Below are 60948 nucleotides of genomic sequence, written 5' to 3'. Positions count from 1 at the left end.
AAAAGGAGGAACTACTAAATAGTCTTCTTCTGAGGTTTAACAGCAGCTTACGTCCATGATTTGACATCACTGCCATCTTCTATAGTCAGAAAAGTCCTTCACTGCCCCGCCTGTCATATTCATCTATTAAAGGTCCAAGTTATAGAAAATGTCGCTACATGTTCAGGTTGTAGAGTTGATCGAGGAAAGCTGTGATTTGTGATTTGTTGCAGAAATAAAATCAAAATATAAGAAACTATATCAGCCAATAGCAGACTCTGCCCTGGGACTGGTCAAAGTTTCTTGTCCTGTAGTTTAGAGCTGAAACAATTAATAGATTATTAATCGATTAATAAATTAATCAACAACTGTTTTATCATTGATGAATCGGTTTAAAGCTTTTTTCGTGATTAAAACACGATTTCCGATCGGTTAAGCTTCTTAAATGTGAGTATTTTCTTCATTCCTTTGCTCCGGATAACAAAGAAATCATTAAAAGTTAATCATTTTGGTTTGTGGACAAAACAAGACATTTGAGAACATCATCATTTCCAGGTTTGACGAACACCGGTCAACATTTTTTACGGTTTTCTGATATTTTATCAGATATTTGATGATTAATTGATGAGTTGTTTGGTCCATGAACTGAAAATGAAAATTTTCAAACCTGGAAGTAATGATGTTCTCAAACGTCCTGTTTTTAATGATTTCCTTGTAAAAATGGAGCAATGAAACCAGAAAATATTCAAATTTAAGAAGCTGATGAATAAAAAAAAACCTTATTTGATTATCAAAATAGTTGACAATTAATTTAGTCGCAGCCCCAACGCTGTGTTCAAAGATTAAAATGGAATTACTGATGAAAATATTGAACAAAAAATATGTTGCCTATCCTGGCTTTAATCAGACAAACATGTTTGTGGCAAAAATAAGAAACACCTGCTACCATTTACATTTAAGTCACTGCTACAAATGTTTTTGTTTTTTTCTCTCGTTTGGCTGTTACAGAAAAACACATCACTTATTTGCTACAGTGCCATCAATAAAACTCCCAACTCTGACAACAAGACTTCCTTTGGCAAAATAAACAATAACAATAAAACACAAGGAACCTTTTAAAGGCCGTTCATTGGTATTGTACAAAACAACCGTTTGGGTATTTACAGAAATCTTGGTACGGGGCACAGTCAGGTTAATACTTCCTTGTTGTTTTTTAGGTTTTTCCAAATTAGGACAGAATAAAAAAAAACACTGTTGGGACAAACCAAACATGACACTGATGAGTAGATTTTAAAAAGCTTCTTAACACCACAAAATAATGTTTTCCTGTTTTTTTCCCCCCAGATTTACAAAAAAAAAACACAGCCTCTAAATAAAATGTCTCATAAAATATTCACACAAATAACTTATTTCAGATATCAACACTGCTTCACAGTATGTGATGGGGGGCGTCCACTTTTATTGATTTGCAGCGCACTCTGCATCTGGACAAGTGGTTCCACTGAAAATACGGACATGTAAACATGTAATAAACAGTTGTTTAACATGTAAAAATAAGTGATAATAAGTAGAAACTGATAAGTGATTGACCTAGTGTTTCTGTTTAGAACCGGGGGTTTCCTATTTTTGAACATCCATGGTGGATGTTATCCTTTTACTCCACAAAACCTCACAATATTAGTCGTCAGCGGTTCAACAAGAGTTAATAAAGAAAATCTGATCATCGTTCAAGGCAAGTCTGTTTGGCTCAGACGAAAAAAAAAAAAAAACGCATGTCAGGCTCTCAGATTCAGTCAAGTGCGGACAGAAAAATGCACTCTAATGGAAACACTAGTTTAAATACTAATAGGCGCAGCATGAAGGAAGTTTCCAGCTTCATTAATACTAAGATCCATGGGGTCGCCAAGAGCAGAGAGACTCCTGGCATATATTGTTTTGGCATATATCACAGGTCACATATTTGTCCAACGCTCAGTGAATCAAAAAGAGGGAACTGTGAGTTAGTTTTAGTTCCGGGAAGTAAAAAGCAGCAACGGCAGTGACGGACCAAAACATTAAAAAAGTACAAGTGGTGGAAAGAAAAGAAGTTTGGTGCTGGATCAGTCTGATCCCACAGTGTTATCTGAGCTCTTTGGTGACTTTGAGAACTTCGTAAATGTCATTGGAAAAGACTGTGGTGAAGTGGGGGCGTGAGTTCTTGGCCATGAGGGTACAGAGGGGTATTTTACCAACATTTTCAGGATCCTCGATGTCCCAGATCTCTGGCATGCTGCAACCGGGCCTGGTTTAAAACAGAAGACAGAGAAGAGTCGATCAGTAACGTTAAATATTCATCCAGGAGCATCTTCAGAGTTTCCATCAGCCTATCACACGTTAATTGAATTGTGGTGTTCCACAAGGCTCTGTTTTAGGCCCCATACGTTAGTCACATTCATCAAAATGTGAAAAACAAAAGTGGTTCCCACTCTAAGAAGCCACGGTCGGTGTCGGGATACCTTGTTTGCCTGGTGCACCAGGAATCCTCCAGGACAAAGAAGTCGACTCCCAGCTTCATCAGATTGCTCTTCACTGTTTCTCCAGACATGCGGCTGTACATGGAGTACACCAGCTTAGTTCTCTCCCTGTGAGCAGCAAGACAAGACGTTACAATCCACGGAAAACTCAGGATTACCAGAGATCCCTCTTTATTAAAAATGTAAAATGTGCAGTTGCATGTCATCAGTTCTCTGACCTCAGACCAGCGTCTTCGTAGTGGGGATGGTTGACGATGGGTCGACCTGTGGACAGCTTCACACTGGCCATGGTGGGCATCGCTCCCGCAAACACAGAGTCTGTGTCACAGAAATCGAATGACGATTAATCTAAACTAAATACATCTTCAACTGTTTTTTGTTTTATATATAATCAATTAAGCCATTTGAGTGGTTTTTTTTGTTTTGTTTTTTAATAACACGGATAACAATATTTTTCAACATTTTCTGACATTTTATGGAACAAAATTATTATTAGTTGACGGCCTAAAACATAACATGTTAAAGTCTAAAAGACAATTTGTACCAAGTAGTGAAAGGATTCCCCAGAGCCATGACTCTGAAACTGTACACTCTGGTGGTACTTGGAGGAAATACTGTTTTACTGTATTATACCTGGGTATGTGATCAGAGTGGAGCTGGAGGAATTTTGACTGGAAAATTAAACAAATAATAACTAGAGTCACCTCATCTCTTGCTCCATCTTCCCTCTTCAATTTCACTATACCAGTGTGTGACGTATATGTGAGGAAGAGGAGGATGATGAGAGAGCAAATTGGGAAATATTTGGGAACCACTGGCCGAAAGAGATTCCTAGATGCTAAGATACTGTGTTTACAAGGTAAACATTTGATTTCTGAGGTAATGTGGTGCACAGCAATCTAACAAAAAAACGTGCCGGGCTTCACTCACCAGGGCCGGTGTTGTCCTGGATCCAGTTGAGCAGCTCCTCCTGTGGCAGGTTGCTGAACTCACCAATGATCGCCCACTGGGCCTGAAGGTTGGCCACTCCCTGGATGGCCATGCCGGCCATTACTGCAAACACCAAAACCTGGTGCTTGAACCTCTCTCCGACCCAACTGAACAACTGACGTCACCACCAGGACGCAGAGAGAGAGATAGTATTACTCAATGTAAGACCAACAATCCTGATATCAATGAAATACACAGTTACGGTTGTCTTCATGTGGTGACGGGCAGACCTGTTTGGAGCAGATGAGTGAGGCCATGATGCACATGTGCGGTGTCAGGAAGAGCTTGAGGCGCATGATGAGGATGGCGAGGACAGTAAACGCCACCAGCTGTAGACTGTGGTACACCAGCTGGAGGACGAGACGACACAGCCAGTCATTAAAAAATGTATTATGGAATGTACTACGTGCTGTTTTATCTCTTTAAAACAACAACACAAAAACCATGTTGTGTCTTTGACTGTCAAGAAACCAAAATCTATTCAGTCATTTCTGGGTCCAAGTGAACATTTATACCAAATCAGAACGAATTCCCTCCGAGTGAGAGTGAGATATGCGCTCACAAGATTTGTTCACAGGTCACAGCTGACTTAAAGGTTTGATCATTTTAATCATTTTAATCTGTGAGTAAATTATCATAGTAAATCAGAAAGAATTCCCTGGATTTGTCCCTGAAATATTGCAGTGGAGGAGGTAAAAGAGAAAAAAAAAACTATTGTTTGTGAGGTCACAGCGACCTTGATATTTGACCATTGACCATCAAATTCGGCTCAGTTCATATGCGAGTCCTTGTGAATGCATGTGCCAAATCTGAAAAAAATCCCTACAACTGTTATTGAGATATAATGTCTCCTGCCACTAGGTGTCACCAAGCACGGCTGAATAAAAACCTTCCCTTGATAATCATAAAATTATAAGCTCCAGTTATTTTAAAAGCCTTTTCTGAGGCTGTGTATAATCACATGTGAGGGATGTTTTTGGTTTTTTTTGAACACAGTGTCCTTCACTGTGCTGCTGCTCAGTGAGACACCAGAAAAGCAATTATCTCAGAAACTCAAGAAGCTGCTGGATGAAACATCTGACTGTTTTTCCCGCCCTGGGAGGGATATTAAAGAAAATGACACAAGGCAGCAGAACAAAAGGCAGAGAGAGAGAGAGAGAGAGAGAGAGAGGGGGGGAGAGAGGGAGAGATATTTCACAGCAGAAGGAGAAAAGAAAAAAAAAAAGAAGCTGCCTTTCATTTCTCAGTAATGAGAAAAGGGATGAAAACCACTCGGGGACCTGGTTGGTAACTGAGCAGATGCAACATGCACTGGAGGAATCTAATAAAAAGTAAAAATAGGTTTAGAAAAGTGGAACGGTGCTGTAGGAAAAGGAAAAAAAAAAAAAAGAGTCACAAAGTTCACACCGAGGTGCTGCTGAGATTATGCTTGTGTAAGTTGACAATAACAGGATGTGAAAATAGCTTCTTCCCCCTCCTCACCTCTCCTTTTGCAGCCATTTCAGACCTGAAACACACAAGTGACAGCTCATTTTAAAACTTCAATAACACATCTCTGTGTACTCATTATTCAGCTGGCAGCTGAGAGTAAACACGATGAGAAATGAGCACTCACCCTGCGACTTCGTCAACATTGTCCCTCTTGCCAGACGTCTTCCCTCCGTCCCTCAGGAAGCGGACTATATCCTGGATTGTCTAAAGAAAAAAAAAAAGGGTAAAAGGAGTCAAATTAGAATAAAAGCCCTCCTCCTCACAGCATCCTCATTCATTGCCCGCTGTGCTTGTCTCATGTAAACGTAGCTTAGCGTGGGTTTAAGCATAATGAGATTAGATGACGGGTAAAAAATACATTTATATACATGTGGAGAACACTCACTACCTACTTATTTAAAACCAGTTTAAAGAGATTTAACTGCATTTTGGAGGATGGAGTTCATGTTGCTGTTGCCTTTTTCTTGATAAAGTTACTTTATTTACATTAAGCACACAATAAGGCAATTAAATGGCCTATGATGATTATGACATCATGACACAGTAATTCTATAATATAGGTCTATAAAGATGTGTACACAGAATGTACTGGGAATCATCTCATTGACGGAAAAACACAAGATTTTATCCACTTAACAAAACACTTGCCTTGTAAAATCGACATCTACCTATAAATTCCAGGAACCTCTGTCTGTGTGTTACTCACATATCTCTGATAAGGTGTCTTGCTAAGTGCAGTGTCAAGTTTGACGTCGTTTGGATAAGTAATAAGATATCGGTAAAAGAAGCACACATTGACTTTTGCCACTCTTGCCGCTCTACTGGAGCCACTCCCACTCACTTGCACTTGCCACTTTTAATCTCATAAATCTGCGACTTCATTTTCTCGTAGATTTGTCACTTTTAAGATCATAAATATGCAACTTTATTTTCTCATAAATTTGCTACTTTTAATCTGATAAATCTGCGACTTTATTTTCTCGTAGATTTTTCACTTTTAAGATCATAAATCTGCAACTTTATTTTCTCATAAATTTGCTACTTTTAATCTGATAAATCTGACTTTATTTTCTCGTAGATTTTTCACTTTTAAGATCATAAATCTGCAACTTTATTTTCTCATAAATTTGCTACTTTTAATCTGATAAATCTGCGACTTTATTTTCTCGTAGATTTGTCACTTTTAATCTCATAAATCTGCGACATTATTTTCTCGTAGATTTGTCACTTTTAAGGTCATAAATCTGTGACTATATTTTCTCATAGATTTGCTAATTTTAATCTCATAAATCTGCGACTTTATTTTCTCGTAGATTTTTCACTTTTAAGATCATAAATCTGCGACTTTATTTTCTCGTAGATTTGTCACTATTAATTAGTAACGATTAGTAACGATTAATCGTTTAGTCCATAAAACATCAGAAAACCTTGTTGAAGGTCAAAAATGTTGATCGGTGTTTGTCATATCTGGAAATGATGACATTCTCAAATGTCTTGTTTTGTCCACAAACCGAAATGATTAACTTTTAATGATTTATTTGTTATCCAGAGCAAAGTAATGAAGAAAATATTCACATTTAAGAAGCTTAAACAATCCGAAATCTTGTTTTAATCATGAAAAAAGCTTCAAACCGATTAATCGATTATCAAAATAGTAGTCGATTAATTTAGTAATTGATTAATCGATTAATTGTTTCAACTCATTATTTTCTCGTAGAATTCCCACGTTAATCTCATAAATTTGCGACTTTTTTCTCAAAATATTACCCCCCTCCCCTGGGTCCGTATTATTTTTTTTTGGTCCTAAAACGCCATCATAGGGAATGAGCGGTCCATGAAGTGACAAAAACAAATTTGGTTCAGTGGTTAAAAAGCCTCTTTCCTCGTGTCTCCACTTCCCACCATGTTTTCACTGTGAGCAAGGTGTTAATTAGGTTCTCAGCACCCGTGAAGAATCGTGAAGTAGAGATGCCGGTGAGTCAAATTAGTGGATACATCTGTTTGGATTTTTAATATTAAAATATCAATATTTGCCACCAGCATATTAAAAAAAACTATAGCTCATGAGTCAAGGCAATGATATGTTGCCATAGCAACATCTTTATCCCACCCCTACTTCTTGCTCTCGCATTGTAAATGCAGGAATATATTTGTTTAAAAGAAAATAAATAATAAAAAATGAACTCAGAGAGGCACTTTGCAAAATTCATGCAGTTCTACTCAGAGGTAGAAATGTTTTCGGGGTAAGACTGACTGTCTTCCTGCTGCAGTGAAGCAGTCTCTAGTCTCAAGGCTCTGCAGCAATTTGATTTCTCGTCTCACTGCCAGCACTGGAGACTCGTCGTCTTGGCTCTGTATGGTCAGTCGTGTCTGTGGGATTTCTGCCACCACAGACCACTGACTGACACTTTTTTTTAAATTTGACACTGAAAGTGAAAAAGTCAGTGAAAGAAACAGCCACACGTTAACAGGGGTTCCCACATCTTGGCTGACATCAAATTCAAGCACTTAGCGGGACCAATTCCCTCAAATTCAAGGACCGAATGTGATGACACAGCTTAAGATGGGAGGGCAACTTATAGGAGCCACTTCTTTCAAGGCACACTGCAACTGGACAAGTGATTGTCCTTGGAAATGTGGACAAGCCAGTCTTCTCTTTGCTGAGACAGAGATCTTGGAATTTGCATTTCCCTGACATCACGTCATCTGCATGGGATCTCACGTCAATGGCGCAGGGGGAGAGACACCGCTAGTAATTATGACTCGACGTTTGCTCTGCGTAGGCCTAGCAACATTAAGCAACAAATGGCATGAAACAGTAGGTGGCGTCATAACAAAAGAGGGAGGCATTTACCTAAATATCAACTTGACTTCTTTGTTTTTGCACAAAATTCAAGCACTTTTAGCAAGTTAGTTTCAAGGATTTCAAGCCTGAATTGAGGGCGAGTTAAAAATCAATCTTTGCTGATTTTTGTTGTTGTCCATGTTATTATTATGCCTTTGTTTGGACTTCGTGAACAGTAATGATCATTTATCAACATCATTTATTTGCTTTATCCGTCACCTAAAAGCTCTGTTATGAAAAAACTATCAGCTCTGATTGAGGGAGCGTTTGTATGTATACAGAGGCAGTGCAGAAAAATTCCCTTCTGAAACTATTAATGTGCATTTCTTGTTGTTTTCAGCCATTCTCCATCCTGGTAGCAGCCGTCTTCTATTCATCGTCCCTCTGCTCTGTCACTACACCTTCATTTTGCTCTCTTCAACAAAACAAACTGTTCCCTAATTCATAAGCAATAGTCTGGAACCCACATCGAGACTTACCCTCCCAACTATGAGAGCCACCACCAGCATGTTGATGGGCAGCAGCAGCGTTCCGAGGTAACGCAGAGGAGTCTGAGAGAAAGAAAATCAGAGACAAAAAGAGGTCAGGTAAGGACACGCAGTGAGAGAGAGAGACAACAGCCGTCTAATGGTGTTAAAATTCACAGCACAAATCTGGTTCTCTCTCTCTCTCCACTCAGCTCTGCTTTGATATAAAACAGCAGGAATGTTGTTTTATTTCTGGTGCTGTCACAGGAGAAAAAAAAAAAGTAAAAAGCAAGATTTTCATAACAGCGAACAAAGCTGCAGCATATTGAAATCTTCAGTTAGCAACATTTCATAAACGCTACGATTAAAAGTTGCACTCCCATGCATTCTGTGTCACCTTCAGTTCCATGAAGTCAAACTCTGCAGCACATGTGTACATCATCGTGTGGAAGTCCTTGTAGCTGGTGAACTTAGACTTGATCAGTCCACTGATGTGAGCCTGGAGAGAAAATGAAAGTGTCTCATTCACGACGTCTCATACACGTTTAAATTTATGTTTTATACAGTTCCAATCCAACTTTATTTATAAAGCACTCACCTGTCCTCATCATTCATTCACCTATCCTCATCACTCACCTGTCATCATAATTCATTCATCTATCCTCATCACTCACCTGTCATCATAATTCATTCACCTATCCTCATCACTCACCTGTCATCATAATTCATTCACCTGTCCTCATCGTTCATTCATCTGTCCTCATCACTCACCTGTCCCCATCACTCACCTGTCCTGCTCACTCACCTCTCCTCATCTCTCACCTGTCCTCATCATTCACTGATCCTCATCATTCATTCACCTGTCCCCATCACTCACCTCTCCTCATCTCTCACCTGTCCTCATCATTCATTCACCTGTCATCACTCACCTGTCCCCATCACTCACCTGTCCTCCTATCCCCATCACTCACCCTCCCCTCATCTCCCCTGTCCTCATCATTCACTGATCCTCATAATTCATTCACCTGTCCTCATCATTCATTCACCTGTCCCCATCACTCACCTGTCCTCCTCACTCACATATCCCCATCACTCACCTCTCCTCATCTCTCACCTGTCCTCATCATTCATTCACCTGTCCTCATCATTCATTTACCTGTCATCACTCACCTGTCCTCCTCACTCACGTATCCCCATCACTCCCTTCTCCTCATCTTTCACCTGTCCTCAATATTCACTGATCCTCATCATTCATTCACTTGTCCTCATTCATTCACCTGTCCCCATCACTCTCCTCATCTCTCACCTGTCCTCATCATTCATTCACCTGTACTCATCATTCATTCACCTGTCATCACTCACCTGTCCTCATCATTCATTCACCTGTCCTCATCACTCACCCGTCCTCATCATTCATTCACTTGTCCCCATCACTCACCTGTCCTCATCATTCATTCACCTGTCATCACTCACCTGTCCTCATCATTCATTCATTCACCTGTCCTCATTACTCACATGTCCTCATCACTCACCTGTTCTTTTTAATTCATGCCAACATTTTTTTTTACTCAATAACGGATGTGATTTAAAACGTAGCAAAGTACAGCACCTCCAAAAAAAACATACTTAAGTAAAAGTCAAAATCACATTGTGTTCACCTAAATGGGATGGACGTGAGGATGACTTCAGGCAAAACATACTAACACTGTTAACAGCGGCATAAGTTGCTGCGGTTATTCTTTAAACGACTGTCACTCACATCATCCGAGACACCGAGGACGGTAGACAACATGAATTTGAGCAGGACTGTGGAGCCGACCCACGCCAGACCCTGCATGACCTGAGGAGGAGGAAGAAGAGATTCACACCGTCAGTCTGTCATCAATACACTCACTAACACTTCAGCCTGAGACAGGGACAAGGAAACAGTCTTGAGGTGTTATGGTGTTGGTAGCAAACAAGAAAAGCTCAAAGGAATTCAGTCAGTTCCTTTATGTTTTTGCCTTTAATTTTAATTTCTGAATACTTCTGTGACAGATGAATTAATAATGGCTACAATAATTCGCTACAGCCCTGAGAGACAAAATATAAAAAGTAAGAGAGAGAGAGGCAAGTCAATACATACCCAGATGATGATACCAGGTTTAAATACTTTAGTAAATTGGTCCCTTAGTGCAATGATTGCCTGAAAAGAAATCAAAACACAAAGTTACAAAGTGACAAATAATAATAATAATAATAAAGAAGCATACATAAGGTAAGTTAAGGTAAGGTAAGATATGATCAGATTAAGTAAAACAAGGTAAGGTAAGTCAAGTTAAGTTAAGATGAAGTAAGATAAGATAAGGTAAAGTAAGTTGAGATAAGGTAAGTCAAGATAAGGGAAGATAAAGGTGGCTAAGATAGGACAACATAAGACAGATTAACTACCTTCTCGACTCAGTAAATCTCTACATATTCAGCGACTGCACCTTCACAACAGCACGGCAGATTGTAAGAAAAGGTCCAACTCACCCAGATGGAGACGAGTGAGGAGGCGTAGAAGGATGTGAGAAGCATGGAGTTACCGAACATCAGGATGAAGCAGACGCCGAGTGTGACCTGTGACAGGAGGAAGCTGTTACTTGTTGAAATCCCGCTGCAGCGAGCGAGCGCTGAGCTCGACGGTGAACTGTGCGACGATGCAGCGACACTAACTGCCGCTTCCTTCTCTATCTCCACATGCATGTTCTGCCAGTTCAATGGGAAATGAGGGTTAACACGGCCGCTTGTCTGCGAGCTCAGAGCCACAGGCGGCTTCTGTTCCACGCCAGTTTCCACTTTTTTTTCATGCACAAAACAACAAACGCTTGGTTTCATTTTAACTGCTGCGTGCAAACAACAACAACAACAACGCCACCGCCTCTCGACAGCAGCAGGTTTGTCTGCGCCGCACCAATAAGCCTCTTCTGTGTCGTTTAAAACACTGAGAACTCTCCAGAGGTTTGAACTGATGAGTCTGAATTAGACGCCATTTGTGGACTATAATCCTATTAAATTCACTTTTTGATGCTAAATCCCACACAATGAAGAGTGGAGTAATGCGCTACCTCACATCGAGTAGACAGTGGGATGACAAGAAAATGAGAATACCACTTCATGTAGTGCTGAAAGAAATGATAATGATTAATTACAGCTGAAAATAATAATTTTTCCACGCTGTTCTTTGCTTGTAATACTCTACAACGCAAAACTTCACTTCACAGATCAATCAAGAACAATGTCTCGATCAAATATTCAAACTGTTGCAGTTTGAATTTTCTGTTGCTCAACACGTAACTTGAACCACAACAAGCTAAATTATTGGGAATTATCCAGTTCTACTTATTGTCTTACATTGACATCCACAATGTCATGATACAAGATTTTCGAATCAGACAAATGTGATTTTTATCAGATAAATAAAAGACAGATTTTTGCTCTCGAAGGTGGAAGAAACCCATTAATTGTGACAGAAAATGAGTGACATGTAAATAAAATGATATCGCAATTGGGGCTGCAAGTCAACTGATTAATCTGTAGATTCTCAATTAATCGAGTACTTGTTTGGTCTGTAAAATGTCGATCCGTTTGTTTCCCAATACTGTAAATGATGAAGTTCTCAAACGTCTGGTTTCGTCCACAAAAACAAAATGATTCAGTTATAATGACTTATTTGTTACATGGAGCAAAGAAACCAGAAAATATTCATATCTAAGGAGCTGAAAAAAAATCAGAAAACTTGTTTTTTAATTATTAAATAAAACACTTCGTAGAGGGTCGTAGAGGAGGACACGCCAGGTCGTGAGCGTGTGTGTTCTTTTTCTCGTACACAAACAAACGCAGAGATATACTCTCTAAATTATGCAGAGCCATATGTCTTTTTCTGACACAAATATCCACCATCATGCTCCTTATCTGTGGAGCGCGCAGGCTTTGGCTAACAGCCGGCCACACTGACGGGGATTAGGGACACAAAAATGTAGAGGAGAGCGTCAGACGGCCTTAGTGTAACACACACACACACACACATTATAACTGTGTCCTTACCAGACTGAACCAAGTTGTCCACATATCAGTTTATACTGTGCATGTGCAGTTTAAACTTAAATAGGTCTAAACCAGTGGTTGTCAACCTTTTTATACCAAGAGCTGAATTATCACCAACGTTAAAATTCAAGTTAAGTTAAGATGAGGTAAGATAAAACAAAGTAAGATAAGGTATGGTAAGGTCAGATAACGTAAGATAAAATCAGATTAAGTAAAAAAAAGTAAGTAAGTTAAGATGATGTATGGTCATTTTAGATAGGTAAGGCAGAATAAGGTAAATAAAGATAGGACAACATAAGACAAGGTAAGATTACATTAAATAAGATTAGGCAAGTTAATGCAACATAAGGTAAGGTAATTCTTCTTCTGTTAATTGTTTCATTTTCTATACACTCCAGTTAAAATTCCTCAGCTCCACTATTTTAGCTCCTCTATTTCTGAGTTTCCACCATAGGAAGCTCACATACCACAGTTTGAGAACCCATGGTGGTCTAAACTAAATCACAATGTTGTCCTTTCAGTCTGTGTGAAATTCCTAAAAGCTACATCCACTAAACTAAGTGAGTGTCAAGTTAAGTATTTCAGCTCTGAATCAAAAGTAATCTTCGTCTCCATGACAACACATCTTAAAATATTTGTCCATGCACATGTGGGTATGAACAAACGACAGTAACGGTGAATAGGCAGAGCAACGGCGAGGTGAAGCTGAAGGAGACCTCATAATCTCGTCTGGGTCCTGATTTTATAAAGCGTGGAGTTAAAGTGTGAAATAGTTTCTCTTAAGTCACTGAGCAAACACCTAAAGCACTTCACTGTGGATCATACTGCATAAGGTCAATTTAAATATATACATTTGGATATTTGAAAAAGCATCAGCTGTACCATGTGAGTGACCAGGATGGACTGCATCTTGCCGGGGCTGAGGTAACCCAGGATGTACGACGCAAACAAAGAAGCCACCTGAAAAACAAACAAACAATAACCAGGATGAACCACAGACTTCAAGAAACATCCAACAAAAACACAAAAACCATATTAATTACAAAATTATTTCATGTAAGTTTGGGAATATTTGACAAAAATACACGTCACATTTCGCACACTTTGTTTGTGACATCAAATTCCACGACTAATTGCCTCAAATTCCTGAATAATATCACTCATTTTTCCACACATATTGAATTTATAAGCAACATCCTGAACCTGGACATGACTGAGCTTTGATCTTGGCAGAACGAAGTGGTCGAACGGCGTTTGCTTCCACAGTAGCATAAATGAGAGTGAACGGCTTTAATGAGCAGCCAAGAAAAACGAGACAAAAAGGGAACGGCAGCTGTAAAACAACTCTGCACCGAGTGGGCGGGGACATCTGAGGGCAAACTGATGCTGAGCACAGATGCTGGAGGAAGTGACCTGTGATTCAAACTGTCTGGAAGAATCTCTCTTTTGTTCGTGTTTGCACAGATTTAACCCTCAGAACACAGCATTTCGGCTGCTTTTTTCCATTGCTATGTTTAAACGTACAGTATATACAGAGGGTATATGAATGTGCAATTATTTTTTTTCAGCACAATCGAGGCAATGTGATGAAAAAAAGCTAATTTTCACCAACTATATAAAACACACCTGAGTGACAAATAATAATAATTAAGGTAAGATAAGGTGAGATAAGGTAAAATAATGTATGTTAAGATAAGTTGAGCTAATTAGATACATAAACACACCTGAGCAAAAAGTACTCAAAATGTTTAAAACCGGATTGAATTTGTAAAATTTGGAGACACATCACAGTTCAAAGTTCACTTGGCTCGTTTTTTAGTGAACAAATAGAAAAGCTATTTTTGCGATTTTTGCAAAAAAGGCTATATAAAATGAACCATAACTCTGACTGACTCAACAACACATAAGAAGACGTAAAAAAACATATAAACACACATCCCCAGGATGTCCATATAAAGGGTTGTGTATTATTCCCACTGGTGTACCTGTGGCCATGGATGCATTATTAGAAATGGATAGAGCACCGCCCACCTTTTGTCATGGTGGCCACTTCCGTGTACTGCAACAAAAAAATACTCCCAGGCCCAAAAAGCAATTTTCCCATTGATCACAATAGTAAAAGAGACGCCCCTAAAACTGTTCACAGGACACCTCGAGACATGGACATAGGCATGTATAGATCTTTATATTCTATATTTTTAATTCATGGAGTTTCATATTTGAAAAACCTTCCTAAAGGCCATAAAAAGCCCAGAAAAATCTTATTACTCAGAGTGAAGTCAGAAACTTTTTTGGCATATGAATTATCATATGTGTTGTTGAGTCAGTCAGAGTTACGATTCATTTTATATTGGCTTTTTTGCAAAAATCGCAAAAATAGATAGATGGTTTTTGCTTTTCTTTTTGTTCACTAAAAAACGAGCCAAGTTAACTTTGAACTGTGATGTGTTTCCAAATTTTACAAATTCAATCCGGTTTTAAACATTTTGAGTACTTCTTGCTCAGGTGTGTTTATGTATCTAATTATCTCAACTTATCTTAATATACCTTATCTTACCTTATCTTAACTTACTAGTTATTATTATTTGTCACTCTGTAACGTTTTGCTCAGGTGTGTTTTATATAGTTGGTGAAAATTACCTTTTTTTCCATCACATTGCCTCGATTGTGCTGAAACAAATAATTGCATATTCATATACCCTCTGTATATACTGGGTGAGCAACTCCATAGGAATGAATGGAACCAGGGGGCGGTGCTCTATCCAGTTCTTATAATACATCCATGCCTGTGGCACAGATTCCTGCCGCGTGAGCACTGAGGGTTAATTCTCTCATAATTTCACCTCTGCCTGTCCCTTTGCTTTCATTTGTTTCCTGTTTCCTCTTCACTTCTTTGCCCACACTGAATCCTCTGCTCTGAGGCCTCTATTCTTTCTCTAATCTCTTCTGGCCAATCTCCTTTTCTCACCCCATCCTCTTTTCACCACATTCTCTCTCACTCTCTCTCTCGCTCTCTTGTTTACCTGAGTGAGCAGCACAAACTGGGCAAACTGCCAGGGCAGCATGAAGCACAACGTGGAGACGCCGAGAGCGACCATGGCAGTCCTGCTCGGGCTCCGTGTCCTGGGGAGAGAGGAAGAGACTCTATTTCACATGCATATGGAGTGGTGAGAGTGTGTGGGTGCTTAAGATTTTAATTAAAAGGTCAAACATCCAAACAACAATGATTAAAGAGGCGGTTTTACCTGAGGATGTAGGTGAGGAGAAGCATCTGCAGGACGAGGAAGGGGTAAGAGAAGCTCTCCCTGAGCGGCGGAGTCCACATCACACGAGTGCTCTGATTAGACGCACAAATAAAGGTGATGAATGGCTGCATTGCAGTGGACGGGAAAACAAGTCAGGGGAATTAATGGGCAACACTGCATTACACAAACGAGTGCAGTACCCGTTCAATATGAGCCTGTTTTTTTTTTTGAGGGGGCAGAAGCAGCCATTTATGTATGATGTATAGCTCTCCAATTTCTTTTCCAAACAATGTCAGAGGCATCACCGGCGCCCCTCAGTGCGTCACCTGACAAGGTCGAAGCCTGTTAAGTAAACCGTTCGATGGATAAGTGATTAACAGACAGACAAGCGGACTATCTGTCGGTGCACTGCACACAGATTAACCGTCAGGACAGACGTCCCTTGCACTTATTATTTATATAGTGATTAATCAATTGATTTAACCTTGTTGCCAGTGTAATGTTTGGATCCAAACCCGAGTGAAAATGTGCCAAAAGTGAGGATGGTATTCATCCTTCTTCTTCTTCGATCCAATCTCAATTGTTAAAGGTTATTAACAATTGGATAGAAGAACAAGAAGAAAGTGGAACCTTCAGTGTGCAGGCACGAAATATTCTGTATCAGCAGATTTTCTGTTCTGTTCTGAAATGGAGCCAAAGACACTTGAATGTGGCTGATTCTGTAAGAAACTGAAGCACCAAGACATGGGATTAACTACAGTTTTTTTTAGTGTGCATCAATATAAAAAGCAGTACGTTAATTGTGGTCCACAAAAATCGTTAATATATGATTATAATCAAGTAGAACAAGAGGTGCGTCTGCGTCTCTCGAATTGTTCCAGTACCAAATGGTTTATAAATGGTGTCATTTATAAGATTCCTGTGTTTCACTGTCAACATGAATCCTATCCGTGATCCGTTTCTCATCAAAAATGAGAGGCAAAGTGACTCCACTGTGTTTTAGAGCAGTGTTTCCCACATGTTTCCATACGGGGAACCACTTTTTAAAAGGTGGCAGACCATCATGACCCACATCATAATCACGGCAAGAGCATCGTTTCATATCCGTATGCATGATATTCAAAATATCTACGTGAATATCTAATAAAAAGGTTAAGAAAATTCCACCTGTGGGTCCCGACCCAGTCTTTGGGAAACAGTTTTGGAGCATTTTAAGCCTAAAGCAGATTTTTAATTATTATTTTAACATTCATTTTAATTGCAGTATTGTATTACAATTGTTTTAGCATTTATCCAGTGTGCTGCTGCCTCCACAGTAATCACAGCTGTCACAAACTGGCTCTGACATGAGGCGAGCAGGAGCTTTCAATGGGCTAGACACTTGTGAGTGTGTGTGTGTGGAAATGTCAGTGTATTGATCTGGGAGAAGAGAGACACTATTTGTTTTGATAAAAGAAAAAGAGGTGGGAGGAAGTACTCAGGCCGTGAGACGAGTGCCAGCCCAAAAACAACTCTAAGCTCCTTTTGTGGGCGAGAAATAGCTCCTATTAACACAGCCTGTGCTTCTCTGAGAGCCTTTTCATTCCAGGTTTTACACATTTCAGAAGCTTACACCCGGAGACGCTCTGAGAACCTCACAGAACTACAAAGCTTCGGCATTTAAAAAAAGAAAATCCCAGAAGTACTGAAACTGATAGCAGGGAGGACAGGGAACACACTCACTTCGCCGTGATTGAAGAAGAAACACATCGTGGTGACAATGCCACCGAGCCGACTGCCACTGGGAGGGAAAAATGGGGGAGAAAAAAAAGACAGACTCAGAAAGGCCATCGGACATCTGATTTGTCAAATCCATATTTGAGACGGAGACAAACTGCGAAACGAAGCTGCGTTACCTGAGGTAAGCGCCGTAGATGAAGAACAGGCTCATCATCAGGCCGTTCTGCAGGAACACGCAGGCCACGTAGAAATACGCTGGGTCTCCCATCCCTGATGCACACACACACACACAAAAAGAAATTAGCACAACAACGATTGAGCATTCGATTAGGCCCCATGGTTCTCAAACTGTGGTACGCAAGCTTCCTCTGGTGGTAAATCAGAAATATTGTTACTACTGTATATGCCAGGGTATGTGATCGGAGTGGAGATGAGGAATTGAGTGCAGAGAAAATTAAATAAATAACAATAATAATAATAATAATTACAGTCACCTCATCTAATTAACTTGTTCATTTTGGTTTGTGGTTGATATGAGACATTTGAGAACATCATTATTGCGACATTCCGGGACCAAACATCTCACCCTTCATTCTTCTGTGTACGTGATAGTAGAGCTGCAACTAACGATTCTTTTCATAATTGATTAATCCGTCCATTATTTTCTCGATTAATCGCTTGGTCCATAAAATAGCAGAAAACCTTCAAAAATGTTGATTGGTGTTCGTTAAACCTGGAAATGATGATGTTCTCAAATGTCTTGTTTTGTCCACAAACCAAAGCGATTAACTTTTAATGATTTCTTTGTTATCCAGAGCAAAGTAATTAAGAAAATACTCACATTTAAGAAGCTTAAACAATAGGAAATCTTGTTTTAATCATGCTTCGAACTGATTAATCGATTATCAAAATAGTTGTTGATTAATTGAGAAATTGATTAATTGTTTTAGCTCTACGTGATAGTGAATTTGAACCCGGGCAACCCTCCTTTGCAGCAGCCCTACATTTTATAGACACACAATGATGAGCTGAAACACGTCACTAGATGCAGCTCTGACTGTATCAGAAAAGATAAACGGTTAATAGTCTATTTATAGAGCCCATTTCTAGTCAAAGCTGCTTTACACTTTATAGTTTTCAGCCACATTCACTCACACTTTCACGTGCAGCACATCTTCTATCACTCGCCTTTCACACACCGCTGTCAGGGGTTAAGTGTCTTGCCCAAGGACACATGGGCATGTAGGGAGAATGGAAACCCAGCCTTTGAGAACTACCGTTGCCCCGACAAGAGTGAAATGTGCTGCACTCGCTGGAATGACCTGGATTTCAATTCCCATTCACACTGTAGTGCTCGTGTTTCAGGTGCAGTAGAATTTGAAGAGCTCCAACAACCTGATGAAAGTCGGGTCACTTGGGACAAAAATAGCCCCTGAAAGAGGAAGCAGTTATGGAAAATCCCTGATCATAGCGGTCTGCTCTACCTATTGACTATTATTCTATTGTTACAGCTGTTTTAATACTAATATATATTACATTTGATATTTTAACATTTGAATAATCACAACATGTAAACTAAATGTAGGCATTAATATGAAGCTTTTTTTTTTTACTGCAGCTGTACACCCGACAATATAAGGCCTTTTAGCACCAGAGTTATTTAAACTTAAAAGCGACATAAAACTACTAAGGAGATTTAAATGAGCAGCCATATTTTGTGGTGAGGAAAAATGCGAGGGATCATAAAAGAGCTGGATTTACAATCTGGGTCAGTTTTAGAGAACATATTCTCTTTAACCCAAGTCTGGCACAAGATATAAAAATATATTACACTGAATAATGACGAGATGTGATGCAGAAACACAAGTTCCTCTGTTTCTACTGGTGAGCAAAAAGACTTCTTCACACCCTGAGACTGAAACTGTGTTTCTCTCCGCATCTAATTAATTTCCTTTCCAGCAGTGCCATCAGCCAAATTAGCAGGTACACAGAACAGATTGAAAAGGCTGTAATGACTAACAAGACACTAAGGAGTGTGTGGATTTTGTTAAAAGCTGTTTCATCACCAGGATTCAAGTGGAAATCGCAAAAAAAGGGGGAGGAACAATGGCTCAGGCTGTAAGTATGACCAAATATCTGCTTTCTGTTCAACAAAAACAGTACACGCTTCCAGAACATGACTATCAGCTGTTATGCAAGGCACTTCGTGCCATGATCATGTATACACTGTGAAAACAGCCCGAGTGTACTGACCCTGGTCTGCCTCACACTTCACTAATGAGACACAAACACAAGAGATGGCAGCTCAACAAAGGACAGTTTTTTTACTTGTTTACTCTCAGCATTTTTATGATTATGGAGAAATTGAATCTGCAGATGAATAAAGGCAGAACAAAAAGTGCTCATGCATAATAAAGGAAAACAATTCTTTCCTTCAGGGCTACAATAATAATCACAGTTCTCCTCTCACTGTTGTGTTTAGTCCTTTTAGCGAGTCCTTTCCAGACAAATATAATAAACCTTGCAACAGTTTATTGATTAATCGTTTATGAATCGATTTTGATCATCGGTTTGATTGGTTTGAGTGCTTTTTTGAGAACTTGGGAATATGTTCAGGGTTTTTTTTTTGCGCTATACACAGAAATCATTATAGCTGATACATGCTTGGTTTATGGACAAATTAAGACATTAGAGAACATCATCATTTCGAAGGTTTGGGAATCGCAGACTAACAATTTTCAATATTTTCTGACATTCTGTCGACCAAACAAGTACTTGAAATTAATCGAGAAAATATACGACAGATTAGTTGATAATTAACAGAGTCATTAGTTGAAACTCTACTTGAGAGTTGTACGTGAGAGCATAAACGGTATTATTCATTAAATATTCTCAACTCCAGCGCATGAGAGCTACTGAATTCAACGCAGGGTTAAACAGAGCGGCACATAAACCATCTTACAACTACAATTTGAATAGATTTTTCTTACACCAAATAATCACTGTTTGCTGTCCTAATAAATAATGTTACAACACAGATTTGCAGATTATATTTTGGTTGGAAATTAAGTGTCAACTGGAGGTAAAAGCCTGTTTGGTTGCATTGATCAGTTCCCTCTGTCTGATTTGAATACTCAGGAGGCACAACAAGAGACAAAAATCATCCAAGGCTGTGAAGACAGTCATCCCGTTCAGCTCGTGTGACTAGTTTTATATGTCAGTAGCTCCAGGTCACTGCTGTCATATTATGAGTTTGTGTAACGTAGAAGTTGCACCATTTCTACCAACTGTCTCATGAAAAATGAGCCAAGACAGTTTCGTACAAAAATCCACAAACGTGTGAAAAATACTGTAAAATGGGGTGAATTTAAACAGTGTTAACAATGTTTCTGTTTAGATCCAGAGTTTACTATTTATAACAGGACAGTAAACGCAACACACAGCCCACCGCTATCCTTTTTCCTCCACAACAACCCAAAATAAACCACATGGTTGGATTATGTAAACAGTGATCAGCGATTAAAGTTGAACAACAGAAGAACTGACTGTCGTTTATACAATTTTTGTGCATTTCCGTAGCCATAGGCTAACAACCACCTACGTGACAGTCGGAGTACATTTCAGCGTACTCTACTGGCACTTCTACATCATTTAGTTCTAGCACTACTCGGCTCAACTCGACTACTTTTTTTAGGAATAAATGGTGCTTATCCATCAAGTCATTAGAGCGACGCCCAACACAAGAATCCAACCAAACAATGCCGGACGTAAAAATCCTGAAAACATCTATCCAACATTTAGCATGGTACATTTAAATTTCCCGAGCGATTCTGTGAACAAATCTTTTAATCAATTGATTCTAATGATTCAGTTTCACCCAAAACTACTGCTTTGCCCATCAACAGTTTTTGTGTTTCACCATGTGTCTGGCTTTCGAGTTTGGTCAATATTTTCTGTGACTGGTTCGGTTCGGAAAAATGCTGGTAAAAACAGATCTCCGTGGCGACAGTGTGTACCTTCACAGCTGTCCACGGGAGTGAGTCCTTCTCCTCTGTTGATCGACCAGCACATTTTTGTGGGTATCCCAAAGTAGCCCATTACACCTGTGTACACGCGGTACCAGCTGGCCAGGACCACCTGTGGACAAGAGAGGACAGAAGGCAGAGGACAGAGGGAGAGAGGACAATCAGTGTTATAACAGATAACAAACATGCCTGAAAAGACCTTCCAGTCCCGTTGTCTTTGAGGAGCACAGACACATTGTTGTCCTGAAGAAGCAGATTACTTTTCCAGAACAGTTTGTTTCCCTGCACTGTGTGCATTGATCTCTACTATGTCGATTTAATTAAGGGAATGCAAGAATGCACAGTGGCTAGCATTGTTTGCCTTGATTTGTTTGTTTTGATTATTAAGAAAATACTGAAAAAGGCGTTATTAAAATAACATCTTTTCTGCACTTCAAACACAAGTGTAAATATTACATTTTATAATTTCTCCAAATTGTTTTCATATTTGCAAAATGAATTTCTCCACAAGCTTCTTCATTACAACAAAAATGCATAAATATCATGTGAAGAGATAAACGCACTGATCTAGTATGAAGTGGAGAAGCGCTAATGAGAGTTATGCAAATTAGGGAAAAACACTCCGATTATAGCAAATGATCTTTGGCTGATCAGAGATGGCAGCTCACAAACCTGACCTGAGCTGCACTGTGAACCATGTCATTACAGCAGTAAAGCAGACAACTGACAGGTTTAATTTCAGCCTGCGGTTGAGATAACGAGAAGCTGCTACTTGGATGTTTTCTACGCTGCTCGTCGCTGATGAGAAGCAAAGATTAGAGATGATTGAATCCATGAGCGCTCATGTAAATAAAGGATAATGTGCAGAAATTCAGCTGGCAGTTCTGAGCCATTTAATAAATGAAATGCATTAACAGTGACTTTGATAATGCTACTTTACTGCATATAATATGAATAGTAAAAATGCTGTTCCAATATTCTAAACTCAAAGTAATGCATGTTTCACTGCGTATTGAGCTAACAGGAGCAGCTAACAAGATGCATTCAAAGGCCCTAGTAAATATCACTTCTGCAGGACCTGCAGCAGGGGTTTCAAACTTTCTGAGAAAAAGACATCAAAATAACAACATTTGTGATGATTTTTGGCAAAATTTCAAAATAAAAGCATAAGTGGTTGAGCACATTAAACTGATTGGGGGGCCGCGAGTTTGAGACCTCTGATCTACAGCATGTTGAGTTCAAGATGCATTCAAGAAACCTTGTAAATGTATCAGTTCTGCAAACCTTTTTCTTTTTTTCAGGTATTTAGGTCATTGTTTTTACAAAAGCAATAGTTGATCAAACATTTGTTTTGTATCTTTTTAATACATAACAAATAGTCAGAGTAGAGAATATCAGGTGAACATTACCTCAGGATAGAGATTAAATCTCTTGAGCGTGTTAATAACCAGGGGATGCTCTGTGAGCCGATCGTTCATGACCATGTGGAGGCCTTCCAGGAAAGACGGCGCCTCGATAATAGTTTTGTAGTAGGAATAGTACAGACCCTGGAAGTGAAATAAAATACACGCGAGAAATTAAAATGATAGAATGATACAGGAGATTGGTGGGTGGAGAATGTAAGAAAGAGAAATATAAAGGCAGAGTGATAAGGAGGTAGAGACTCGCAGAGAGACAAGACACTAAATATAACTACAACAGATGCAGCTTTGATAAGAGGCTGCACTGAGCTTCACAGCAGCCCATCTGCTAACACACAGTAAACGGGGCTGGAACTGACGATTATTTTAATAATCAATTAACCTGTTGAATATTTTCTTGATTAATCAATTACATTGTAGGTTCATAAAATGTCAGAAAATGTTGAAAATCTGTGACCTTGATTTAGATATAAAAAAACACTCAAATCTGTTTATAATAGATTAATAATCAAAGAATTGTTGCAGCACAAGTAGCAAATATAACACTCTCTCACTATCACCTTCAGTGTCATCTCTAAAAAAAAAAGAAAAAGGGCTGTGAATATTGTGGTGCACTCCAAACACCAGCAGCTTTTTCACGCTTGTTGTGATGGTGACGCATAAAAATATGCTAAATCAGATCACACGTCTGCTGACTTTGTCCTTGTGCCGTGCCTGAGACAGAAAAGTGAATCTGTAAAATCTGTAATTAAAATGATTTGCACACCGTTACAGCCACTGTAAGCTTTGAGGAGCAAAGCATGTGTGGTTTATACTGTTGTAAGAGGAAGTGATGCTATTGATTGAGCAGAGAAAACAGCGTTGCAAGAGTTGATGTTTGGTCTCATGACATCTTCACACAGGGCTGGGTGACACGACCTATGAGGGTTGTTGAATATTGTGGAAAAATATCAGATCATTTAAGATTGATTATTGCTTCCAGGGAGAAGGCTCTTCCATGGCAGAAAATAACAGATACAGTAAATATGGAACATTTGCTTCGCAAATTCCATATCCCCCCCCTCTGTCCTCAAAATCACCTTGTTTTTTCTTATGCAATCGACTGTCCAGCTCTTTTGGACTCACTGGTCAGAGTTCACCTTCCTTCATATTTGTTTAACAAACTGGAACAGGGTAGGCAAAGGCTTTGGAAATACCATACTTAGAGTCGAGCAATAAATCAAATTAACAACTGCAGCAGTGGTCAAACTGTGTGAATCTATTCTTGACTGTAGCTTCAGCTGGGCGTGCCACCCCTGTAGCAAACAGAACGTGATGAAAGCAGAGGTTTGATGACTTCCATGTCTTTTTGACTGACCTCAGTTCAGCTTTACTCCTGCAGAGGTCTTCCTTACTTAACAAGGACAGACGTTCAGGTACAGAATGGGAATAAAGTGGCTAATAAAGAGGGATAGTTTAGATGTTTTGTGTGGCTGTACAACTTGTTTTACTCATTTATCATATTTGTTTCTGCACCCTTATATGGCCTTTTCCACCAGGAAACTGACATTTGTGGCTCTTTCTATAACATCTCACTCCCTGCAACAAAGTCCATAGAGAAAATCGACGATTTTACATCACAGCACACAGGAGTTGTTGATCCACTACTGCTGCATCACAAAGTTCAAGTGTGTTATTATGCAAATTCTGCGCTTGAAATGATTTGTTTAGGTTTACCTCAGTGACACAAACTTACCAAAGGAGGTAAGACCAGCAGATAGTGTATCCCCATGAGCTAAAACACAATGATTTTCACAATGGACTTTGGTGTGGGAGAGTGAGTGATTCACTCTAAAGAAAAACATTCAGTGTTTTGGGTCAGAACTTTGATAAGAGGGCCCCTTCTCACTTCACTAACCCCACATGCAAAGGAAAAGGTTCAGGCGTGGAATGGGAATAAACAACACACATTAGTGTTGCTTTAAGATCATTACATTCCACACCTACAGCATCATTACCCTCAAAATACTGTTAATGTGGCATCCCCTCCTAAAGGAAAAACAAGACAAAAACAACACTCTATTTACCATTTCTGTGCGAAAAGCCATCTCCTTCTCCAGGTTTGACAGGTGTGAGAAGTGTCTGTCGTTCTCAAACAGCTGTGAGAGATGGTACCTGATCATGGGAGGAGACGTGTGTGAACCAAACCGAGCACAGCTGTAATGTTTGGGTCAGAACAAACATGCAGGTAGAGTGACTCACCAGTGCAGATATCCAGTCAGAGCAGCTGTGGACAGAGAGAGAATTAACTTTCAGTGCGGCTGAAAACAAGTTTGATTAACTACAGCAGTGTTTGGGAGAAGGGTAGGTGAATCAATCAAACTTTGTTTGTATAGCACTTGTAATAATACACATAAAATATCAAAAAAGAGCTTCACATAAAAATACGAAAACAGCCCACACACACACAAACCAGGGCTGAGCAATATATCGAGAGCTTATTATTATTTTGCTTGAATTGAGATAAAGGAATACAGTTCCGCCTGGTAGTTAGTTTTGTTTGGTCAAGAACGTACTTGTTTTAAGGCCCTATTGTATCCGCTCTGATTATTCTATTTCAACTTCATCATGTGTCCAAAGTTCCATCTGACCAAGCTTTATGGCGATCCGATGAATTTTGCAGGAACTTATGTAAATAACACATTCTCATATTTTGTGTTCCCACTAGCCACGCAGCAGGCTTCTGTCATTGTGCCACCTACTGGCAACGAGATGTCACCCAACAGTAACAAAACTTTGTTCCATTTCCATGAGGTTTTCAGTGTGTGGTGTACATTTGTTATACACTGACATAACCCGATGTGATCTAGAGCACCTTAATCAAATTCAGAAATGAGAAGAGAATTGGTGAGACAAGTGAAATGAGGAACATTGCTGTTGGATTACTGAACCTCTTAAAATGGTTTCAGTAGGTTCAAATTTTTTCTTTTGTGTCAGCATCAGCAAAACCCAAGATGTTAGAATAGAAAGGTCTAAGGAGAAAAAACATTGTCACCATCTACACGAGTATGTTTTTAAATAACCACAAGTTACATTGTCAAATGCAACGTTCGGTGTTATCACATATCACATGTTTTCCTATGATATTGTACACCCCTTATAAACACATGTGACACATAAACATTAATGTTTACACAGGCCAGAATAGATCATTCAGAATGAAAATCACACAAAAAACAACAAAGGAAACACTATCTATTTTAAAGACACCAGAGGAATTACAATAAAAAAATAAGTAAGTAAAAATAGTAATGAAATCCTTAATAATATACTAATAACAACAATGACACTAAATAAGCAGAATTAATGTACTACAAATGAACAATTACAAAATGGGTGAATAAAATATAAGTAACTAAACAAATACATAAAATAGGGACAATTTAATATAAATAAAATAAATATAAACATATTGTAGAATACCTTTGTAAAACAACAAAATACATGAGGGTTCACGAATGTGAATTATTATATTATATTACGGGTATTAAATCAGATTTAGAAAATAAGCAACTAAGAATATGTGAAACACTACGTGATAAATCAGAATAAACATTAGATTCAACTTTAAAGCCCAGAAAAGTGAGAACGCGTGTGCAGCTGCTTTAAAATCACACAAAGCGACTTTGCTACGTTTTTTTTAATGAATCGCCAACAACAGGCGGCTAGCTGCTGAGCTAACGTTAGCCGACGGATCAATGGCAGCGATAAATTAATTTTAAGGACCCGCTAATGCTACAAAAACATGCACACAACGCTAGCACTTGTTAGCTGCTAGCAGGCTAACGCTCCAGTAACTTACCGAGGAGGAGAGTGACTCCCAGCTTCGCGGCTGCGGAGGGACTTAGCCCGAGCTTGTGTCTGATGCCCGGGAGCCCGTTTGGGTGAGAGCCGGTGGCCGCTTTACCCTCCCTCCCCGCCCGCCTCACGTTACTTTTACCACTGGCGGATACAAGCGGGTTTCTGTCGCGGTCAGTCTGGGTCGCTGGACTCTTCCCGGTCTGTTTTCTGTTCTTAGCCACCATGGTTCACACGGAACAGACCAGCTGAAGCAGCCGGGGAGCTGTTCGCAGGAAAATAAAGATACCGCAGGCAGGAAGCCGAGCGAGCGGTGTGAGCTGGGCTGAGCAGCTCCGCGGTGGCTCGTATCTGCTCCGCGGATCTGCCCCCTTTCACTACTCGAACCGAGCGACGCGTCCACACACAGACTCGGAGAAATCTAGTGAAGCTTTGCCCTCTGTCGGTCAATGTGTGGTACTACAGAGAGCATCTAGTTGTAGCCATGGTAACGATGTAGCCTACTGATTATATAGGCAGAGGCGAACCCACAGGACACGCACACATACCAGGCAAATGTTTGGGCCCTCCGAAGAAAATGGCCCCCCCAGGGTACATTTTCAATGACAATCATTGACTCCACCCCTGGTTGATTGTACTCATTGTACGTCGCTTTGGACAAAAGTGTCTGCTAAATGACATGTAATGTAATGTAACAATCATAAAGCCTCCTAATATGCAGCTTACCATGTATACTATAATATAATATAATATAATATTTTTGAACTTGACACCCAAATCCCTCCAATCTATCTATCTATCTATCTATCTATCTATCTATCGATCTATCTATCTATCTATAGACACAATATATCCCTGTGTTTAGAAGAATATTACATCAGATTTAATTGTGTTTTTATGTGTTATTAAGTAAATTTTATAGACAATAAATTCTCCTTAGGGATTTTTGCTGCATTATTGAAAGAAACATATGCTAAGTAAGAGCAAATACACATGTTTAAAAAAAGAGAAGAGTGAGTTCTGGAAGTGTAATGCTCCACTAGCACCAGCAGATGTCACCAAAACATCACAATTCTGCATCAGTTTCTGCACCCTCGTGATCTGTTCATCTGCTGCTGATTATAAATATGTATTCGTTTATTTCTCACTTTAAAGAGGGAACAAGTTTCATACTCCCAGAACTGTCTTTTCGGTTATTCTTAAATCTTCAAATTGATTTCCTTCACATTCATATATATCTAGTTCCACATGCTCTTTCTCTCCCTCAGTTATGGAGGATTCACTTTGTCAGCCGCAGTCTGATCACCATCTCCCCTTGGACGGGAGAGATTCTGCAGATCACTGTGGACCATGAAAGGGAGACAGAAAATTGGGTTTTCACAAACAAAATAACCTTTGACGAGTTGGGGACAGAGATGCAGACACTGTGAGGGGCTGATGCCTTTGGGGCTGATGCACTGGTTTTCAGTCGTGGTGGAGATGGTGTATAGTGCTCTATCTGGCGACAGAGACAGGAACATCAGGAAATAAGAGTTGATCTCATCTGTTTGACTTGGAGAGTGTGTGAGAAAAAGGGGAGAGCAGGAGCGGGAACAGAGTCCCGTCTGGTGGTGACATCGTGACAGCTGACCTCAAACTCCACAAACAAACACCCACTGGCCAAACCTTGCAACACTGACTCCTGCTGCAGGCTGATGTGGTGGTGGTGGTGGGTGAAAAGAAAAAAAAGAAGAGGCAGGGAGGGATAACAAGTTTTGGAGACAGTGTGTTTGTTTTCTTCTCTGACTCAGCACTGAGAGCCAAAGTCTGTGTGTGAGAATCTGTGAGAATCCCTGAAACTGTCTGTGTGTGTGTGTGTGTGTAAAGAGAGCTGCTTCATAAGACAACATCTCTATCTGAGTGTATATATGTATATATATGTATATATATATATATATATATATATATATATATATATATACATATACACATACAGTATATATATATATATCATTCAGTCAGTCATCATCTAACCGCTTTATCTTCCACCAGAGGGTCGCGGGGGGTGCTGTGCCAATCTCAGCTACATCGGGTGATAGGCGGGGTACACCCTGGACAGTTCGCCAGTCCATCGCAGGGCCACACACAGCTAGAGACAAACAACCATTCACTCTCACACTCACTCCTATGGTCAATTTAGAGTGTCCAATTCACCTAATCCCCACATTGCATGTTTTTGGACTGTGGGAGGAAGCCGGAGAACCCGGAGAGAACCCACGCACACACGGGGAGAACATGCAAACTCCATGCAGAAAGGCCCTTGTTCCAAAACCGGTGTCTATATATATATATATATACATATATATATGTATATATATATATATGTATATATATATATATATATATATATATACATATATATATATATATATATATATATATATATATATATATATATATATATATATATATATATATATATATATATATATATATATATATATACACATCAAGTCAAATAATTGGTTGTAATTTGTGGCCAGTGAGTATCAAACCAGAAAAGTTTTTACTATAACTTAAATAAAAAGTCTTAAAGTATATGACATCTACTGTATCAAAAGAACTTTTCTGATATACAATGTATCAAAAAGGTGAGTAGTAAGAGCTGAGCTATGGTGGCTCAGTGGTAGGGCGAGTTGTCTTTCAACTGGAAGGTTGTGGGTTGAATTCCTGGCTCTGCTAGTCTAGGCAGAGAGTACACTTAACCCCATGTTGAAGAGTGTGAATGGCAAAACTCACGACAAAGAGAGTTTGAGGAAATGTAGTGGAGTGAAAAGTACAAGTTTACAAAGTAAAGTACAGATACGTGAATTTTGTACGTTGTTACGCTGACCTTGGGGAGTTAGAAGAGGTTCAGTGTGTGCAATCCCCCAAACTCCACATGGCATTTCCTGACATGGTCATTGTATTTCTTGTCCTCACCAGCTGTCTTTGATTAGCCTGAGGTCCTTTAAGCAACACCCCATGGAAGAAACATGTTGGAGAGAAGGTGCCGTCATCCCTGAAACCCCAACACTAATTCATCCAGAGTCCGACTGTATACCCACCCACCTTTCTGTGTCTGACTCCAGTGCCACACTGTGTTTGGAGTGAAAACAAATCCCCTCAGTGTAACGGTACACTGCTGAGCAGACGCTTTTCAATCGCCTGTCCTTCTCCGACATCACGTCCGACGACACCTTGGCTTTTCTGACAGCCTCAAGCGTCCCACTCAGCCTCAGTTATTGTGTCTTTGGTCAAACCTGGCAACCGCAGCTCAGCTGGGAGTTTGAGAAAACACCACGAATGTTCTGGGGGGGAAAAGAATTGGAAGGTGCACGAGGGCCAAATGATGAGAGAGATGTGGCGATCAGACACGCATTGTTATCCCAGGCAGTGTCCACATGTGCTGGTGGGTTTTTCAGGCGTGGCTTTGGACAGACACTCCGGTGACCACTGCTGTCCTGTCAGACGTGTGTGTGTGTGTGTGGGCAGTGAGAAAAGCCTGTACAAACATTATAGCAGCCTGCGAAGCAACACTACATATCATCACAATGTTCTGTGATGTTGCCTTTAAACACTTGTATTTAGCAAATAGAGGCGCGTGATGCAAAGTAAGACTAAAAAGTAACAAATAATAACAAATCATTCAAATAGAAGAATACAATTAATGCAGGGATGGCGACTGTGAAGACACAAGGAACATTTAAGACGTGAGAAATGTGTACCACATGTTCTCCGTTTTAGAGATGAATGGGGGGAAAAAAATGAAGAGATTTGTTTGGATTATGTCAGTGTCACATAGCCAGAACATCCCCCATGACAATGAGAATTTAAAAGTTTCCCCAGCCTCGTCTTGTATTAGCTATTCTAATACATTCATCCATTCATCTGTCAGCTTTTAGCTGCCGGAGCCACTTGCAGCTGAGGATAAAGAACAAGTGGACAATATGTTGTTTATAAATACAGTTATTATTATTTGTTATCGACAGTCAAATTAAAATTCACAGTGTTCAAAAAAAGACAAATGTATGTGAATATTTACTTAAATGTGTCTTTTTTGAATGAGTGAAATAATCTTTCTTTCTTTAATTAATTATGTCTGCACATTAGGTCATATTTACTGTCACTAAAATGAAAAAAAAAGTGTCCCGTGACCCATCTGTGGGTCCCGACCCAGTGTTTGGAAATCACTGCGTTAAATTCTATATTTATTTTAGGTGTCTGTGTGGGAACCTGTGTTCAGAAGCTGTTCACTTGTTTGTTTGTTTGTTTACACCAGAAGCTCCAGGTGGGTCCTCATAAGTCTGGTATAAACATATGTGTGTGTGTGTGTGAGGGGGAGGAGGAGGGGGGAGGAACACGTTTACTGCTCGTTTTCCTGTGACATGTTTATTACGGAGCAGAGACACATGCTGTCAATGATCACTCGTTGTTTGAGTATCAGTTATCTCAGCATTAAGGCCCATTAGTATTCTGTGGAAACTAATTCAATTAGTGCTCTCCAGGGGCCCCCGGGGGCCGTAACACTACATCAGTCAGACCACGGGAGACACAGAGAGAGAGAGAGAACATGTGTGTGTGTGTGTGTTTACATCTGAGTGAGGCCATTTTACCTGCTGCATAAAATTTAGATAAATAAAAGTGACATTTAAAGAGTTGATGACGCACAACGCGCCACACATAATCTCCAATCGTGTTTATTTATATGTATAATGAGTAGTAAAGCAGATATATAAGAATATATTGGTATACTTATGGTGTAAATAGCAATTGAGTCAGTGTCATTCACTTGCCTTGTGTGCAGCAATAGCAATAAACAATTAAAAAAAAAGGGAATCATCATTGAATCCAGATACACTGGATCTTTTCTGACTAAAGGCTATAATCTTTTTGTTTTTTTTTAAATGTAACCTTTATTTAAACTCACTGAGATTAAAGACCCATTTTGCAAGAGTCAGGACATAATTATTACTATTAATTCCTGTTCAATCATACGGATTATACATGACATATTCTGAATATAATATCATTTACCTGGCAGAAAGTGCGTAAAACTATAAAAAGAACAGCAGTCAGACACATGGGATATATATATATATATATATGTATATATATATATATATATATATATATATATATATATATATATATATATATATATATACATATATATGTATATATATATATATATATGTGCTAAATATGAGAGAATGTACATGAACGACTACACTGAGCATGTTAATTAACGTGTTTAATAGAAGTACAAGTAAATTACACTTAATGCAACTGTCATAGGGTTACGGTGGAGGGAGTTGCGTGGTTACGGCACCAACTGTTCACCTCGGCCTCGTCTTAATCCTGGTAACACAGCTGTCTGGATTATCAGCCAGCGCACCTTGACCTTGAGCGTTTGATTTCCCCCTCTCATCCCAGGACAAAGCTGTCAACCGCTTCACCTGCTGCTCCTCTGATGGAGAGATAAAAAAGGAAAGAGGAAACGCCAGACGAACAACACATGTTGTTATTGTTTCTATGATTAAACCCCATGTCTACTGTCGCTGCTGTACCAAAATAAGAAGGCAATTCAATATTGAATGAAATAATTATATTTTTTTGATTTAAGGACACATCAAAATTGCCCATAATATATTTAATGATACCAAACAAAAAACATGACTAGAGGCTGATTTATGATGAAGTTTTTGTAAAAATCGTATTTATTCAACAGGCAAAAAAAACCAAGTAAAGTTGAAAAATAATTTATTAAAAAAAGAGACAGGGGGAAAGACAGAAGGCAAATAAGAGGCCAGCTAACATGACCGGCTTAAGCCGGTGCAGAAAGATTGTTTCCTTTTTGCCCTGTGCTGTAATTTCCTGCTCTGTGATCAGCTCTTCCATACGATTAGGCTGATTTGCAGAGAATGCAGTCATATGACGGGCTTTGCTCCAACTGTGCAGACAAATGAGGCCGAGCAGCAAAGCAGTCAGCAGGCTCACACACACACACACACACAGAGAGACAGACAGGTGAGCTGTTATATATATATATTTAAGATTTAATACACGTTAGTGGCTCCACACACACTTGCTGCTTCTCACGCATCATGTACATGTGTGGAAATTAAAACCAGTTCATGTTAGTGTAACTGCAAACCACCAGCTTCTCCAAAACCCACATTATAACTGCCAACATTACACACACACACACACACACACACACACACACATGTTCGACATTCATGACATGAGGGGACATTGCATTGACTTACATTCATTTCCTGGAGACTTACTCTAACCCTAACCACAACTACTACTGGCCTAATCCTAATCCTAACCCTAACCCTAATCTCAATCTCAGCCTAACCTTAAAACATACCTTCACCTTAAAATGTAGTCATTTACGTTATGGGGACTTGCTTTTTGTCCCCACAAGGAAGACAAGTCCCCATAATGTGACTGTGTAGACAGGTTTAGGTCCCCACAACATTAGTAATACCTGGACATTACACATTACGCACATTACACACACACACACACACACACACACACACACACACAGAATCAGCTCTGAGGTCCATGTAATATAATTAGGCCAAGTCACTGACCTCTTCTTCTTTCAGAACCTCCACAATGCCAGAGGGGCCCTGCTCTCCCTAGGCAACCTCCCCAACACACACACACACACACACACACACACACGCAGGTTGGTTTCGCATTGTTTGTGTGGACACTCATAGACACAATGCAGTCCCTAGCCCCTTACCCCTAACCCTAATTCTAACCCTAACCCCAAAACCAGGTCTTAATCCTCAAAAAGCCTGTTACAGTTACTGTATGCGGACCAGCCAAAGTGTCCTCACAAAGATATAGATTTGCTTGACAATTGTTCCACACGGCCGGCTTAAGACATGTACACACGTAGTGAGAGACACATAATGCATTCCCTAACCTCACAACTAAATGCTTAACCCTAATCCTTCCCAAAATGTCCTCACTCCCTGTGTAGCAATCCTTTTAAAGACACTGCGTTGACTTTCACTCATTTGGACAACCTAAATAAAGTGCTATGTATCCCACAATGCCTCATCCTGACCCCTTAATGTAACCACAATTCAAATCCTAGCCCTAAACGTAGCCACCTCCTCAAAAACGAGGTCTCCATCGCGAGTACAGGTCCTAAAGGGATAACAAATACATATATATACAGTATATATATATATATACTGTATATATATATGTACATAGATTTATATACATATATAAATCTATGTATAGATTCAAGATTCAAGATTATCGTTCCAAAACAATGAAAGAACAGTTTAAACTTAAAATCTAACATTTTTAAAAATCTAAAGATTTAAAAAGAATTAAGAATGAGGAGAATTAAGAGAATAGAATACAAATTAAAAATTAGAAAGAGGCACATTTATCAAAAACGGGATCATTTTGACCATGTAAATGTGTCCCGTGTGCAATAGTTACTTAAGTGTCTTTCTCTCTCTCGCTCTCTCTCTCTGTCCTTCTAATCTCTTTGTCTGTGTTTATTACCCAGCCCCCTTCCCTGTCTCTCATTACCACTATGATTTTGACTAAGCCTCTTACTGCTACCTGATCAAGTATTGGGGAAGCAATCTGGAAAGCCAATTGCTTTAATTGAGGTGAAGAGTCCCTGACCATTCAGAGAAAGGTGTGTGTGTGTGTGTGTGTGTGAGTGAGTGGAGACCATGCAGTGCGGTGCAGTGTGTTAATGTACGTGCGTACGTGTGTGTGTGTGTGTGTGCGGCCATGACTTACACAGACGACGAGGTTCCTCTGTCACTTGTCAACACTCTTGACGGTTTAATCTTTCCTGCCTGTACGAGTATTAAAAGATTATGAGCGTTCTGCATGGTTTCATCCGAGCCACATAAGGGGCTGTTTTCTCCCAGGGGCCCCTCGGTTCACCCTGTGAAGGGGTGAGACAGAGGCCCACAGTGGGGGAGACAGGCGAGGAGAAGAGGCGAAGAAATGATGGTGGTTGGTTCAGTTCAGGCGTTTTTTTTCTTTCTGCTTCCTGGAGTCGCATTTTCCTCTTACATGTACCATCTTGCATTCCATTCCAGCAGTGGTGATTTCTCGGCAGGCGTTCCATGAACACCTAAAATGACTGGTTGACTAATGTGGACCCTCATTTGGGCACGTACGTCAGGATGACCTCGTGTGAGCGACGGGAGTCAATACGAATGATTCCATGATGTGAGCGGGTTGGTCTGAATCTTGGATTCTTTCATTTAAGACGTTTTCCGCAGGACATGAATCCCACAGTACTGCACGTCTCTACACAGAGATTATCCTTCTTCCAGGCAGAATGTGTGTGTGTGTGTGTGAGTGAGTGAGTGGTTTTACAAACACCAGGTCCAGGTACAGAAGCGAGGTGTAATAGGCTCTTTCATCGGCTCGGCTGGCTGGCGTGCTGCAGTGATCTTTCAGCAGCCAGACACCCCACTAACAACACTCTGCTCACTGCAGTCCTTCAATTAACAGTTTATTATTGCAGGGGCCCTCACTGTCGGCCCCCAGGTGCTGAGAGCTACATGCCAATATGGCTACTGACAGTCTGTGAGCTTGTGTGTGTGTGTGTGTGTGTGTGAGAGAGATGGCGTGCTGGCATGCAGAGAGACACCTTTCAACAGAAGAGGTCTTTGGGGGGGGTTTTTGATAAATTCGTTGCGCGAGTTGACCACAGATTTGTGTGTTTGAGAGCTGCAGAATACACTGACGCATTTGTGCGATGCGTTTGTGTCCCGTTCTGCATCGTCACAGTACAGATGTGTTTGGGAGAACATGGAGGTCTCTGACGGCGGGTTGGTAAGATAAGATTGTCCGTTATTAGTCCCACAATGGGGACATTTATGGTGCTCAAGCAGCAGTTGAAATTCACCTCTACGTTTTTGTGATTATATATATTTATTCATGTTGTCGTTGACTGTGTTACGTCGTAAACCCGTTCTTCTCAGATCTCTGAAGAGGCTGCCAATCAATCGCTGACCGGAGGCTTCTGTCAATAAATGTCATATTCAAAATTGTAATTGCTCACTTTGTTTTTTTTGTACTTTTATTTCTAATACTTAAGTACATTTTATATCAGAAAATGACTTTTTGATACTACTAAAATCACTGTCAGGTACTTTAAGACTTTTACACAAGTATCGCTTTCAAGTACTTTATACAAGACTGGGTTGGGACCCAAAAATTTGGATTGCCCAGTTCAGGTCAGTTGGTAGTCACTCCCCCCAGGGGAGGGGAGCGTAAGATTGACAGGCGGATCCGGGCAGTTGCACGACGGGCAGGTGATTCTACGTTCCAACCCCTCTCCTGTGGTCACAAACTGTGGGTAGTGATCGTGGATACAAGCTGCCGACATTATATGTGCTTCTTTACACAGTGGCTGCAGCACAGTGCACACACTTCACACATACACACACACAAATAAAGGATAACCGTCATATTGACTGTGCCGCCAGTCCGTCCAGAACGCTACTGAAATGTTTACAAGCAACAATTGATGACAAAGTTGTCACCTGTCACCAGCTTTAATTGAATGAACTGCCGTCATCTGCATAGAAGGAGAGAAAAAAAATCCATGATCATCAAAACCATCCGTCTTCATCAACACTGAGCTGCTGCTGCTGCTGTGGAGTTGTTTTATTTTTACAGGGGTTTAAGGAAAGAGAATTGTTACTCACCTGTTGAAAAATGGACATTCTAACGTGTGGGTCGAGGCACGAACAGTAAAAATAAAAGCACTCATTGTCACAGTTGAATGAGCGTCGTTAAAAAACCTCATATCTGTGTTTTTTTTTGCTGAGTGGGAGTGCTTTCAAACACAGTACAGGCGAATAGTGGGCTTCTCTGTCTCATACTTGTTTTTTGCATGATCAGAAACTATGCACACACACACACACACACACACACATACCCCCCCGCCCCCTTCACTCTCCTCCCCTGCCAATGCGCTGCTGGTTAGATATTGTTAGCATTCCATTTGCCATTTACATTTTCTCTGTTTGACATAATTGAGGAATGGATGCTCTTATGAAAATTAAACTTGCGGTCCTCCCGGGTTACTGTAACCCTGTTAAAATGTAATGAGATTCTTTATGCGTCGTCTTGTGATTTTTTTATTAAATAGAATATCAGTATGACTAATTCCCCGGGCCCAAATGTGGACTGGGACACCGCATTATTGATAGGCCAGTGCATAAGTGGTCTCTCTTGGCCTGCCTCTAATGGCCTAATAATGCATTATACCAGTATCAGTGGGCCTGCGGCTTGCAGTGCTTATTGTCGTTATTGAAAACACCTGGGCGGACCATTCATCAAGGTTAAATCACCAGGGCCCATCCGTTCATTAGGCTGTCAGTAAACATCTTTATTTAGTTTCAGCTGCCGATACTGACAGGACGGAGGCACGAGGAGCACTGACGAGCAGCTGCGCCCCCCCCTCCACCCCCGCCCCACCCCGAGTGTCCAGGAAGACATGGGGACGTGAAGCCATGAGGTTTGGCCGTGGCCAGGCTCCCGGCTGGCGGTTGGCCCGCGACCACTGGACCCGAGCCGCCCCTGTCAATTGGACGGATGATAGAGCAGAGCGGATTAGTGTGGCCGTTCCCGGAACAGAGGCAATATTACGATAGCTGTGCGTTCCCCGTGCATATTTATCTTCTCTGATGATTGTTTTGAGTGTAAGCAGAGGGAGAGGCCGAAAAACTGTCAGGCAATCTCAGTGAATTTGGAGGCTTTTTCTCCTCGTGACGGATGGCCGCGGGTCCCAACGAAGAGAGATGGGCCGGGCGGAGGAGCCAGTGGAGAAATGATTAACCTCATTGACTCCCATGTTTAGTTAAAGAGCAACTTGACAAATCCTCACTGCACAAGATGCAGGCTCCATATTAGCATATACTCAGAATCAACAGATAGTTTCAGTCAAATGACAGCGGACGTTTGGGAAAAAAGACTGCGTTTCATCAACTTAAACAGAAAATGTTCATCAAAATGTGGGGTTTTTACTTATGTTTCATTCATTTTTACGCACCAGGATCGATCCTCAGAGATGAACTCGGACAAAATATAATTTTTCTGGAGCTGTAGAATTACAGAGAGTCTTTCCTGCCGTCGTCTCGCTCTGACATTTTCTGTAAAGTTAACAAGAGAAGTTCCAGAAGACGTCCTGAACAACCTATGCAGAAATGTGTGTTCTCATCAGCAGCTGTAAAGATGTACAAATGTAATGTAAATGTATGGAACATTTAAATAAAAATAGTCCAACCTGGTTTCTATACTCTACTAATAAAATCTGTGTTATAAATATTTGCCTCCCTGTACACTGAACAAAGAAACAGCGCTGACTTTAACAAGACATTTGTTTCTGCCTTGGGGAAAATTTATTGTCTCTTCATAATTCATTTGTTTGCAGCCACCGCACTTTCCTTTAGCGGATTTGGACAATTTAATGAATAAATTAGGCAGATTTGAGAGAATTAGTGACATTTCTTACTGCGTTCCGTAACACAAATGAGGCCTAATACGGTTGACCGTGACGGGAACAATTAATTCAGAGAAAACTACAACAAATTAAGAGGATGAGACAAAGTTTTGGGCCTTAATTCTAATTATAGACACACGCAGAGAGGCACACACACACACACAAAGAATCCAGACTCTGCTTTATTGGTTTGGATTCTAATCTGGAAAATGGGCTAAAAATCAAATGCTGCCATCATTGGCTTTTAGTCGGCTCAAAATAAATGATGTGGGACGACATCTGAGTGAGTCCAAATGAAGATTACAAAAGCATGGAGGTAAAGCATTTGCTGACTTGTGGCTCACTGAAACAAATGATGAGCTGCTTCGTCGGTTTATCACCGACACGCTGCAAAAAGCAGATATTTACCAGAATCATCGGAGGGGGAGGATCTTTATTAATACTCACTTCTCTTGCTGCTCTTTTAGACTATCACTCACTTTGACAGAAGGCTGAATAACGTAGATTTGTTTAGTAAATGACTTCCTTCTCCTCACTCTCTGTTGTCAAATTATAATTTTATAGTTTTCTTGGCATCACACGACACATCACTGTGTCTGCGCCAATCGCTGCTGAAACCTGACACAGTTCAATTCCTTTCATCAGCTCTGGGGGTATTTTTTTACTCGATAAATCTTCAAGTGCTGCCACACAGTGACACTTTAATTAAACAATTAAACAATTAAAATGTCAATTTTTTCTCAGTTCTGTCAGTCGTCTCTCAATGAGTCAAAAACTATAAGACGCCAATATCACACATTGGTGCACTCCTTTACTCCACCTGTAACACTTTTGTCACCTCAGCGTCTTTTGGCAGCTTTTAATTTGGTATTTTTAATTTGCCAAAAGTTTGTATTTTTTGTCATATTTAAAATGACTGACCCCTGCTCCCATGACACGTCTATAATACGCCATGTAAACAAATAGTTACGTTCGTCACCTTACGTACAAAAAGCGTCACCATTGAAAACCATTGAAATGAACTCCAGTTTCCTCTATTTTGCGATTTTCTGGTAATCCAGCAGGTGAAGGTGTTGCGTGTTACATGCTAATTCAGTAAAATGAATTAATTTTATTTTTCATGATTGGAAATCATCTTCGTTAAAAGAATATCTACGAATTTAAGGTGAAAAAACAAGTGTTTGCTGTTGATACAGATGGGACATTTTTGGCACTGAAGGTGCTGAGAGGGGGTAAGTGCCATTAAACTAAAAATAATAAACCAAAAACACATGTGTTGTTGTTGGTAATCAGTGACATTTTCCAGGCTGTGTTATCCCTCCAAAGTAATTCTTATTACTATATAGTATATGAGAAATACTGCATATTTACAAAAAGCGTCACCATGTAAACGTATTATAAACTCCAGTGTCCTCTATTTTGCATAGATTTTTCTGGTAATCCAGCAGGTGAAGGTGTTGTGTGTTGCACGATTATTCAGTATTCTGACACTGCATAGAGCTGCAGCATGTTATGAACGGGTGGCCCGGGGTGTTGATGAATTAATGTTGCGGGCAGCTCTTCTCCTGCCAGCAGCTTAGCACACAAGTTCCAGGGAACCATATATCACTGTGTGTGTGTGTGTGTGTGTCTGTCAATGAGCTGACTGGACCTCACGGCCCTCAGACCAAACACAAACAATCAGCAACAGCTGGATCCAGATTCACACTCTGATCCTCGCATAGACCTCTCTGCACGAGAAAACCTATTGATATCACTTAATGAACACTGACTATATTTCTTTACATACTTGCACCAGGTTTTGCAAAGAGGAAAAACAAACTCTTAAAAACAAGCTCACATCCTGTTCATATTTTAATGATTTTACAGTGTGATACAGGCCAATAATTCCCTCATAATAAGCGTCTACACTGAATATGGAAAATCTATTCAGAATGAATAAAACAAACAAACAAAACAGTTTATCCTATATTTATAAATGAATGATTCATTCCTCTGTGAACCTCTAGGGGGAGATAAAAGCATGAGAAGCATCCTGACCTTTAGACACAAGGAGGACAAATTACTGCAGAGACAAGAGAAGTCACAGAAAACACATGAAGAGACACAGAGGACAGGGAAATGCATTTATTTTTTTATTATTATCATCTCTCCTCATCTTAACACACTCTTTATTTGTCTTATTTTACCAGCATTTGACATTTACAAGGAAGTCACATTATTAAATTGAATTAATACATTTTGCTTTGGTGTATAAATGAATCAAATTACAGATAATTGTGACAAAGTTCTTGCCATGACGTCTGTTTTTTTCCTCTTCCTGTCTCACCTGCAGTCGCCCTCAAACCCACTGAAGCCTATACCTCTTCTTTTTTTTTTCCCTCAGAGCAGTGCCAACATATTTTTCCAAGCAACTGCAGACAGACGTGAACAATTAAAAGCTGTTAAGTGACCTTGCTTGGCAGCGGCAGCAGCAGCAGCAGCAGCAGCAGTGAGGGTGGACAGTGGCAGCAGGCAGCTCGTCCTGGCAGACAGAGAAAGAGACGGAGGGGAGAGTGAAGGCTTCTCGACAGCGTTCGTCATCCCGGGGCCGAGGCCCTCGAGAACTTCTGAATGAGTAAAATGATTTGATTAAGTTGAGGCTAATGACGAGGGGCGTACTTAAATCCCTCTCCACGGTTTTCTTTGCTTCTGCCCCTGATTCAGCGCGCTGTCAGCAGCTTGTTAGCCGGGGGTTTTTACTGCCGTACTTCGGCTTCACTGCACCGTCAGATGAATACTGAGGGAAGAGGATGAGAGAGGATGGAAAATAAAAAAAGGTGAAGTGAGAAAGGGGACAAGGAAAGGAAGTGATGAAGGAAGCGAAACAAACTTGTTTGACATGTGGTCTGGAATTCTAAAGCAGGGGTCTCAAACTTGCGGCTCGAGGACCACATGTGGCCCACATGTCCTCCTATACTCATTTTCAAATGATTAAATTCAGCATTTGTCAATCAATAGTTTGATTAATGTTTTAATTCTGTTTCATTTCGGTCTTTTTTTTGTTATTTACAGATTAATTTTGTGTCATACAAATACATTCCCTTTGAAATGGTGTGCAATGTCATCCTGAATATTTGTAATTGCAGCATCATGATGGAGTATCAAGATATCATTTTAATTTTTTAATCACTAAACCGTTCGTTTTTCCCGAATTGTTGGACTTTTTTCCCCCTGACCAGACTAGAAGTTCACTGGCCCCCAGGTCATTTTGAGTTAGAGGCCCCTGTGCTAAAGTAATTTAGACTTTCAGACTTTCATTCATTCATTCATTACCTTGGTATATGACTCCAGAGCTGAATAATTAGCGGAAATATATGAAATTATGATTTCTGTAGACCTTCACTTGAAGGCATCGTCACTGACTCATTCATTCATGCAAGATCATTAATTCATCCACTTATTTATTCATTCATTACCACAGAGTGAGATTCTAGGCCTTAATATTTAGGGGAAATTTGAAATTGTGATTTTTCGGCCAAATGTTGTGATTAGAATTTGATTCACAACAGAATTCATAAGTTTAAAGCTACAGTATGTACGTTTTTTTTTAAACGTTGCTAATTGTAGATTATTCTGCCTCTGTTTGATCTTCATAAACAATAACTATGTGACATAACTAATACTTTGCCACACTTTCAGCTCGCCATTATTGCTGTCGTGCTCACACGCGTAGCTCTCACATTCTCGCGCTCTCTCCCAGACATTTCAAGAACTGAAATTTGCCACCGATTCATTAAAAGTGAACCATGACTCTGCTAATCGGTAACGAGTACAACAAGTACCGCCTTTTTGTGATTTATTGATCCATGAAAGGCATTATTCACTGCTTCAAATTAGAGGAAAAGTTTCCTGTGTGTGCTGTGCATGTGCGTCTGCAACAACCACACAAACGAGATGAAGCATACCAGCGTTAATTGGAGTCGCTGCCGCCGCAGCTGATCAATGCCGACCGCGTCACTTCTCCCGTAATCGAGAAGAAATTTCAATATGAGGACAGAAACGCGACAACCGGCAGCCTCGTCCATCCCTGCGCTTCTTGACTGACGCATCAAAGCACTCGGTGACTGACAGAGAGCGACCTCTCCTTCCTGCCCGTCAACACAAAACAAAGACACTCGGCGTCCATTTACAGACATCTGCCGCTCAGCGCGCCGCAGCGCGAGGCCGCCCTCCGGCCCTCTGAAAACAAACAGATTACTGTAAAGAAAAGAAAATCACGTTAGGGACAAGAGTGGACGTGAGGAGGAATTACAGCCTGTTGTTCTAATATTAGCAGTGCTATTGTTGTCGGCCTGCTGGGAGCTCAGTGAATGGTCCTGATACACAAAAGCAGCTGTGATTAAATTTTGTCCTCGGGACAATGTTCAGAATAATCTGTGTGTTTGTACGTGTGTGTCATTTCTTTGTGTTTTCTGTTCTTACAGATGCATTAGGTCCAATCAGCAGACGTCTCCTTTCCTGTCGCTGTCGTAACAAGATTAGATCAATGTATCGGGACGATATTGAGTTTTTATTGGAGATCTGCAATCCATCAGCTGCCGCTTTGATTCGACGATGAGACGGAAACAGGCGGAAAAGTTCAAAACGTTTGATTTTCTCAAAAGACAACTGACATGAAAACAAATGTGACATTAGGTTGCACTTGGCGTCCACATTACAAGATTATAATAATAACAACAATAGTCAGACTTTACTCGCCATGTCTTCTGCTGCATTCAAAGGGAACTCAACTCTGTGTAAATGAGATTGTATCACCACATTCATGAGAAAAGCACGCTTGAACTTCCCATGTCAAAATAAGGATTTCATGAGTTGGCAATAAACATCGTGAGTCAGAGGGACCCACAAAAAACATGTTCTCCTCATGATCTCATAATAACTTGATGCATTTATTATAATTCTACACATTTGTTTTCATGGCATGTGTCGTTCCCTTGGAGCGAGCTTTCTTGAGCTTGTTTGTTGGGATTAAACAAACTCACAGTCGACGTACACACTAACTAACGTAAATAAACATGAACATAAAATAGATTGTCAGGCAGCAGTATCGTGCTGGAGTGGCTCTTTTAAGCCTTAAATAAACCAAAACAAAACAGTATAATCTTTCATCTGTGCACGAGTGTCTCTCCTGATAGGGTTACAGCAAATTAGGAGATTAAATTAACATGTTAAACATGTGTGTGTGTGTGTCTGAAAGGCAAACACATGCACGCAATGATGATTTCTCTAGTTTTGGTCATGTAGTACCTTTAAAAATGGAAGTGATGATGGTGCATTTATTCATATCTTTGTGAGGTCCAAAAAACACGCAAACCTGTCTTTTTGGGGACATTTTGTCAAGAGCTCCACAATTTAAGACCTGGTTTTTAAGGTAAGGGTTAGAACAGGGAGCCCCTGGGGGGACGTGGAGAATTTCCAGGGTGGCGCGAGTTCTGTTTTATTATAATTACTGGTGTAAACAACGAAGCACAGCTAGCTTCCTACAAGGTTGCATACAGAATTGCACGTTCCAAGAAACCACACACGACCGCAGAGGGGATCCTACTGTCTGCTGCTCTGGATATGGTGTCCGCTACGATGGACGAGAAATTGCACATTTCCTATTTTCATTTGAAAAAGTGCTTTCTCAGGAGGTTGTTGAGGTTATTTGTATTGCTGAAACAAAAAATGTCATCTGCATAGCAAATGACTGATAGTGTTTGTTATTGAAACGTATTTTATTGTTATAGAAAACTGCTTTTTTACAGTTATAATTGCAGATTTCATGTTTTCATTTGAAAATTGCATGTTTGCTCTAATATTAATGAATAAATATTATAAATGTTATACCTGACTTGAGAGATTCACATCACAGACATATGTCCTCACTCAGATATGAAGACAAGTGTGTGTGTGCGCGCCTGCGTCACAAACTCTTTGTCTCTCTGCGTTATTGTCACTTCCTCGTGCACTGCAGCAGGTCGTGCCTCCGTTGCTGCACTGACAAAAAACACACGGAGCAAGATGGAAGAAGAAAAATAAGAAAAGAGAAAGGGGAAAAAAAAACGTTTCACCGCTTTCTTAGATCCATGGATGCCTCCCACCCCCCACCACCCACACTACCGCCCTCCTAATCACATTACCCAAGAAAACTTTTACTTATGGCTAATGGAATTCGCTTAAAATTGAACTGCTGGGGGGGAAAGTAGATTTGCATTGATCCAGATATGTATAGAGCCAAAGTCAGTCTATCTATTCTGTGAGGGAATTAAAGGCCGCAAAGCCTATAGAGCCAGACTGTATAATCCTATGTTAAAAGATCAATACTGGCTGGAATCCTCATGAGCTTTCCTCATTGTGAGTCTGTTTTTGTGAGTCTGCCTCACAACTGTGTGTATGTGTGTGTGTGTGTGTGTGTGGCTTCATCCCAATGTGTATATTCCGCCTGTAAATCCCTCAGTTTGTGAGAACTGGCGCTGCTCTCCGTCCTCGGGCCCCGTGAAGGAAGAGCTTCTCTGGAAGAGTTGAAAGGGTGTGGTGGGGTTTGGCAGTGGGACTGTTAACACTGTACAAATAAGCGCGGCTGCCCGGCGTTTATTTAGTCTGACACCAATCGTCCGTCGTGCCCTCTGACAGCTTTAACCCCCGGGAGAAGTGCGGGGGGTGCAGCTCTGGAACAGCTGGATATGAACGACTGCGTTACAATGTTGACTGCCTGATCGCTTAAAGACATACAGTCTGACATTTCTGCTGCACAAAATACATATACACCACAACAATAATGTTCTATACTGTACGTTTTGTGCAGTGCGCTTACATTAGAGTTCCCAACACACTTTAAATCCATAGAAATTCATACAAGACAACACGCTTTTTCATTTTCATTGCGTGTTTGACGTAACGCTTTAATTCTGCTATGAATTATGGGGGGAAATGTTGTTATCACTAGTTATTTAGTGTGTTTTATTAGATTTGAGCACTTCTTATAAATTTAATTTTAATTTTACATGTATATAAAATCTCTATATACTGTATGTAGTTTATATAGTTTTTATATAAAAGCAGAACAATCAAAAAACCCACACATTCTCTACACTGTTTAAATATTGATTTTTATTTTAATTTTAATATGTATAGAACATTTTGAATTTGAACTTTTACATTTTTCAAAAGTATTTTTGTCTACAGCCTCGGTGTCATGTGACACAGTGACTTCGTAACTTCCATTACTACCTTCAACAAACTTATCTATTTATTACAAACTCAATTTTATTGGCGTTTAGGGCTTCTTTTATATTAACTGTATAACCATTAACTGTTCAAAATACTGTAAACCAGTAATAAAAGATGTTAAAGCAGGTGTGTGTTTGTTACGTTTGCTTGAAAAATGACTGAAACAATAGAAACGGTTGACAAACTAAAGCATTCTTCAACTGGTGAATGAAACAGGTCCAATAAACTTGAAGTAAGCAAAGTGTCTTCATATAACTTTAACAAATGTACTTAATGTGGGTGTTTTTAGTTTCTTTTGTTCAGTATAGAGTTGTCTCCTCCTTCTTTGTCTGTATGTTTTTAAATAAACTCCTCTAAAATGCCTCTAAACTCTCCCAACGCTGGTTTCAGCCGTTACCATCAGAGCATTACTTCAGAAAAGGTGTTCGTTCTTTGCCTGTGCTTTAACATGAAATCAAAGAGGGAGATTAACTAAGTGGTCAAAGCTAATCAGATCACAAGGTTTTAACTGGGGGACATTGATGAGCCGGGGGAAAATGATTCCTCCTGGCAGTCCATCAATCTCATCCATATTCACTCTCTTCTTCAAACATCTCCACGGTTCCTCCGCAAACCCTGAGAATGTGCTAAATGACCTCACACACTGACAGCGTGGTCGGGCACACACTCGATAGTGACCTCATTGATGAGCCGGCTCCTGCCAATACTGTAGCACACACACACACACAAACACGGAGTCACAGGCAGGAGGTCAGGACGACCCCATCATCATCATCGCAGAGGCTGAAATGGACTGCGACTGCAGCGCAGCAATTACCTTGGCCGTCAGTAGCGAATCTGATGACTAAGAAATCCAAATATGAGATTAGTCCCTCAGACTATCCTGATCCTAAGTGCCACTCCTCACAAATGGGGCCCTAAGAAGATAATAACCGTACAATTGCTTTTATAGGGATGGAGTTATTCGATTACAAGCTCCTGGAGTGAAATGTTGCTATAAATGTCCCAAAGCTGGACACGGCCATTTGTAAATCCTGTGGTCTCTGTTCTTATTTTACTCCCTCTGTTAAATCTAGCATGAACGAGCTGAAACACAACCACAGTTCTGAGCCGAACTCAACAACACAAAGTAGATATTTTTATAATAAAGCACACTGGTACCTGATGGCTTTGCAAACTGTATGGGCACAAATTCAATTTTCCGGACCTCAAGTTTGCATTAGGTTCACGTCTGGACTCTAAGCAGCACTTTTAAACAGAAACGCCGCCTGTACTTGAACTTGCACGCAGCGGCATTTGGTTTAAATTTGCATATCATGCGCCTCTGCAACATCACCAGAGTGGACTGAACGGCCACATTCAGATGCATTTACATGTAATAGAGATGAATGAACTGCACAGCTACCTTTCCTACATATGTGCTTTGTCCCGCCGCACCGTTCCACCAATGAAAATGAACTGCCGGCTGCACAGCGGCGCAGCTACAGGAATGAATGTGTTTGACCATTCTTCCTTGCCTCTTTGGCAGCATCCAGTCAGAGCTGTTGAAAGTCCCGAGGCCAGCTCGCCCTCTTCCCATACCTCCAACCTAATCCTGTTTACCAGGATTGAAGTGGAGAGGCCTCTCTGTATTCCCTCCCACCCCCCCACCCCCATTTAAAAACATTTCGTGGACCATATCTATGTGCCCTCATCCAGGACAACTTCTATTACTTACAAATTACAGGCTTGGTAACCAAGTTATCCACCACGGCTTTGGTCCGAGTAGAAATTGACAGGGTTTCCAGGAGACAGTGGCAGGGACAAGGGCAGGCAGGCAAATGGCTGAACATGTTGTATTTAGTAAGAAAATTCTTAATTCATTGTCAGAGATTTTTGGATGTGCGTTTTATTCAAGTAATCAACAACTTACCAAATATCTGCATTATTATCTACTGTCCGGTTTGCTGAACAGGCCTTAAACCCTGCAGGGGACTGACTCAGAGCACCAGTGTGCGGAGTGCCGACTTTGGCTGTGTTTGGTTAAGAAATGTGAGCCAAATCAGTGGAAAGGTGACAGATATATTGCTAAACAAGCCGCTGCTGCCCTCACCGTCCTTTTATCTGTATGTGGGTTACCACGACTACCATGGTAATAAAACACTTATGTGTAGTGTCGGAAAAATGCAAGGGAACAGATACAGGTGTCGCTTTACTATAGTCTAAAAAACCTGTAATAATCCAAAGTTTATTAGTTACATTCACGTCTAAATATTTGTTGTGCTTGTTGTCACTTCAGTATTACACAAGACTTGATTATTATGTGCTTCCAAACTCCCCAGGGAGCTCATCGATGAAGGCTTCAAAAGTATTGATTTATCATCCTCATACACGTTTTGACAGGTGTGTCTGTGGATACTCTGACAATTTGCCACTTCCACATTAATCTGTCAAATGTGGAAGTGGTTGATTAAAGTTGAGCTCAATAAAACAACTTCCTGATATCCAAGAAGTGTCCAACAGTCTGCGGGACCACAAACTTAGCTCATCTGTCCCCTCAGACGTGCCTGAGAGCAGAGAAATGTCAGACCACCATCCATCCTCTTCTCCACACTGATCCTGAGGCACAATACCAGGATGTTAGACTGTTTTCTCTGTAAACAAGACCACTTCCTAAATACTCTGCTACCATGTACCACTGATGCAAGCATGATGGGGAACAACACGCCAAACACAGGCTTTTAACCTGCAACGCATGAGTTGGATACCATTCATTCATTCATTGTCTATGGCTTTATCGTCCAATTTAGGTTGCAGGTTTGCTGGAGCCAATCCCAGCTGACGGGTTACACCGTGGACAGCTCACCAGCCCTGAACCTGGGTCTTTTTGCTCAAAGGCAGCTGGATATAAACCAAAGTAAAAATGCCTCACAGCAAAGCATCAAGGACTGTAAATGTGTGGTTCGAAGCACATCATCGTCTATTCTTTTGCTGTAAGATGCGGGTGTCTTGTGTGAAGTGTAGGCAAGAGGTCTATTCCCAAAAAGAACAGTGAGGATCACTTGCATGAAATGTGCAGGTAGTGTGAATGATGCCGAAATGTAGAGAGGTGTGCACCTGCCATAATATGTCACACACATCCAGTAGGAACTGAATATGTGATGCACCCTAAAGTGATCTTGCAGTGAAGTCATTAGAAGAAGATGTATGTATGGTTCAATGCCCCCACAAGCTCATGGCAACTGTGTCAGAGTCATGTGTCCTAGGAGAGGACAAGAACCTAATTCTTGACTACAACATGAATGTCATTGAGAGTCACCTCAGAGACATCAGATACAGATTGGAGAAGGGGGTAATCGGTAGAAGCAGAGTGCAGAGGCCCCCTGTCCAAATCTGGTGTCTGTCAGCCATCAATACCACAGCTGCATTCTGGTACATCAGTACCATCTTCAGTGCTGAAAAGCCTGAAGAAGCTCATCTCATGGGCACGTTTGAACTTCAAACCATCCAAATCCAGGTCCTTGGTTCTGAGGACAAGAAAAGACTGCTGACTCTTCCACTTCTGCTTGGCAGACACCACATTGGCACAAAGGTGGTTGACAAATCTACTACGTTGACAATGTAAGGGCAACACACGTCGTTCCAGTTGTGTTGTGGCTAGACCTAGCAAAGGCTTACAGTATGGTCCTGCCAAATAAGTTGTTAGACACCACACTAAATTACTGATTTGGAGCCATGTTGCCACTAAGATCTATTGTTTTTTGGACAGCCTGTGCGATTTTGATACCTTTGCCATATTTAATTGCCTGTTTACTGCACCATTTTGAACTTGGAATCTCTCCACACCTCACACAAACATCCCTGGACTCAAGAGAAAATCAAATAGAAGATGAATTAATCACTTTTTAGGTAGGCAGACTTCAAAGGCATGACATCACCTTATGCAAGGGATTAAGTTTCAATGTACTCTGTTCAATAATGCAACTGAATGAATCCCATCTGCAAAGACTTCAGCCAACCTGGAAAAGAATTATGACTTAGACAAAATTAAGGGTAAGTTAAAAGGAGTTGGCCATTCAGTGAAAATCTGTCAATCACCGTGCACACGAGACAAAATGCTGTCTGTCCTTGCTTTCCCATAGGATGTTCCTTTACAAAATTAAGTTGAGCATTGTGGAAATGCAAAGCAGATGGGCATGTCATTATATTCAACCACAGATGATACAAATGAAGAGTCCCAGAATATTGTGTTTGGTGTCATCACCTCCCCCTCAACTGACTACCTGATCCTGTCCGTTGTGGGGGAGGGGTCCTATGGAAAAGTGTTCAAGTGTGAGAAGACAGCCACCAGAGAACATGTAGCTGTGAAGGTATTCAAGAATGCAGCTATTACACCTGCAGAACACCACGAGGTGGCCATCCTTCAATACCTGATGTCTTTTGATCCAGACAAGTTCAACTTTGTGGCGTGTAACAATATTTTTACAGATAGAGAACACCTTTGTGTTGAGTTTGAAATACTCGACCAGAGTCTAATTGAGTTTGTGCAGAAGAGACCGTCTTGCTCCCTCTATGTGAAGGAAATACGTCCAATCCTGTTTCAGGTATGCACTGCGTTTTAATACTGGAGCTTTTTCAGGTGTGTGTTGTGCAATAAGCTTCAGTTATGAAATTCCTTCATATTAATTCTGGCAAAAACATTTAAAACGTGACAACTAATATTTTCAGACTTTTTTAGATGGCCATTATACTTCAACTCCTAGAGAGTCTAGGACTGGTACATATGGACCTCAAGCCAAACAACATCATGATGGTGGACGGCATAAAACAACCATACAGGATCAAACTGATTGATTTTGGTTTTGCCCAACATGTCTCAAATATTCTGAGGGGCTCATGCATCCCGCTGTCCAAATACAGGTAAATAAACAACAATGTGACAGATTATAACCAAAGCACAAAATAGAAAATTACACTAATTATTTCTTTCTTTTCTGAAGGTCTCCAGAGGTGATCATTGGACGTCCTGTAACATCAGCCATTGACATGTGGTCTCTGGGCTGCATTGCTGCAGAACTTTACCTGGGACACACACTTTACCCCAAAGAATTTCAAAACAACTTGGTCAGTGATACAATTAACGTGATTTCAACAATATTTACTGTCTCATTTCTAGGATGAGAATGAAAAAAAAAAAAATTAAGACATGTTTGACATACAATGTGAATTTGTGACTAAACAAACCAAGGTTTAGGGGTTTTGTTTTGTGTAAAATTTTCATTAATCCTAATCTTAGCCAAACTTGGCTAATCAATTTTTGGTCTCATCTAACCCCTACAAGAATGGGGATAATTGTATTTTCCAAACATCTGGTACAACTAAATCTAATTTCTCTGTAGGGCCCCAATATTTATGGACAAACCAAACGCCTGGACATCCTCAAAGAGGTAAGATTTTCTTTCATCCAAAAAAATTACGAACATTTTCAAAAGACACAGTCAGTAAAAATGTATTGAACATGGTTGATTTCCCGATTCAGGTCAAACCAGTCAGCCATCTCTCACCAGAGGACACCATGGCAGAGATGGAGGACCGAGAGACCTTCGTGGACTTAGTGAGAATGATGCTAAATCTGGACAGCAAAAAACGAATAACACCCAGCCAGATGTTGGAGCATCCGTTCATCACAATGAGGGCTCTTGCAGATAATTACCCCAACAGCTTCTAGTGAGTGTACATTAAGACCATGTGTTTCATTTGTCTCCTATTGATGTAGCTTTCTAAAGTTGTTGATTTTCTACCAGTGTAAAATCGGGTTTTGAAGTGATGGGCATCTGTCGGGATCAGATTCTGAGATGTGACAACATGAAGTGCGGGGATGAGTCAGTGCAGTTAATGAACCTGAACGGTGACGCTAACACCTACAACCTGAACCAGCACAACCTTCCCGCTTGGCTCATACACCAAGAGCATCCCCTCATACTGAAAACCGCTTCAGACATGTCCAGGCTCGTCATCCAAGACAACCAAAGTCCACAACAACCTCACAGGGGAGACAAATGTAGAGGCAACATTAATCAGGCAAGAAAAAGGAAGATAGACTGTTCCAAAGCCTTACAGGATCAAAACAGGTAAGTGAACTTGAACTGATTTTTACTAAACTTGTATAGTACAACTTACCTGAAAACACTCACACACATTACATGATTAATTGCAGGAGAGAAAGCAGTAATGCAACATCATGGAGGCAAGCTGCCTTTAAACCCCATAAAAGAAGAAGAAGAAGAACAAGTTTCACGGCAAAGAGAAAGAAGAAGAAGACGGATTTTGATTTACTCAAGATACAAAAAGGTAGGCTGATATTCTGCAACAATCATGTCGTGGCTTTTCGTAACGATTTTGGGGGCCCATTTGATTTGGCCCCCAAAATCAAATTTTTTTTTTTACCTTAAATGGGTGATAGTAAACAAAAATCTTCCAACCGTTTGTCTAACAATGCAGCGTAAACAAACAAAAAAAGTGATAGAGTGAGGAAATTATCTGAAGTTCTCTTTGAGGTATTGGTAGTCCAACCTGTCCTCCTCTCACAACCCAACCCAGCCAGTTTCTTTAAGGCTGCCATCTAGTCCCAGCCTTATGGTTCCCCCCTTTCTCTTAACGTCATCTCCTCCCTATAGTGATGCCACGTTTCTCTTTCTTCTTCTTTTAGGGGTGTTTCAGACGTCCAAACGCCCCAGTGAAAAAAGCAGTTCACCAGAGAGAAGTCGGAAAAGGGCAGGACTTAAGGAAGTGGCGACACAAACGGAGTCATACAGCAATTCATACGAGGCTTCATCCAGAGTGGCCAGTGCTTATCCTAAAGCTACTTTGAGCTTCAGAAGGACACCTTTCAGAAGCTCAAGTTATCTTGCTCCAGCACAAGGCGACATCAGATGTACGAGCCAACCGCAAGTTAGCTTTCCCCGACGTCTTCTGCTTGGTGCGTTTCAGGTTTCTGGTGGGATTTTTGTTATAGGATCCGCATTTCGAGAAGTCACTGGTAATATCCACATGTGGCCCCAAAGTGCTCTGACCTGGTTTATGAACGTCATTCAACAGTTCACTTGGATAGGTCTCGTCTCCCCGTCTCACCAGACAGCCACGTTATATAGTTGTGATCATAGCTCAATTGGATGATTTAAAAAAAAAAAAAGGTTTAATATTTAATTAATTCATTAATTAACCATAACTAAGCTAAACAAAGCAGTTCATTCTCAGTGTAGACTAACAAATGACGACATTACGCATTTCCAGAAAACCAAGTATGAAACGATTGGGTGTGCAGGGGGACGTGCTATATTGGCCTATAGTTATATTTGACGACATAAAAACGTTATAACGACGCGACCTTTGTTGCTTATCGGTACAAAATGTCTGTTCCCCCCTAATCAACACAAATACAAAAACTGAATTACAATTACATATAAAGTGGTAAATATAAGGTCAAATTCCCAAATCTCTGAACCTGGATATACTAACTCTTTTGAAAGCCTTATCCTCCCTCTCTTTCTCTCTCCCTCTCTCTCTCATCCCTGCTGGAAATCACAGAAGCTGCTTTTGATAGTTAATATTTATCATCGGCCTGCATTTCACTCAGATTTTCTCTCAGAGTTCTCTGACTTCTTATCTGAGTTGGTGCCAAGTACAGATGAAGTCGTCATTGTGGGTGATTTCATCATCCATGCATGTGTTGACATTGGTAGTCTTAGCTCTGCATTCAATTCTCTGTTAGAATCAACTGATTATATTCGGCATGTTAATAAACACACTCATTACTCATCATACCTTCCATCTTGTTCTGACATATGGCACAAATTTGCCCCCAAGGCCCTTTCCTATTTGTCCATTATTTAGTAGCATTTAATATCACTTCACTCATAGCAGAAATGTGCAAAAAATGCTGAATGTGTTCCATCTTTGAAGGTTAACAGTCCTTGATTTAGTTAAGTTTAAAACGTTTCACCTCTTCAGTTCTAACTAACTGGTGGAAAATACGTCCTCAGTGTTAATTAAGTAAAACCGTTGCCAGTTTCAGGTTGTTCGTTAGCAACTCCCGATGTAAGAGTGCTGCAGCTCCTTTAAGGTCTATGTTTGGCGTTAGCACGGACAAAGTTAAGGCAATAATCTGTGGTTTCCTGTGCCAGTGGGAATTGCTCAGACTCATCCAGATTAAGAGTTTTCGTATGTTCACCCAAAGTAGCTTCATCTCTTACCCTGGAGAAATGAACTAACCTAGATCTTTCTCTCTAGTTTGTGCTTTTCTCTCGGTCTCTGCTTTTCTCTTTTGCAGTTACATGGAACTCGAGGATCCAGATTCAGACCTATTATTCTTATTATTTTTATTGTTATTATTATTATGATTGTATTAACCTCTCTGTCCTTGCTCTGCAGGTACCAGTGACTCCTGGGCTGCAGGATCCAGATCCAGTTGTGAGGCTATTATTATTATTGTTATTATTGTTGTTAATAGTAGACATATTGTCATTATTGTTATAATGATTAAAATATTAGTATAATTTTTTACTACAGTACATGCTGCTGCACTATCATACTACAAAAAACATTGTGCCCATCTTTACAGCTACTCTGACTGTAGTTAATAAAATTGTAATAGATCTGCTTTTGGTGTCTCTCTTCTGTCTCCAGCCTCCCCTGACCTCCCTCTGTCCCCCATTTTCCAGGCTACACCTTTGAATCTGGTCCTGCCAGAGATTTCTCTGTTCGTATCATAAGGCTTCTGTCTTTCTATGTAAAGTACCTTGAGAATAACGTATGTTTTGATTTGCTTGTGCAAATATTGTCTTAAAATATACAAATTAAAGCATTGATTGGGACCTTGTACTTGAACACTGATGGTGGCCAGCGCTGTGTGCTGCCTCTAACTCAGGAAACTATAGACAAGGAAGATGTAATTTCCTTGTTGTCTGCCTTTGATCTGGGTTGCAGTGGCTACTGCGGTAGGGAACATCATCCTTTGATTTGGACAAGGTAAATCACGCACTGTATTCAATTTTTTTTCTATGTGTATGTGTGGTCGCTGCCTCTGCTTCTTGACTCAGATAATTGCACACACGTACCTGCAAAAACGAGGAATGAAAGCGAAGAAGGCGACATTACGGACGCCAACTGCCATAAAACACCAAGAGCAAGAGCAGCACATACTGTACCTGCCGTCTCCTCCAATTTATCTCCCTGCAACGAGGCCTCGAGGGCAACAAGCACACACAGTAAGCATCTAGCTAATTAGCTAATAACCTGATAATCAAATTGGCAGACACCAACCCTTCAGAGGCTCAGGGATGGATCATCAGCTTCGGCGACTGTCATCGTAGCTCTAATCCATCCAATATTCTACCAAAGAGCTCAACATTTTTTAATCTAACAGACTCCACTGACAACCAGCCTCCCATATGAAATGATACATCCCTTTAAATGTTGGCTTTTACAGTAAATCACACACAACACAGACGCACACACACACACGCACACACAGATGTAAACACACACAATGCCTTTGAGAGCCGGGTGCTCTCCTCGCCTCCCCAATTAGGCCTCTAATTTGGCTAATGGAGCATTAATGGTGAAAGAGGTTGCTGAAGACCCAGGCTCAGCACAATGTCCTCTAAAACACACACACACACACACACACACACACACACACACACACACACACACACACACATACACGCTCCTGGTTCTGAACATGTTCACAGACTGCAGAGACAGTTGTGCTGAAACAGTCAAAAAACAAGAAAAAAAATATTTTTCTTTTCACAGACATGATTTCTTCTTTACGTAACTGTGGGTTGGCACACATTTGTTGCCTATTGTGTTGTCATATTATAGTTATTATTCATTATTAACATGCTGACGCCATATCTTTTATCATTTTATTCTTTAGATTTTCTTTATACAGGCATATTAAATATGTTTGAATTATACACGTATACATGTATTAGCACACCTGTCATAAAAACGAGAAACCATAAATATTTTTCAAGCTCTTAAAAAAAAAAAAAATGTTTATTGTTATTTATTTGGCAAATAACAAACTGAAACTGAACTCAGAAATGAATCAAGCATTAAAAAAATCAACCACTAAAAGTATAATTGGACATCTTAATAAAGAAATAATATTGTGCATTACATTGTCTTACAGTCATTTCCTGGAGACTTTCTATAACCCTAACCATAACTCTTACTGGCCGAACCCGAACCTTGTCCTAACCATACAAATTCCATGATTTAGACTTACAAGTCCCCATAATGTGACTGTGTAAACAGATTCAGGTCCCCACAACATGAGCAATACCTGAAACACACACACACTCATTAAAAGATAGCATGGGAACTACTGCAGTGCTGTTGAGAGGAGGATGAACATGGCGCCACCACCCTGCTCCTTATCACACACACACACACACACACACACACATGCACTGTACATGTACATAACCCCGCTGTGATACCATAAACATGTTTGACCCGTCTGGTGGGGCAGGGTTTTGACCTTCCTTCAGTATCTCGCTCTATGTGAAACCTTTGCAATAAGATAAAACCTCAAAACCCCACAATTCATGTCTTTGCTCCTGCAAAAACTGAAGCATTCTGCCGCCATGAGGTCATCACCCGAAAGCACACGTGTCAGCATCATTAGCGAATATTGGGCCTGCGGTGTGATAAGAGTCCCCTGGTGCCTTGTTGGGTTGTGTTGGAGTTTCCAAGCCATGACGGCGCTGGCGACAGCCATATCTGACGCTCTGACCCTTTTCAAGTCAGCCGCGAGCACTTCAATCTCTCTGTTGCTCACACACACACACACACACAGACAGACACCCCCTCCCCACATCTGTAGATAGTGTCACAGCTCCAGTCTCCAGGCCTTCGATAAGGGGACCCCCTTTAAAAAGAAGAGGGGAGCAGTGAGCGCCTATGGTGAGCAGTCTGAGAGGAGAGCCTGAGACTGGAAACACACTCGTACGCACAGTGTGTGTATGTGTGTATGTGTGTGTGAGAGTGTGTGTGAGAGTGCAGTCATCCTAATCTCCAGCCCGGTTCCATAAACACTTCTGTGGCCTCACTGAGCCTGAGCAGCCAAGCAGTTCTGAAGCTCCAAGTCTGATGCAACGCGTTACGCCACGCCGCCGCTGCTGCTGCTGCTGCTGCTGCTGCTGCTGCTGCTGCTCACCGACAACAAACCTGGATTGTCTACGGCCCTATCTGATGATGTCATCACAGGCTGTCTCTGGTGACTGAGAGTAAAAAAAAAGAAGTAAATCGCACCATTTAAAAAAAAAAAAGAAGATCAAAGTCTTTGAAAACAACAATGGTTTGGCAGCAGAGGCAGAATTTAGACCTCAACGAAGAACAAATATGTATCATACAGGGGTCAGTAAACAAGATTTCTGTATGCTCTACTGTAATGTGTGTCTGCTTTTTAACCTCAATGTCTGTTCCCTTTGACAGTTGCATAAACCGAGTGTCCCTCAACTGGACGCTGTTCAGTGTTTGGCCGCAGAGTCAAGTTTCTAAATGATGTAAAGCAAGTCTGCGTCGCAACATTTTCTCAGAGCAAGTGCTGCAAGAAAACTAGATTTAAATTATGGGCAAGAAAAATCAACAAAGAAATCGTTTAAAAAATAAAGAAAAAGAATTAACTGTGCAAAGACAAACTAGATCAAAGGTCTCAAACCTGATGAATGATTCCATACGACCCACCACTTAAATGTTTATTTTGATATTTACAGATTCATTTTGCAACATAACTTTTATTGTGAATCTTATATCAAAAAAACTAAAGATGGACTTTTATTACTTGACTGGTCTTTACAGACCAGATTTGAGAGAGATTATGCAGATATTCTCAAAACAGACTTCAGAATAAAATCTGGACTGCGCTCCAGGACAATCACGATCTCTTATTTTGTCCACAAAGCAACATTGATCAATTTGAATGATTTTATTTTTTATTTTTATGAAAACATTCACATTTAAGAAGCTGAAAACTGAAAGAGCTTGTTTTATTTTTTTAAAAAGAAAGAACACTCAAACCAAGTAGCTGATTCATAACTGATTAGTGACATCAGGCTGCTCAAGTCTGTTATATTTCAAGATGCCGACTTTCTTAAAGCCGAACATGACGTGTTTGTGTCCTTAATGTCCTCATCTTATCACAAGCTCCATTCTTTTGAACACATTATTGTCCGTTTCACCATTTCTCGTTTACAGGAAAGCGAGATGACTACTGCCGTGTTCGCACCGACTCCTCTGGGATTGGCTCTCTCAGCATCTGGAGACAGCAAAGCCGGCTGCGATTGGTCGCCACGCTGAGCAAAGTTAGGTCGCGAGCAGCAGGAGAAGATAAGAGCCGGAGCCAGACCAAATAAAGCCCAGCGGTCTGTTAGCATTCCTGACGTTGCTCGATTACCCCCCTCCTACCACACACGCAGGCATTCCTCTGATGTCTCCGCCGAGCCACAAACACACCGTCAGTGTTGTTGTTTTTCATCTTTTACATTAAAAATGAGCATTGTTTTGGCGCTTTAACCTACGCACTCGCAGTTTAAGGGGCTAAAAAGTGGTTGAAAGCCACTCAAAAATATCTTTGTGCCTGATGAGAAAGCAGTCATTCAGCAGAGGTGATACAGTCCACAATCACATCACACAAATATGCACACTAAATAACAAGAGAGCAAAGTTAAACACAGATAACTGACACAATAACACACGAGCAGCATGGCCCTCGTCATATATGGAGATATAAATACAAAATATCTTCACACTGACATCTTTATCCAGGTCGACACATAGTGGTCAGCAGCAGCTTTGTGTGAAATAAAGGACACTTTGGTGCTTTTCCATCATACAGTTCTAGCACTACTCGTATCGACTCAACTGTTTTGTTCTTTGCTTTTCCATCATGCTCCTTCAACGAGGTGCAGGCGTTTAAAACAACGCAGCCACGCAATGACAACCCAAACAACACGCCCGATACCCAAACCAGGTGGAGTCGAGTTGAGTCGAGTCATGCTAGAATAGAATCTGGAAAAGTGCCACAAGATGAAGTTCTTACAGTCTTATCCACCAGGAAAGAGAACCTTCCTAAAACAATCTTTGTCTACCTTTCTTTCTGTAAAAAGGCCATTGTGTCAAAACAGCTCTAAACACTGTAGTTTATATGCCAGGCCTGTAGTTGGCACTGTAACGCTGATACAGCTTGCGCACTGTGGTCTGGATGAATTCTCGGGGATTCATAAACGTCTACATCACATGTTTTAATAAGTCAACCAGAAGATGTTGAGGTCGGTCAGCTTGTTTCAGTCACACAACACATACACTCTGAATTAACGAGGAAATAATTTATGTTTTTGAATGTTTTTACTTCAAACAAGAACAAAACTGGCATTAAATGTCAACTTCCTGTTGTGTTTCCACCACGGCTCCTATCTCTGGCTCATTCGAACAGGATGTGGATGGTCAGTGCTTCCTGTGTGAGGCAGCAGCGTGGCCCCTTTAAACTCTCTCGATTATTTTGGACTAGATGGCTGATAAGCTGCCGAGTTCAGGACAAAAGCCCCAGACCTCCATCATCACCAGACGCGGCATTGAGCGGACCCAAAACTGCAACTTTCTTTTCCGAAACAAAACACCAGGCGTCAAACACAACAACCGCTTGTTGTTAAACAAACCACAGAGCATCAGTGGTTACACCCCTCTGACACTTTCACTCATTCATGCCATGGGAAGTAGGATGCCATTCGTTATGAGCCGTTGTTTTGCTTGTGTCAGCTTTTACGAGTGAATGAGGAGACGTTGACTTCCTGTTCCTCGTGACTCAGACCACCCGGTCTCTACAATGTGGCCTTATAAAATGGCCTTACATGTTGAGGTAGCTCAGGTTTTTTTTTTCTTGCCTTTCTAATGATGCAACAAACACCTCTGATATTTCCTCAACTCCACCAGTCCTTGATTTTTGTTTTCTGTGAATCCAACAGGAGAGCTACAACTCGCAACCTGGGCTTAAAGAGGCTACTGAGCCATTTATTTCCAGTCTAGGTGTGAATTATTATTATTAAATCATTTGACAAAATAGAGGATGGAGATGATTTTCACTCTATATTCCTGCTCTGAGACCCACTGTGGAAATAGATGAGAGGTCTATTATTAGCGTCGTCTCACACAGGCAGTGTAGATGGTCTCGAAACGATGAACACCCAAATCCCACAAATTTGAAACCAACCTAAATGAAAAGCGAGACCTCCCATCGAGCTAACGCGCAGACCCACGCGTCCAGTGTGGAACCAGCCTATGACTTAACAGAGCTTTTTGTTCACCGCTACGACAGTCGAGTCGTAGCTGATAAGAACCGATCAGGAAGTGAACGAGGGTAACGTTGTCGTGTCATTGTTTCCAAAGGTGACAAGACTTGCCTGTGCAGACTACAATGCAGAGCTTTCAAATAAAGCCAGCAGCTTTTTTGCGGGGCTGCTCTAAAACACTAGTATAGTATAGTATATTAGTATCATTTTAATTGGAGGATAGATGGATCACTGGACTGAACAAGCAAAGAAAGAATAGGCAACACAGCAAGCCATCAGCCAATAACTCAGTGGCCTTAATAATGAAGTGATACGATCTGACAATAACCAGACAACAAAAAAAAATCAGTTCAGTACAATTTTAGTCCAGTGTTATGAGAGACAGCTGCCTGAGTGGTGAGGTGAGAATGGAGCAAACAGCTCAGAGATCATGAACTGTGTAAAACACTTTGCTTTGAGCACAATCTGACAGGGAGTTGATGGTGGAGCTGGCTTTTAAGAAGAGCTCTTGATTGCCGGTGATGAGCTGCACCTGCTTGCTCTGCCCTGGCTCTGGCACACCTGAAGACAATCTGATGGTCAGTGTTAGTGAGGGAGAGACGAAGGCCCAGGAACAGATTTGACATAATTCATTCCTAAACCATAGCCATAAAATCTAAACACAATTCAAATCTTAGCCTCAAACTTCCAAGTTACAAGTTCGTCAGAAATTAGACTTTTGCCTCAGTGGGTCCAGGTTTTGGTCAGTGTGTATGCCATGAAAACACAAGAACACACACACCTGTCTGTCTCAGTCAGGACAAATGTAATTTGACCATCCAGAAAGTTTTTAAGTGACAAAAAAAGAAGACATCGAACGTGACATAACACCTTAGGACATCCAGCAGCTCACTTTTCTTTGCTTGGTTTGTCGCTGTTTGTCTCAACAAGACGTCAAGCTTTGGGTGAGAATAGTCGCCCCCAATCAGCTGACTTTCAATTCAATTCAATTTTATTTGTATAGCGCCAAATCATAACATGCATTATCTCAAACACTAGGCATCAGTGGAGAGAAAAAAAAACTCCCTTTTAACAGAAGAAGAATTTCTCTGACAGAACCAGACTCAAAGATGTGCAGCCATGTGCCTCGGTTCACCCCGATTGGGGTGAAAGGAAAAAATGGGGGACAGAAAGGGGTGGAGAGAAAGGACAAGAGGGAGATGAGGTAGAGACA

General features: G+C 40.6%; 1 protein-coding gene across 1 annotated transcript; it reads right to left on the bottom strand.

Moving 5' to 3' along the window:
- Positions 1–742: 742 nt before the first annotated feature.
- On the bottom strand, positions 743–27009 carry dpy19l1l (dpy-19-like 1, like (H. sapiens)). The gene is made up of 22 exons (XM_044035009.1): positions 26605–27009; positions 25005–25029; positions 24830–24917; positions 22752–22889; positions 21334–21454; positions 17494–17587; positions 17321–17378; positions 15599–15690; positions 15377–15476; positions 13236–13313; positions 10800–10886; positions 10411–10470; positions 10045–10125; positions 8683–8784; positions 8298–8369; positions 5098–5177; positions 4965–4989; positions 3713–3832; positions 3423–3597; positions 2711–2810; positions 2475–2600; positions 743–2260 (listed from the first exon to the last, which is right to left on the bottom strand). Exons 1-22 carry the CDS (start codon positions 26825–26827, stop codon positions 2098–2100), a joined length of 2208 nt encoding a protein of 735 aa, XP_043890944.1. The 5' UTR covers positions 26828–27009; the 3' UTR covers positions 743–2097.
- Positions 27010–60948: the final 33939 nt, after the last annotated feature.

The sequence above is a fragment of the Solea senegalensis genome, linkage group LG9 (assembly GCF_019176455.1).
Source record: "Solea senegalensis isolate Sse05_10M linkage group LG9, IFAPA_SoseM_1, whole genome shotgun sequence".
In the NCBI taxonomy this organism is placed as follows: domain Eukaryota; kingdom Metazoa; phylum Chordata; class Actinopteri; order Pleuronectiformes; family Soleidae; genus Solea; species Solea senegalensis.
Note: the sequence above shows the minus strand (reverse complement) of the source record. Positions and strands in the feature narration are given on the sequence as shown.

Coding starts and splice junctions, on each gene's coding strand:
- dpy19l1l (XM_044035009.1), bottom strand. CDS start 26,827: ATGGTGGCTAAGAACAGAAAACAGACCGGGAAGAGTCCAGCGACCCAG. Junction 15,691..17,320: donor TCTTCTTCAATCACGGCGAA/GTGAGTGTGTTC, acceptor GCGTCTAATCAG/AGCACTCGTGTGATGTGGAC. Junction 5,178..8,297: donor TGGCTCTCATAGTTGGGAGG/GTAAGTCTCGAT, acceptor TTTTTTCTTTAG/ACAATCCAGGATATAGTCCG.